Source organism: Gossypium arboreum, chromosome 13, assembly GCF_025698485.1.
Source record: "Gossypium arboreum isolate Shixiya-1 chromosome 13, ASM2569848v2, whole genome shotgun sequence".
Classification (NCBI taxonomy): Eukaryota; Viridiplantae; Streptophyta; class Magnoliopsida; order Malvales; family Malvaceae; genus Gossypium; species Gossypium arboreum.
The window spans coordinates 111,816,582-111,888,670 of record NC_069082.1 but is presented as its reverse complement, the minus strand read 5'-3'; the positions used below and the strand labels follow the sequence as shown (position 1 = coordinate 111,888,670).

The following is a 72,089-nucleotide window of genomic DNA, read 5'->3' as shown; positions in this document are numbered from 1 at the left end:
GAATCCCATCCCTCTCATTAATTTCTTTTTTGTGAATTTTTTTAAACCTTAGCAAAGGTTATATCATGTTTTTAAATATTTTATGTTAAAATAAAAGTAAGGAAGTGAAGTGATCAATTGGTTTAGTGCTCCTAAGCTATCTTAGAGGTCTTGGACAGTTCAAGTCCCCTTATTATCATCTTTTTACTTAATTTTTAACACAAAAACCCATGTGATTATTAAGCTCCATAGCTTCCATAAATAGGAGGATTCCTTTCCTCCTTTTTACTCCATTCTCATCCTAGAGATTTATTGAACCTAGACCAAGTTGACCAACCTCTCCTCTCACTCACCCACCTCTAATTGTCATCCCTTCCTATCTCTCCTCCATATTCTTTTTTCTCTCTCTCTAATGTCACTTATTTTTCTCTCTTTTTGCAAAACCACTACCCTTTTCTCATTTCATTTTTGCTTCCTGCCTCCACTGTGACCGAACTCTTCACCATTGACCACCGCGCCTTATGGCCACTATACCTCCTCTTCTTCCTCTTCCTATTGCCACCTATTGCATCGTGACCACCATCGCAAACCACCAGGATTTTCTTTTCTCCTACATTCCTCTTTCTTTCATTGCAATATTTCACCTCTGTTTTGTCGAAACTTCATCATTTCTTTAACTACACCTTTCGCCGGACCGCTGCCGTCGTTGTCGGTGGTTGAGTTTTCCTCTTTTTTTCTCCACATTTCTTTTCCATTCTTTTATTTTGATTAACCTTATACCCTCTTTGTCTTAATAATTCTTTTAGATCACCCAACTTTTCAATGTCTTGTCTATATCGATCCACCGTTCATCTCGAATTGACCAAGTTTGTCCAATCGATAATAATAGGAGAGATCCTTAACTAGATCGAAGATCATAGATTTGAGTGTGCAAACCGTGGGATACATCTTTTGAGTTTAGATCCAAGTGGAATCAATACTAAGGGATTATGACATTTTGGATCTACGAAAAAGGTGTGGGTTCAATACAAATAGTTGTGTGTGATGTGTTTGTTTTTGTTATATTAATAATTTAATTACAATTAACTGAGTACATTAAGTATTCAAAGAGGAGTTGAAAAACTCATCAAAAGGTACCCAAGTAACTCTAACCAAGTAAATTTTATGAAACGCATGATATATGATGTGATTATTGCTATGATAATAATGTATGTGTAGATCTTATCCTCATGATATGTGATGCATGGCTTGTGTGATGCATTTGATGATTTAAACATGTGATATCTACAAATGAGTATATTAATATTGAGATCTATGATCTAATGTGAAAAGTATGTTAAGCATGTTAAAAGTGATTACTAAGTGATATGTGATTATATGAGCATGTCTACATGCCTAAGTGCAAAAGTGATTCATATGTGTTAAAAAGTGAAAATGACATATCACATGCACGGGGTGGGATTTTATGAAAGGTGGAAGTAGGTGGCAATTTATTTTCAAATCAGTGGTGGCTTGTCCATAAAGTGTTTCATTGGAAGTATATTTGCATATCAACGGTGGCTTGTGCACCAAGTGTTTTCAATGGCAGTTTATCTACAAACCAGTGGTGGCTTGTCCACAAATGGTGTTTCTGACGGATGAGTTCTGAGGAACTCAAAACTGGTGTGTAGCGGAGATGGGTAGAAAATTTTATAAAATGTGCATCGACATGTTCATGCATAAGTATCAGTGTTATAATTTATGAATATTATGATTATTGATATGTTGAGATTTATATTTTGTTATGTATGCAGTTATATTTGTGTTGATCTCACACTTGGCTCTTTAAAGCTCACTTTATTTATGTGTTTCAGATAATCCTCGTGGTTAGACTCAGATGAAGTCATCGGAGATGCTCTCACAAATGGTTTTTAAATAAATATGAACTTTTATTTATGATTTGGATTTTTTTGCTATTTGGAACTTTTTATGTTAAATTATGGTACTGTGGTGTGAGACTTTAATTTGGGGGTTTTATTCTGATTTGTATGACTTGATTTCATGACATTAAGTTTCAAAAAATGCATAAGTTAGTATTTGATAAGATTTCGTATGAAACTCAATTTTTAAAATAAAATTTGTCTATAATATATTTTTCCATTGCATTTTGAAAATGAATTTTAATAAAATTAGACTTAATTTTCAAAATTATAAATGTTTACAAATGAGAATTCTAAAGGCATTTGATTTCAAGTTAATAAACAAATGATTTAGAAATATGATTGAAAATTCAAATAGTTTTCAATAAAAGATGAATTTCTCGATTAAGATAGTAATTATTTTGATTCCTAAAATTTACACGGTTTATACAAAATGAAGATAAACACTTTACTTCATTTGTTTTGAATTGATAAACTAGTAGATTTAAAATTTTTCTTTCAAAATTCCGAAAGATTATTTCGGCCATTTTCATGGACAAATAGATTTGAAAATAAAGTTTAACATTCAATTTTATTAGTTTTGAACAAGCTATGCAAATTGTTTAAAAAAAGTACGTTTGAAATCAAGAAAGATTTTCTGGGCTATTTAGTGGCCAATATAGCTTTCCAAATTCAACCATAACGATTGGGCTGGGTTTGAGGTGTTGCAACTTATATATATAAATTGAAACCATTAAATAAACATATATAACAGCTACTTTAATGATGACTAAGAACCGATGCAAGGTCACAAATTATGATGAACCTTAGGTGTTAATTAATAAAAATGACCGAAAATATTATGAATCATGATTAAAAATCTATCAATTTATAACATTAAAATTAATCTATCACCAGTCACATATAATTACCAAGTAATTATCAAATAGCATATATTAAGAACAAATTTTTATGAACAAAATGACAGGTACTTATAAGCATGTAATGTGATAAAGTGAAATTTACCTCAATTTCTTTTCTTTTGCAAAAGTTTTAATAGCAACTTTCTTATTCAATGTTGAACCTTGATGATTTTTATCAAGAAGTAAGAAAATTCAAAATTCATCAATAGAAAACTTTTATCTCAAAATAACTTATATGATACTAAGACACCCTAATGTCAAGAACAACGAATCAAAATCCATACAAATATTAAATCTTTTCCTCTATTGTATATAGTTCAAGGGGAGCTTTATGGGCAAGTTATATATAGTCGCAATAACATGAATTCCACTATGAACTTGTAGAGGCTCGTGCTGCTAGCATGTTATAAAATAATCAAATAAAAGAACACTAAAAATTAAGCAATAGATTAAATCAACAGAGAATTTTCTTGTATCTTATTTTCACTCACACAAGGCTTCTATTTATAAGTCATTGTCATTCAATGCAACAGAAATAAATAAAGCTTACTTAAGTGATTCATTAACACATACATTAAGCAACTTGCATATTTACTTTCATAATGAATGAGGGGATTTTATCTCATAAATGAAGGGATTAGAATATGAACATCCATATTTATTTATTTGTAACACTATTAATTTGAAGATAAAGCCAAAAAAATTGACACACAAGATAATTATAACACAAATGCATAAACACATTATTATCTATTTTATTGAGTTAGTGTCCACCGCTATTTAAATTCCAATTCATTTATAAATGTACAAAAACCCATTTATTTTGCAAAGGAATTTATATTATTTTAAAAGTATTTATACATTTTTATATTTTGATAAATCTAGAAATATGTACATAAAAATAATAACATTTGAACTTAAAACATATTAATTCTCATTACCTCAAATTTACCATTTCAAGTTGAACCAAAGATGCATTATTGTTCATTTTACTTTTATAAATTTATTACATAATTTTTCCACCCTCCTAATCTAATTTATATGTAGCATGAATTGCTAACATTTGAAGCATAAAGTTATAAAATCTAAACTATCATTATGATTTATGGCAAATAAATAAAGCGACTATACTTTAAGTGGAAATTTAATTTTGTTACTATACTCCTATTTTAAACTAAAGGTAAAACTGCAGTTACACTTTAACTCTATATTAAACTAAAGGTAATTAATAACAATTTGCTTATCAAATATTAAAAATTAAGAAATTAACTTATATTTTATTTAATAAAATAAATACTTTAATAATAAAATTATATATAAAAAGAACAAAAAAAAGTTTGTTTTTGTTATGAATATCTTATAAGTGAATGTCCATCAAGATCAAGATAAGTTTTGATGTATTTTAAATTCTAATAGTCATTAGAAGTAGATCTCTACTTTATTTATATTTTTTTATGCCTATAAATAGAGACTTTGAAAAAGCTTTGTAAATATTCCGATTGATCAATAAAATACGCTTTCTCTTTACTTTCTCATTCTCTTTGTTCTTTACTTTTTGTCCTTTTATTTTATAATATGTTATCAACACGATTATTCTCTATTTTTTTCTCTTTCAAAATCTTTTGAAATCGTCCTACAAATCTAATTTCTCTTTCACCTTAAATTTTCACCCTTACAACTTTATCTTCAGGATGTTGAAATATTCAATCTTAGAATGGATCATGGTTCTTATTCCCGATCTTTGATTTATAATTGTACAAGAATGGGTAAAACATAAATTTGGTAAGAAACTTTTATATTTTGACCATATTTTTTCAATTAAGGTATGACTACTATTAATTTTTATTTGACATAAATTTTAAATTCGATGGTATTTTATTTTTCCTTTCTAAGTTAAATTTTTTTTATGTAAAAGGCATAATTGTTGATTAGATATATTTACTATTAATATGATATGTTTTCTATTACTTTTTAGTAAATCATTATTTTTGAAGTTTTTTAATTAAGTTATATTATGCATAATTTTTAAAAATTTGATTATTAAATTCTTGCTATTAAATATTATTGAAATTTTATTAAAATTATGGTGAAAAGTGTTATTAACCTACAATAGTTGATTAAAAGGAAATTTGATAGGATCTATTGAGTCTTATTAACTTGCTAATGTTGAAAAATTGTAAGGTATCTTTTAAATTGAATTTATAAATATCGATTAGAGCAACATAAGATTTTATAGTATATATGTGGTATTGCAATTTGGTACAATGTGTTTGGATAATTTTTCAAGCATTGTACACAAAAATTTTGATTGTTTAAATGATTTTTACTATTGTATTATAAGTGTTATTATGAAAACAAAGTTGTTTTACTACTTGTAATAGTGCTCATGATAATAGTCAAGGTGATGCCAATGATGTTAAAGATCTTCAGGTATATTTTACTATATTTTATTTATTATATCATGTTTATTATAATTAGAGAATAATCATAACAACATGAATGGATAGATTCTGATTTAAAATTCACGCATGTTTACGATGGTGATTATGAAATAAAGAATCAATAGAGGCGTTTAGAAGTCTGTCCTACCAGATTTGTTACATTCCTTGACGTGAATGCAAACATAAAGAAAATAAAAAATATATAATCATGGACCACTAAAAGTGGGAATATTGTAATAAATAAGAGAACAATGAGAGTTCTTAAGATAACTCTTCAAAGAGTAAAGATAATTTATGTTATCAATGTGATATGAAAGATTATTGGCCACATATGTGACATATGCTCAAATATTTTGTTTCTGTTAATATTCTTTGAGGAAGGAAATGAGAATGTAGTAATGAATTCTATCATTACAAATAGAAAATATTTATCTTATTTGGTATTGAAATAAACAAATATTATTCAAATATTTGATAGTACAAAATTAGTTGAAAGCTCCACAAGAACTAATATATCAATATCTAAAAATCACAAAATCTGTGATGACTAATATATATTTTAGATATTTGAAGATTTTGACATATTCTCTCAAGTGAATATTGCATATAATTGTTTGGAATTTATATATATTTTGTTGACTTAGTAACATCATAGACTTCACATTGATTTAGATATTTCCTACAATAAATGCCACAATAGTAATGAATGATAGTAAAATTATCAATTTGTTACAATTTAGTACAATTGAAACACATGCTAAAGTAAACCAGAAGTTTACTGATATAAATGTATTTACTACTTGGCGTGACCAGTTAGACCATCCTGGATTATAAATGATGTGAAAATTAATTTAGAATTCATATGAACATTCATTAAATAACCAAAAGATTCTTTAATTTAAAGAATTTTCATTTGTTCTCAATGAAAATTGATTGTTAGAAGCTCACTAGATAAAGTTAAGATTTAATGTCTTATATTTCTGAAATGAATATGGGCACATTCATCCACCATGTGGATGGTTTTGATATTATACGATTTTGGTAGATACATCTACAAAATAATCACATATGTGTTATCAACTTGCAGCATGTCATCTGCAATATTATTTGTTTAAATAATTAATTTCAGATCATGCAATTATGACAATTCATCTTGCTACTACTGATGAGTTTATATCCCTATCTTTTATTGATTAAGTTTGAAAAGTTTTTGTAAAAGTTTGTTATTTATGTGCGTAATGGTTTAGAGAAATTATTGATTGAACATCTCTGATTAATGTATAAACCATTACTTATGAGAACTAAACTTCCTATTTCAATATAAGATTATGTTGATTTACGTGTTATGCATCAAGCCAATAAGTTATAAATACTCCCCATTACAATTGATTTTTGATCAAGAGTTCAATATTTCTCATCTTTGAATTTTTGTATCTACGTATATGTTCCAATTGCTCTACCACAACACATAAAGATGAGTGAATCCTCAAAGAAAGTTGAAAATATATATTAATTACAAGTCTCTTTGTATTATTAGATGTTTTGAATGTATTGGAGATTCAATTATGACATGATTTGTAATTATCATTTTGATTTGATAGTTTTCCCTACATTAGGGAGAGAGAAATAATAACTTGTAATGAGTTAGGGGAGAGTAATTTGAACCAGAAGTTCAATAAGGATAACTTATTACAAGTTAACTGTCAGATGTATTTACAAACTTAATGAGAATAACCAAGTTTTATATACCATCTAACATTTTAATTTGAATCAAAGTCCTAGTAGGACAATCAGTTTGAATAAATAATAGATTGATCAGTTCTAAAGATAAAAATTCTTCTAGATGGTTATATAGTGGAGACGGGTGCTCCAGAAGAGACCCAAGGCATAATAAATAAGTAAAACTCTAGAAGAGATATAGGTACCTGAAACTAAAGATTAAAATAGTGAAAATAAAGAAATCTTGATACGTTATGTCAATTCGAGAAAATGTGGAACCGATAATAAAAGTGGTCGATAATGGTTTTGCATGCAATATTATTGTTGAAATAATGAAATAAAAGGAGAATCTTGAATAAATCTATGAAATATATTATTCAAAATAGAAAAATGCAACTCAAGTACAATTAAATTTGGGGAGTTTTTGGACTAGTAGTCCAAATATCTAAAGGTATAAAGCCAATAACGGTATAAATGAAGTAGTTTTGTAGAAGTGGAATAAAAATATGAAGTTTTTCGCTAAGCTCTGGCATTGATTATGAAATGATATAATATTCTTTTGTGGTGGATACAATAACCTTTAGATATATTATTAAATTGACAATTCATAAAATATTTAATTTACGCTCACCGATTATTGTTACAACCTTTTATGAGTCACTATATAGTAAAGTTTATATTAAAATCCTTGAAGGATTTAGGATGCTAGAAGCATATTGAAATTCTCGAAAAATTGTTCATTTATATGAATTAAAATAATTTGAATATATATGGTAAATTTGACTTAGTGAATAGTAGTTGAAGGTGGATTATAAAATGATTCAAAATACCTATTTGTGTTTTTATAGAAGAATCATGATTAAAGTTTGCTATCATTATTGTTGAAACTTCTCAAGAGATCAAAAGAATGGTGATATAAATGCTTAGTAGATACATTCAAATAGCCATTCAAAAGACTAGTATTCAAGATTAAATACGTAGAATATAAGAAAATATGTGATGTTTTCATGAGTGAGAGTAAATACACGCTGTACTTTTTTTCACTTAACCAACGTTTTGTCCCATTGGGTTTTCCTGATAAGGTTTTTAATGAGACAGTATATTATGCATATTAAAATTATGTGTACTCTTTTTCCTTCACAAGGAATTTTTTTCCTACAGAGTTTTTATCTTAGTAAGGTTTTAAAAGGACACATTATCTACCAATGGACATCCAAGGGGAGTGTTATAAATATCTTATTAAGTGGATGTCCATTAAGATCAAGATAAGTTTTGATGTATTTTAAATACTAATAGTTATTAGAAGTAGATCTCTACTTCATTTATACTTTTTATACCTATAAATAGAGACTTTGAAGAAGCTTTGTAAATATTCAGATTGATCAATAAAATACGCTTTCTTTACTTTCTCACTCTCTTTGTTCTTTACTTTCATCCTTTAATTTTATAATAGTTTTTAATAAAATAACCATTTTTTATTAATTTTAATATTATATTAACAATCTTATTACTATTAAATAGTGAAATCAAGTATATATTTTTTATTGATTTGTCTTCAAATTTTTTAAATTAAAATTGAATAGTAAAATTAAATTAAAATCAAATTTCAAAGAAAATTTTAATCAAATAAAGGTAAAGTGATGATTTTTTTTTTAAATTTTCCATTGAGTATTAGAGAAAAATAGACCTACATGGGCAAGGTCCAAGTCCAAAACAAAAGCAACAAACTGCATTATGCCTTAATACAAACAAAAAATAAAATAGTAAAGAAAAAATAGAAGACAAATGAAAAAGAAACACGAAAGGCTGCACCATAAGCAGTTGATGGAAGCCGAAAATCCCAAAGCCAAATCCGATGAGCTTGCAAGCACAACAATGGAGAGAAAAGAAGACACAACAAGGACAAGTAGATAGATGCGATAGTTCCAGCCCAAGGTATGCGGCGAAATTAAGGCAGATGAGCGTTTGACCCCCGTCCGCAGCCATCGCACTTTCCACCTGAAACGGAACCTCCTCAACCCAGAAACTATCCAATGTCCAGCGAAATCTCAACGTCATGAGTTGGTGAGCAACCCAATTCTGCTCTCTGAAACAATGGTAAACTGTAGCCGCTGCAAAAAAGGTAATTAATCGCAACCTCTCTTCTGTAACTAGTGCTCGAATCTCTGACCGGTCAGCTTGTGTGATATTGAGTTTGTGAATCACATGCAGATAGTCCCCTTCAAACAAGACCCAAGATAGACCAAGGTCCTTAGTGAATTCCAATGCCCGCAAGAGAGCCAACGCTTCTGCAGCAAAAGCCGATGAGACCTGACCATGGATCCTAGTGCAAGCGCCAAGCACCAAGGCACACAGACCGTATGAGGCCATTTTGAGAGTTACACGGCCTAGCACAATAGCATGTGGCTTGGCTGTGTGGCCTAAGTCAGTGAATTACACGGGCACGGACACGGATATAGGTTGGGACACGGCCATGTGTCCTTATTTCGAAAGTTACATGGGTTCGTGTGACCCATATAGTTGAATTTTTCTAACTTTTTTCTCAAACTTTCAAATGTTCCTAATTTAGTCCAGAATCGTTTATAAAGTAATTCTAAGGCATTGAGAGCTTGAATAAGGGATGATATGCATGCTTAATGATGGATTATGTTTTGATTATTGAAATGTTTTAAATGAATGATTTAGGTAATGTTTATTCGGTAATGCACTGAAATCCTATTCCAGCAAGGGGTACGGGTTAGGGGTGTTATATATCCACTTCTGCATAAAAACAAAATAGAAATTGTTTTTTGTCCAAATCAAAAATTATAATACCCCTAAGTGGGTGCCATAGGTTTGCCATTGTCGTTCGCATTGCTTCGAAACAGATTACACTAGTTGTGAGGAAACAACCAACAAGAGAAAACTCAAACCCAGACCCGCTATGAGAACCCTTAAGGACCACTGGCCGTGCTTCATCTTCATCATCACGAAGGGACAATAATGCAATATCATCTTCCATTGGCGAACTCAGCAAAAACAAACCACTGTTACTGTGCTAAAATGTAAAAAACTGATGAAAACAAACAAACCAAACAAAGGATAAAGAAAACAAAAACCACGTGCCAAAACGCAGACAACGACTATCTTTTTAATTACTAAAATAAAATATTGAAATATTTATTTTTTATTAAAAAATTATTTTCAAATCATCAAAATTAACATTGTTTGATAAAATTTAGTTAAAAGATCAAAGTTGGTGGCAAAATTCTATAAAATTCAAAATTTAATGGTAAAACTTTAAAAGTTGAGTGTGAATTTTACTAATATTTGGTGTAAAATTTACATTTTAGCCCATAAACAAATACATGAAGTAGCAAAGATGTTTCCACTTGTAAAAGTATAATAACAGCCAGATAGCACCGGTCTGATAGTCTGCCGTCGATGTGAGTCACGGGCATTACATCTTTTTCGACTTTTCAAGGATTTTTTTTTTATTTTTTGATTTCACTTTCTTTTTCTCCTTTTTCAATTTTTTCAACAGTTAAAATTTTTTTAAAAAATTTATTTTCAGTAGTACTTGACATGTTGGCGATACCATTAAAAAATAATTTTTATTTCAAAATACTCAAAGAAATATGAGTAATTTTTAGAAAATACACACCAATATTGTCTGATAGAGTACGGACACAAAATTTTTTTTAAAAACTAATCATGCCACAATGATTTGGGGGAAGTGGGTGGATTACTGTAGTGAAAGCCTGTTTTCGTAAATAAATTTTTTCTATCCTATTTCAATAATTAATTAATTAATTAATATTATTTAGGTAAAAAAACTCATTTTTTTCATGTTTTAAGTTTATCAACCTAGCCCGAATCCCTTGAAACCCAAAAGGATTGGGCCAACGTGACACTGATTTGATCTGAAGAATTTAGACCCCAAACAACCCAACACTCTAACGCCGCAGACATAAGGGTTGACAGTAATTGGGAGGGAAAATTACAGAATTATGTGAGAATCGCAAAGAAGCAGGGCAGAAAATTTTAGGGATAAAACGGAGTAAAAGAACGAAGCAAGAAAAGTGGTATCGGGTGGGAGCAGGATGGGGAGGCGACAGCAACCAGAAACTGTGGGTGTCTTAGATAGGATCAATAATTTGCCTGACTCTATTCTTTCTCACATTTTGTCCTTCCTTCCCAATAAAGAAGCAGTTCGAACTTCTGTTCTTTCAACCAGGTGGAAGTATCTCTTTGCTTCCTCTATATCTATCCTTGATTTTGAACATTGCTTAAAAAATTTGTATGAGGAAGATGTTAACAACTTCATGAATTTTGTTGATACATTACTTTTTAATCCCAGAGAGCGGGTCCATTTAGAATCCTTTTGGGTGAATGACTATTTTGTGGATGATGAGGATGATTATTTACCCCTTTATGGTTGGATATCTACTGCACTGTCTCGTGGTCTTAAGAACATTGGCATTAATTTCATAAACGAGAAGGTTCCAGTTTTGCCCACTCTTCTATTTACTTCTCACTCACTGGTGACTCTCACACTGTTCTTGCACATCAAAGATGACATGAAGGTTCCAACTAATGCTTGTTTACCAAATCTCAAGAACCTATGCCTTACAAACTTAGCATTCGAAGATGGTTATTCAATTCTCAAGTTAATTTCCAGTTGCCATGTCTTAGAAGATTTGACTATCTATGATTGTTGTTTTCATAGCATAAGTGAGCTCAATATTCATAATCATTTGCTTAGGAGACTGATTTTATGTTTTGAACACGTTTGTGTAAGAGATTATGATTATGTGATGGCGATTGATGCACCAAGTCTTGTCTATTTCGAATATACTGGCATAGTAGGCAAAGGCTATACTTTAAGTAACATGAAGTCTCTAGTAAAAGCTGAGATTAGTATCTCTCATTTCCATGAAGTGCATAGCGAACGAAGTGCTACTCAGCTTCTTCAGGGAATCTGCAATGTACAGTCTCTACATTTAGCCATTGAAGCTTTTAATGAAACGGTTAGTAAACTGTTATTGAATATCGAACTTTGTCTTTTAACATTATATAATAGTTCCAAGTTTTGGTGTGCAGTTTTTTCGAACGCGTCTTGATCCAAAGCTTGTATTTCACAATCTTGTTGAATTGGAATTTCATTCTTACTATTGTTATCGGAAAGGAGTGCGGCTTGTGGAGTTTCTACATAATGTGCCTAATCTAAAGACTCTTATTCTGGATCTGGTATGAAGAGTTCTCTAAGTGCTCTTATTTGTTTAGCGATAATTACATCCAAAATTGCAGCATACAGACCAACTAACATTTCTTTTTTTATTTGGTGTGGGAGTTTAGGCTGATGGTGAAGAAGGATTGAGGTCACTACCTATACCTTCTTGTTTGTTATTTCATGTCAAGGAGATCAAAATTTCAGGAGTTGATGGAAGCAAATATGCGTTTGAAATGATTAGTTATTTCTTGAACCATGCAATGGTTCTGGAGAAGCTTATATTAAAAATGATTAACCTGCTTGGAAAAGATGAATTGTGCATCTTGAAAAAACTATTGAGGTTACCAAGGAATTCAAAGAAATGTGAAGTCGTCGTACACTAGTATTTCTTGTGTTATGATTGGAAATGTTTGGTTTTGTGTGGCACTTTGGAGAAATTAAATGCCATATGGTGTTATGGTTAGAATTGTTCATGGTCAGAATTGTTCATTGTCTGCTATTTCTGTATTTCTCTCTTCCATTTTTGGTTTATGTAACAGTGTTAGAACTGTTTGTTGAATGTAGTGGGTTTGATTTTGAGTAGCCCTTATTGTTGGGTTCGGATAGCAGCAGCTGCTTTGCATGATAATAGGATCATTATTATTTTGTGGTTTTAATTTTTCTTCAGTCATTGATATTCAATGTTTCACTCAATCATAAAAACATCATATTATGTTTGGTTTTTTTGGTCATTTTGTAATCATGGAACACCGTTGATGTATAGTAAGTCACATTGGAATGGTATCCAAATCATAGAGCAGCAGCACTTACTGTTGGATTCTTTGGTACATTGTTCATCAGCAGATTGAACATTCACATATTGCCCTACAATGGTGTTATCAAATCCATTCAAATGAATATCAATGATGCTAAAATCATTGTAATTCAGAGGGAGTTCATCACAAAGATTAAATTCTTGTGGGTTATGTGTTGTTCTTAGGTTTTTTTGACGTATAATAATTATTGATCCCGGGGGTGTTTGTATAATTTATAGTATAATTGGTTTTTTTGATGATAAGAAAACATAACATACAAATCAAATAATCCTAAACTGTAGCCCCTCTTGGAGGTTATTGAAACAATTGTAAAGCGTTCTCATTGTTACGAACCATTTTTGTAGGATAATTAGCAACTTTATTGTCCTTTTTAGAAACATGTTGGATATGCCATTGCACCATCCTTGTCAACAACCGGTGGATTTGTTTGCCAACAACCGGTGGATTCGTTTGACAAAGTTGAGTTCGAGTCCTTAGAGGGATTACCTTGAATAGCCTGAACAACCTTTAGACTATCCATATTAATCAACACTTTGTCATGGCTCCGATCCAATAGAAGAGCCAAGTCATAAAAAATATCTCATAATTCAGCCTCCAAGATTGAGCAAACCCCCCAAAACCAATTGTATCCTAAAACCCATTTCTCACTCCGGTCACACAACTCCCTTTGCAATAGTAGAACTTCAATCCGCCTGAATAGCTCCATCAATGCTCAATTGGATCCAATTACCTGTCAATTTAAGCCTTTTCTTATGCAATTGGTGTGGGTTTAAATCTCTCTATTTATTTTTTTTTTATCTTTTTATAAATAAGTAGATTAAAGTATCCTCAAATAATATAACTTAGTTTAATTATGGAAGGATATTTTTGTAATTTCCCCAACAAAGTTGGTACTCGATTGACTCATGACACTAACTCGGTCAGGGACCTAAATAAAAACTAGAAATCCTATAACATACGTACGTGTGTGGAAACTATAGATTTAGAGCAAAAATAACATACAATAAATACAAAAACATATGGTTTGAAACTAATTAATCATAATAACTCATGAACTATGTATGATATTAAAATTTTTAAAAATAGATTGAATCGTAAGTAAAACGAAATTTAAACACATAAATACATCAGATAAACAATACTAAATACATTACAATTATTTATCATGGTTTTGTCTGCATTTGTGAGTTAGTGTCAAGTTGACTTCTGCAACCAATTCAATCAACAACATTATTAATATATACAATTAATGAAAATAATAACTTGTGCATATTAAAATAACTATCGGTAAATTTAAGGTTTTACTAATTCAATTGGCATGAGTTCAAATCTTACCATATGCCATATTGATTTTTCTTAAAATGGAAAGACTAAAATACCTTCAAACAAATAATTTAACTTATTTTAATTACAAAAGGACATTTCTTAACCGAGTTGGTGCTAATTAAAACACTTAATAAATAGTATAGATATATATATATATAGATATAGATATAGATATACAAAATTAAAATTTAAAAAAAAAATCAAAATAGAGCTTCAATAGAGTGATAATTTAAGCATTTATTAATATAATTGTGATTCAATGAATGACTAAAATGATAGAATAAATGCGACATTGATGACGTCACGAACTAACTAAAAAATGACAAAGGTAAGCGCACTTATCGAATAGTAGTATAGCTATGGTGAGTCCGGAATATCATATTCACAAGGACTAAAAGTACTAGTAATAACTATCTTTCTATTATTTAGCCTAATAATTAAAGGAGGTGTTTTAATCTAAAATTAAACTAATTAACTAAGAACGCAACAGAGATCGAATTGAGAAAATACTTAAGAAAACCAATGAGAGAGACAATACCCAGGAAATAATCCACCTAGACTTCACTTATTATTCTGCTTCTGAATCAAACGATTTATTCACTTGTCTTGATCCGTAGAAATCCCTAAATTATGTTAATATCTCTTTCGAGACTAAAAACAACTGACTCCAGGTTGATTAATTGAAATCTCTTTCTAATTAAAACCCTTATCGTCGCATTAACTCGATCTACGGATTCCCCTATTAGATTTGACTTTAATCCGGCATAATTATGTCATCTTATTTCTAAGATTGCAATCAACTCCGCTCAATTATGCTAGATATACTCTTAAACATGGACTTTTGCTCTACCGAATAAGTATATCAAACTTGGATTAATATCTTGAAAATATTAATACAAGGATTAAGAACACATAATCAATAACAAGAACAAGTATTTATCGTGTAACTCAGATAATTAAATAATAAGATCTATCGTAGATTTCATCCTCCCTAGGTATTTAGAGAGTTTAGTTCATAATGTAAAAGGAAAACATCTTAAATTTAGAAAAACAACAAGACATAAAAAACCCAAATAAACTTCGAGAGAAATTTGAATAGAGATCATCAATCTTGAAGTAGATCTACTTCTGAGATGATTCCAACGGCTTCCTTCGAGTAATTTCTGCTTTCTACTCCGTGAGTCCCCCTTAGGTTCTCTTCTAGTGTGTATTTATAGTGTAACACCCCAAAATTTTGATAAATTATTTCTGTAAATAATGCACAACTGTGTATCTGCTTCAGTGGTTAAGTGTTCTGGGTGTGTGTGTGAGGTCTCAAGTTCAAGCCTTAGCTTTGGGTAAATTTTTGGTATTTTTATGAATAAAGCTTTAACTAGGTTCAGTAGGCTCTTAAGTAAAAGTTGGTTAAAATGTATCAGAAAGGGCCTACTGGTCTGGTGGTTAAGTGGAGTGCTTGTTTGCATGAGGTCCTGATTTGATTTTTGGCTTTGACTTTATTTTTGCACGATTATGGGGAGGAGTTTGAGTGGCGATAGAATTCTGAGTAGTGGGGATTTGGTGGAGAGAATTAATGGGGAAAATATTAAGGGGGATATAAGAATATCCCATTTGGTTTCTTTTTGCAAAATTCGGGTTCCCCATCTCCCTTTCTGACGAAATTACCATCACCCTTTCCCCTATTCTTGTTTGTTATTTTTGTTGGTTTCCAAATTGCCTTCGGTTGTCCTGCATCGTTATCGCGCATTTTGTAAGTGTGTTAGAAGCGTTTTTGTTTTGGGACTGTAGAATCATTATTTAATGAGTTTAGTTCGTGTTTAGGAAGAGAATGAGAGGCTAGAAGTCACACTTCTTTTACCTGAATTGGGATTGAGTTTGGTTGTTATCGGTAAGCCATTTATGCGTTTATAGGATTCTCCATTTCAATTCGGTTTTATTGCGTATCAAGTGGTAACCTAGTATTTATCAGTCAATAATAGGTTCTGGAGTGCTTGGGCTTATTTTAGCTTCAAATCGATACTAGGTGTGTACTCGAAAACACAGAAAACGAGAATCGACGAAAACCAAAAAATGATACTGTCGATGTCACATGGGCGTATGGTCACTAGTGTGGTAGTACACGGGCATGTGATTGACAAGCCAGGCCGTGGTCACAAGACACAGACACTTAACATGGCCGTGTGACGGCCGATAAGGCCTTGTACGAGACATGAGCTCAACCAATTAGGCCGTGTGGGCTACACAGGCGTGTGGGCCTACACGGGCAGACCACATAGGCATGTGAGCCCATTTTTTTGGGAAACTCTGTAAGGTTGCGTGGGTCACCCAAGTCGACTGTGACCTATCATAGGGTCAGTAAGCATTACTTAGGCCCTTGATTTTGTGATCTGATTATATAATATATGATTTAAGCATGTGGCACTTAGCATGTAAATCTGAACTGTTTGAGTAATCTGATAGACTGCATTTTAGCATGTCATTTATGTATGTTACATTGCATCGGGGTTGGGTTGATGTTATATTGGAGGAAGTATTCTGAAAGGCCTTTAAGCCAGATATCTAGCAACTCAGCTGCAATTATCTAATTATGTGTCGCACTTGGGTACAGCCTGGTGTGTAGGGATGGTTGGGTTGATTTTATCCCTACATGGTGTGTAGGGTTGGACGAAGATTGTGTGTAGAGACTGGTGGGTAGGACTTTGATGATCTGTTCTGCATCTGTATCTGAGTGGGTTAAGGCCCAGACTGGTTCTGTAATGAGCTCTGGTCCCTGACTGTATTCTGATGTATGTTTGAATGCATGTTTTATCTGTGGGGATTACATACTGAGTTTGTGAAAACTCACCCTTTTCTGTTTTATCTATTCAGGTAATCCCCAGTAATAGACAGATCGGAGCAGCGGAGGACTCAGCTGTGGCCACATGGTTTTCCACTTAGATTATTTTCTGTTTACTTATGATTAATTTATATTTGGGGAAATTTGATGTAATTAAGGCCTTTACAGATTTTTACTTAATTTGGGATTTTATAATGTTTTTACGGTTTTTACTGCTAGTAGTAGGAAAACTTAGGTTTTGAAAAGAATTAAATGTTTTACGAAACCACCACGCATACGAAATGGTTTTAAAACCTTTCGCAAAGTTTAACGTTTTGAAAATGGTTAATGATTGAAAAAAAATGACACGTTTTAGAAGATAGCATAAGATAATGAAAAGAGGTACCTACGGAGATATGGTCTTAACGTTAATGCGATTTCTAAAGCACTATCATGTGACATCGCTAGATTCAACCATAACGTCTAAGTCGGGTTTGGAGTGTTACATTTAATCGTATCAAAGCTAGGTTTAAAACTCGGCTGTAAATTTTGGGTTCCAAAATTGGTTTTTAAAGAAATTAATTCCAAATGTTTTCGAATATTCTGGGTAAGTATGTGGTTCGTAGAGTCTCCGGCGTCGATCCTGTAAGTATTCTAAAAACTCTAAAAAGTTTATCAGGAAATACTACTAGTTTGTTTGAAACAACTATAGGTAGTAAACTGTACTGAAAACACTCTAGTTAATGTATACTGAAAACTATAGTCAGACTGCGACTTACGGAAACAAACTCTGGATTTTTGATACTGTTTTGCATAAAACATCTGTTATTAAATACTGAAATTGTAACTGATCCATAATATTTGTAATATAGATAAATTTGATAGAACAATGAGCGCACGAGGTATCCGGGGAAGTGGTATTAGAGACCGGGGTAGAGGCCGTAGGGGGCTCGAGCTGAGTCATCATCTTTAGGTAACATGCCAAATCTTGATATTAGTGAGACGCTGGTTTCACCTGCCACAGAGACTGGGTCTCATAATAGTATGGTCGGGGATGACGCATTGTCCTAGGCTATGCTCAGGATTTTAGAGAGGGTCGCTAGACCCAACACTAGATTTAGGGGCCGAGGGTCGGTTACGGAACGACTCTGGTCTAATAAGGCTGAGTTATTTTGAGGTGTTCTTGGAGTCACCCTTAGCGTGGCCGAGTATTGGATAGAGGCCACAGAAAGAATTATAGATGACTTGGACTTTACTACTGAGCAAAAGCTTAAGGAGGCTGTTTCTCTACTTCGTGACGAGGCATACCAGTGGTGGCTAACAGTTAAGAAGGGTGCCCAGCCCGAACTGTTGACTTGGGAGTATTTTAAGACAATATTTCTGAGTAAGTATGTGAGAGCCAGTTATATTGATGCTAGGAGACGTGAGTTCCTAAATCTCACCCAAGGTGACCGATCAGTGGCTGAATATGAGGCTGAATTTCTGAGACTGAGCCGTTATGCGCAAGGCATGGTGTTGTCTGAATATGAAAGATGTGTCTGTTTTGAGGACAGCCTTAAGAATAATCTGAGGGTGTTGATAACTCCACAGAGGGAGCGTGAGTTTGCTATTTTGGTCGATAAAGTCAAGATTGCTGAGGATGTTAAGCGCGTGGAGCGTTAGAACATGGATTGCGAAAGGGGTAAGAACAAGAGGGATTCGGAACCCTTAAGTTCTGGGATGAGACCGAAGAAAAAGGCCAAACTGATCGGCAAGTGAGAGTTGGTCTTTCTGTTGCACCTACTGGGGTGGCGCTGTGTGGGCACTGTGGTAGACGCCATTCGGGCGAGTGTTGGAGGGCTATTGGGGCGTGCTTGAGTAATGGGTCGACTGAACACCGTGTTCAGGATTACCCGTTGAGAGCTGATCAGGTGCAAGTTCTGGGTTCTGGTACTGTACAGCCGCCGAGAGTAGTTCAGTAGCCATCTAGGGGCCCAGGTCAGGCCAGGGTGGTAACGACATGGGCCAAGGACAGAGAGCACCGGACAGAGGTGCTGAACTGTCTGAGATGGGGCAACCTGATTTGGTTTATGTTGTTTGTCGCTGTGAGCACCGAGATACTTTAGACGTCATTACGGGTACGTTTTTAATATTTAATATGACTTATTTGGCATTGATAGACATAGGCTCTACACACTCTTACATAACTAATACTGTGTCTGAGACTTTGAGGATTTCAGTCGAGAGTACTGATAGTGAGGTAACTGTTAAGTCATTTGGGGCAATCTGTCCAAGTGAGTAAGTTGTATAGGAACGTTCCGCTAGATGTCCAAGGGACAGTATTTCTGGCTGATCTAATAAAGCTTTCGTTTGAGGAGTTTGATCTGATTTTGAGAATAGACTGGTTGGTTAAACATCAGGTAAGTCTGAATTGTGCAACGAAAAGGTTGTCTTGAGGACCGAGGAGGACAGTGAGGTAGTGGTAATTAGGGAAAGACGAGACTACTTGACTAATGTGATCTCAGCTTTGGTAGCAGAAAAGTTGGTTAAAAAAGGATGTGAGGTATTCTTGGCTTACATTAGTGTTTCTGATTTTGGAGACTTTTCGATTAAGGACATCAGAATTGTAAAGAATTTTCCAAATATGTTTTCAAGGAGCTACCGGGGTTGCCTCCGAGCTGAGAGGTGGAGTTTGGGATTAAGTTGATCCCTGGTATAACTCTGGTGTCTATCACGCCTTACCGAATGACACTGAAAGAGCTAACGAAACTTAAGGCTCAAATTTATGAGCTGTTAGATCATGGTTTCATTCGTCCTAATGTGTCTTCATGGGGAGCACCTATCTTATTTGTGAAAAAAAATATAGGACAATGCGGATGTGTATTGATTATAGGCAGTTGAACAAGCTAACAATTAAAAATAAGTACCCATTTTCGAGGATTGATGATTTATTCGATCAGTTTAGAGGGGCTTTTGTGTTCTTCAAGATTAATTTGCATTCTGGGTATCTTCAGTTAAGAGTAAAAGAGGCCAACGTGTATAAGATGGCATTTAAGACTCGATATGAACATTACGAGTTCCTAGTTAAGCTCTTCGGTTTGACTAATGCACCTGCGACATTCATAAATTTGACGAACCGAGTATTTCAGCCCTACTTGGATCAGTTTGTGGTGGTGTTCATCGATGACATCTTGGTATATTCTAAGATAGAGGATAGGCACAATAAGCATCTCAGAGTGGTTCTATAGATTCTTCGTGAGAAGCAGTTGTATGCGAAGTTTAACAAGTGTGAGTTCTAGCTTCAGGAAGTGGCATTTCTAGGACATGTAGTTTCTGCTGAAGGGATATGAGTCGATCCTCGTAAGATTAGGGCTGTGTTGGGTTAGAAACAACCGAGGAATGTATCTAAAATCTGCAGCTTTCTGGGGCTGGCAGGAAATTATCGATGATTCTTAGAGGGGTTCTCTTTAATCACTGCTCCATTGACTAAGCTTCTACGTAAGGGAGTTCCTTTCGTTTGAACTGATGCATAGCAGGAGAGTTTTGATAAACTCAAGACTGTTTTAACTTAGGCTCCTGTTTTGATACAGCCTGAGCCCGGTAAAGACTTCGTGGTATACAGTGATGCGTTGCATGTGGGTTTAGGTTGTGTTCTGATACAAGACTGAAAGGTAGTTGCTTATGCGTCTCGACAGCTTAAGACTCATGAGGCTAACTATCCGATGCATGGTTTGGAGTTGGTAGCGATTTTCTTCGCTCTAAAAATCTGGAGACATTATCTGTACAGTGAGAAGTGTACTATGTACACTGATCATAAGAGTTTCAAGTATCTCTTCACTCAGAAAGAGTTAAACCTTAGGCAACGTAGATGGGTGGAACTACTTAAAGATTACGACTGAACTATCGAGTACCATCCTAGTAAGGCCAATATGGTGGCTAATGCATTAAACCGTAGGGCTATGTCGGATCTGAGAGCAATGTTCGCTTGACTAAGTCTTTTCGATGTTAGGAGTCTGCTAGCTGAACTTCAAGTAAAACCGGAATGGGTTGATCAGATCAGAAACAAACAGATGAGAGATAAGTTTCTTGAGTTGCGTTTCCATCAGGTTGAGAGTGATGTGACTATGGATTTTGGGATTAGTAAAGATGGGGTATTGTGTTTCCGCAGCCAGATTTGTGTATCGAATGATGAGGACTTGAGACAGTCGATTCTAAGGTAAGCGCATAGTAGTCCTTATGCTATGCATCCTGGCAGAAATAAAATGTATTGAGATCTATGAGATTTAGATTGGTGGCCAGGGTTGAAGCGAGAGGTTACCGACTTCGTGGCTCACTGTTTGACTTGTCAGCAGGTTAAGGCCGAGCATCAGTTACCTTCAGGTTTGCTGCAGCCAGTTAAGATACCGTTATGGAAATGTGGGCGAGTAACGATGGACTTCGTTAGTGGATTACCTTTAACACCTACTAGGAAGGATTCTTTCTAGGTCATCATAGATCGATTGACCAAATCTGCTCACTTCATTCCAGTTAGGATAGACTTCTCTTTACAGAAATTGGCTAAACTTTACATCTCTGTAATAGTGAGGCTGCATGGAGTACTTGTCTCGGTCATATCTAACAAAGATCCTCGCTTCACGTCTCAATTCTGGAAGAAGTTGCATGAAACTTTGGGTTCAAGGTTAGACTTCAGCACTGCTCTCTATCCTCAGACAGACGGTCAACTGAGAGGGTGATTCAGATACTAGAGGACATGTTGATGAGCTGTGTTGTAGATTTCTGAGGCAGTTGGAAGAAGTACTTACCTTCGGTGGAGTTTGCCTATAATAACAGCTACTAGCCTAGCATTCAGATGGTGCCTTATGAGGTCTTGTACGATCGTAAGTGTCGCGCTCCCTTATGTTGAATTGAGTTGGGTGAGTGACGTGTTCTGGGTCTGGAATTGGTCTCCGAAACTGAAGATAAGGTTCGACTGATTAAAGATCGACTAAGAGTAGCTTTTGACAGGCATAAGTCTTATGCTGATTTGAAGAGATGTGAGATAGAGTATTCTGTGAGGGACTTCGTTTTTCTCAAGGTTTCACTATGAAAGAAAATTCTGAGGTTCAGTCGCAAGGGCAAGCTGAGCCCTCTATTTATTGGCTGAAACAAGTGGGGCCAGTCCTATACCAGTTGGAGCTAACTCCAGAGTTAGATCGCATTCATGATGTTTTCCCACATATATTGTTGAGGCGCTACTGCTCTAATCCCACATATATTGTCCCTGTTGGGGAGATTAAGGTTTGGCCAGATCTAACATTTGAGGAAGAGCCAGTTTAGATTTTAGATTGCAACATTAAGGTTCTATGAAGAAAATTAATTCCCTTAATGAAGGTGCTGTGGCGGAATCATAGCACTGAGAAAGCTACTTGGGAGCCAGAAGATTTGATGCGTCAGCGGTATCCTCACCTTTTTATGATCAGGTAAAATTTCGAGGCCGAAATTTTCTTTTAGGGGGTAGAGTTGTAACGCCCTAAAAATTTGATAAATTATTTCTGTAAATAGTACACAACTGTATATCTTCTTCAGTGGTTAAGTGTTTTGGGTGTGTGTGTGAGGTCTCAAGTTCAAGCCTTAGCTTTGGGTAAATTTTTGGTATTTTTATGAATAAAGCTTTAACTATGTTCAGTAGGCTTTTAAGTAAAAGTTGGTTAAAATGTATCAGAATTGGCCTGCTGGTCTGGTGGTTAGGCAGAGTGCTTGTTTGCATAAGGTCCTGAGTTCGATTCCTTGCTTTGACTTTATTTTTGCATGATTATGGGGAGGAGTTTGAGTGGCGATAGAATTCTGAGTAGTGGGGATTTGGTGGAGAGAATTAAGGGGGAAAATATTAGGGGGGATATCGGAGTATCCCATTTGGTTTCTTTTTTCAAAATTCGGGTTCCCTATCTCTCTCTGTGCTGAAATTCCCATCTCCCTTTCTTCTATTCTTGTTCGTTCTTTTCATTGGTTTCCAAATTGCCTTCAGTTGTCCTACGTCATTATCACGCGTTTGGTAAGTGTGTTAGTAGCGTTTTGGTTTTAGGACTGTAAAATTGTTATTTAATGAGTTTACTTCGTGTTTAGGAGGAGGCTGAGAGGCTGGAAGTCACGCTTCTTCGACCTGAATCAGGATTGAGTTTGGTTGTTATCGGTAAGCCATTTATACGTTTATGGGATTCTCCGTTTCAATTCAGTTTTTTTGCGTATCAAGTGTTAACCTGGTATTTATCGGTCAATAATAGGTTCTAGAATACTCGGGGTTGTCTTAGCTTCAAATCGATACCAGGTGTGTACCCAAAATCATAGAAAATGAGAATCGAAGAAAGCCAAAAAATGATTTTATCAACGTCACACTAGCATGTGGTCACTCGTGTGGCAGGTAGTGTGGCAGTACACGGGCGTGTGATTGACAAGCCAGGTCATGCGTACAGGACACTGGCGCTTGACACAGTCGTGTGGTGGCCAGTGAAGTCATGTGCGAGACACAGGATCAACCAGTTGGGCCGTATGGGCCATATGGGCATGTGAGATTTTTGGGGCCAGGTTGTATGATCCACACAGCCAAGGCCAATTTGGGCTGTATGGGCCACACGGACAGACCACATGGGCGCATGAGCCCATTTTTCTAAGAAACTCTGTAAGGTTGTATGAGTCACCCAAGTCGACTGTGACCTGTCATAGGGTCGGTAAGCTTTACTCAGACCTCTGATTCTTAATCTGGTTATATGATGTATGATTTAAGCATGTGATACTTAGCATGTAAACCTGAATTGTTTGAGTAATCTGATAGATTGCATTTTAGCATGCCATTTATGCATGTTGCATTGCATCGGGGTTGGGTTGATGTTATATTGGAGGAAGTATTCTAAAAGGCTTTTAAGCCTGATATCTGGCAGCTCAGCTACGATTATCTGATAATGTGTTACACTTCGGTACAGCCTGGTGTGTAGGGATGGGTGGGTTGATTTTATCTCCACATAGTGTGTAGGGTTGGACGAAGATGGTGTGTAGAGGCTGGTAGGTAGGACTTTGATGATCTGTTCTGCATCTGTATCTGAGTGGGCTAATGCCCAGACTGGTTCTGTAATGGGCTCTGGCCCTCGACAGTATTCTGATGTATGTTTGAATGCATGTTTTATTTGTGGGGATTATATACTGAGTTTGCGAAAATTCACCATTTTATGTTTTATCTATTCAAGTAATCCTTAGTAATAGACAGATCGGTGCAGCGAAGGACTCAACGGTGGCCACACGATTTTCCACTTGGACTATTTTCTGTTTACTTATGATTAATTTATATTTGGGGAAATTTGATGTAATTAAGGCCTTTACGGTTTTTTGCTTAATTTGGGATTTTGCAATGTTTTTACGGTTTGTACTGCTAGTAGTAGGAAAACTCGGGTTTTTAAAAGAATCAAATGTTTTACGAAACTACCACACCTACAAAATGGTTCTAAAAGCTTCCGCAAAGTTTAACGTTTTGAAAATGGTTAATGATTGAAAACAAATGACGCGTTTTAGAAGATAGCATAAGATAATGAAAAGAGGTACCTACGGAGATATGGTCTTAACGTCAATGCGATTTCTAAAGCATTATCATGTGACATCGCTAGATTCGGCCATAACGTCTAGGCCAGGTTTGAGGTGTTACATATAGACTTTAGAATACTCAGAAACCCTAAAAATTGACTTTTTCTGCGTGTTTTAGAAACAGGGAGCGATATCGACTTAAGCTGCCACATGGGTGTGTGGCCAACCTGTGTGGCTCACATGGGCATGTGCTTAGCCCGTGTGGAAATAGTCTTGGCCGTGTAGATATTTAAATCAGCCTATTTTGTCTGTTTTTGGCTTGTCTTCCGCTCCTTTTGTTCCCATATGCTCTCCTAAGTATAAAACATGAAATTAAAAGATTAAGAGCATCAAATTCACTAAATTAAATAATAAATCATCCAAAAACATGCTAAGCATGGGATTAAAATGTGATACTTTTATGGTTTATCAAATATCCCCACATTTAAGAGTTTCCTTGTCCTCAAGCAAAATCCTCAACTTACAATTAAAATTAAACTTTCTCAATTCATAATTCTCATTAATAATGTTTTATCATAATTCACAAATAATGACACATTGATAATTCAACTAAAAGAGCACTAAATGCACAAACAATCCAAGTCTAACATTTTTTTTGAAAGCATGAAAACATAGGTATTTCCCCTTATCTAAATAATTACCTTTAATTTAAAAATAAACAATAATTGACATCCTCACAAAAGATTCACTTAAATCACTCAAAGTGCTTAAGGTTCAAAAATTAAGCACTCAAAAGTCAAACATGAAAATTTATTACCATAAGCTTGCATAAAAATCAAATCTCCACCACTATAAATGAGATGATACACAAATCAAAAGGTTGTAATAGGGCTTGGGTTAAAGGTGTAGATAAAGGCTAAAAAAGAAGGTTCGAATCGAGATCAAATTGATAAATTACCTAACTAGAAAAATAGACTAATACTGAATAATTACGTCAATAGAAATTATTTAAGAAAATACGAGCTTTTTTTCAAAATATGAAATTAACTACTTATGCTCAACACAAAGAACTAATAAATTAAACAACTAAAATAAAAGAGCATAGTTAGGCAATTAACCAAATCAAATCTCGACAAAAAAGGAGTCAATAGAATAGGAAAAATTCTCAGTGAATTAAAAAGAATGATTTATGGGTTAATATTAAGGGTAAATTAAAAAACAGTTCGTTAGGCTCAAAGGGGTTCACTAAGGGTTAATTATGAAGGTAGGCTTTTTATGGGATAAGTGGATTAAAATTTAAATGCCTTTATCATCTCAGTATATGAAGTCAAAGGTGTGGTCTCGACATGTACAATCAAAGCAAATTTTAGAATAACAAATCAATATTGACACACTCATAACCAGTAATAAAGTGAGCAAGAAAAATGTATGCTCTAAAGGCTCAAAATCTTTCAAAAATTATGGCTTTTGATGTCAATCTTGTAAATTTCAAACTTCAAGGTAATACCTCAATTTAGGGAAACAACATAAAAATATTTAATTCTGAAAATAGGCTTATCATGCTTGATTCTCTAATGTCTTAAAGTTTAAACAATCAATGCACCATTACCTATGAATTTAATCTAAAACACATCAATGATAATAACAAATCAATAAGAATTCATTCTAATAGTAGTATGAGAGAATTACTTAAACACAAGACATAATTTAGGGATTTTCATCATACAAATAACCTCCCCACATTTAAGATGTACATTGTCCTCAATGTACAAAAATTGATAAACATAATAGAACAGAAGTATCATAAGAGACGGATAGAATTGAAACTGCCCTGATTATTGGATGAAATGCCCAAAATAGTGAAAAGTGGAATTGTAGATGAGTGTAGGTGTAATGCAAAATTCTAAGCAACTGAGACGAAAATAAACACAAGGTTGAAGAGGAATAAAGGGTTGCTAACTGGATTGGAACAACCATAAGAAATAATAAAGAGTTCAAAATAAAAAACAGTAAAAAAAGTCTTAAGAAAGTACAAATAAACAGAAAAATAAAATAAAAACTAAAAATGAAAATAAAAGAAAAGAAAAGGAATGGACTAAAAAGTCCACATCATCAGATACATCAGCGTCGTCAGTCATCGACGCTGAAGTGGAGATGTGAATATGCTGACATATCTGCTGTAGAGTTCCATCGATGCTGTCAAGCCTCTAAAAACATTGTTGCTAAAAGCGAGTAAATCACTCGGAGAGGTCCGCGAAGGTCGCAGGTGGTGGTAGAGGTGGATCCTCGTGGTAGGGAGGAACATCATTAGTGAAGTCCTTTGGGTCATGCTGAACATCAGAGTAGAATAGTCTATATTGAGTGGGGTCCACTCCACGTCGCTGCTCGATCATCCTCATGTGGATCATGCTCGAGATGCCTTGAGGGGACATCTGACAGACTAGGGTAAGTGTCAAAGACTGTTCCGGTGTGTCGAGAAGACCGAAGTATCGAGCGAGGCGAGTCACGTAAAGGCCTAGACAGATGGGGCCCTTCTTATGGCGCTTAGTTTGATGGTGAAAGGCGAGCGCGATGAAGTACACAAATCAAAAACATGTCCGGTAGCATGCTCTACAGAAAATAGGCATCATAAGTACTAACCACTCCTGTGCTCTCTCTCCATTCTATCAAAGTATGAGCTAGGAGGGTGTGAAGGTATCGTAGGGCCGGAGACAGAGATGTTTCCTTCGAGTGACTCGCGTCATAGTTTGTCAGGCTGCCCATGAGATCAATCCAACAGTACGAAGGTGAGTGATGAATATGCCGATGAAGCTGAAGAAAGTCTTCGGCGCTCATGAACTCCTCTGTGTAGAGTCCTAGAATAGCACCGAACTCCAAAATACTCATGTGTCGCACCAACCTGCCAAGGTGAAAGGTGATGGTGCCTGGCTCGTCATGGATTGACATGACCTAATGGACCAAAAATGAGGTGACGAACTCTAAGGTGAGATCCGCTTAGGTGGGCTTGATGATGGTGAAAAATCTATTCCACAGGGCTATAGTAATAATCACGCACACATCATCAGCCAAACGCACCTATTCCAACGTGGCCTAATCAATGCAATGGCCCAGACCGAATGGTCGCACTCGATGAAGCTGGTACAGATCCTCCTGGGGGCCCACAAAAATCGGAGATAAGGGTGGCAAGCCTCTGCAGACGCGTTCGAGGAGGAGGTCCCACCAGGCCTTTTCGTTTTTTCGAAGCGGGGATGGCTACCTTAGATTTTCGTCGTGTGCTCGTCATGATAAATTTGTAAGAAAGTGATCAACATATTAAATGGGCGAACCAACATATTATAGGCATGCAAATAAGAGTTGAAAATCACAATAACTCTTTAACAATTTGCCTAATATGGAATGGAGTATAGTAAATCTAAGGTATAGAGGCTACCACGGAACAAAAATAATATTATGCATAAAAAAAAGATTATTAAAACATTAATAAAATCAATTAAATAAGAGATATAAATAATATAGCGGAATAAAAAGAAAATAAAATTTAACAAAAAGAGAATACATCAATTCACGTAAAAATATTTAATACTCAAGAATAATCATAGTCTCAATAATCAATAAAATGAATAATAAACATGAATAAGGTAAAACTAAAACATTAAACCTAAGTAAGAATAAAATGGAATAAAATAATAATAGTAATAAAAGAAATAAATAGAGAAATGTTAATTCTAATAAACTAAAATAGAAGAAGGGCAAAACGGGAAAAACTGACTGGATGGTGGAAGTGGTGGTCGGAGTTAAGGCGCGGCGGTGGGTCGGGGTTGGGGTGAGGTTGAGAAAGATGAGAAAAGAAGAGGGGAAAGAGAAGGGAAAATGGAAATAGAAGGAAAGGGGTTTTGTGATTAGGGGAAATGAGGCGTCAGAGCTTGGTGGTACGGTTGGGGGTTGTGTGAATGAGAAGAGGAAGAAAGGGCAAGGGAGGAAGTCGTGAGGGATTCGACTAGATGGGAGGCAAGTGATGGTGGCTAAAATAGAGGAGTTAAAAGGGCTGCGGCGGCTAGGTCCTTTGAGAGGGAGAAGAAGACAAAGTAGAAAAGTAAAAAAAAAAAATGAGAGGCCGGATCGGGTTAGGTGCGACAATAGGGGGTATGGGAGGCCGGGGTGAGGGGTAGTCGGCGGTTAGGGAGAGTTGGAGAAAAAAGACTAAAGATGAAAAGAATTTAGGGTTTGGGGGTTAAAAGGGGACACAGTCGTGTGAGCCCCGTGTTGGGACGCACGGCTATGTTACACACCCGTGTGGTCTCGTTCTAGCCCGTGTGCATTTAAAATTTGTATCGCAGTCATCACACGACCTTGGACACGTCCGTGTGTCCAGGTCGTGTGGTTCACACGGCCGTGTCGCACGACTGTGTGTAATGTTGTTTGCTTCTTCCATACCCGTGTGGCCTCCCACACCCTCGTGTGCAGGAACACATTGTCGTGTCCTACGACCGTGTGCAATGTTGTTTGTTTCTCCCATGCCCGTATGTAGGAACACACAGCCGTGTGCCTCGCCCGTGTAGCTCTCTGACTTGTTTAAAAATTGAAAATTTAGCTCCAGTTTTCACGCAGCTTAGGACAAGCCCGTGTGTCCAGGCCGTGTGGTCCACACGGCCGTGTTGCACGCCCGTGTGGCATTTTTTAGCCTGTGTCTCAATCGTTTTTTTGGGATTTTAAGCTTTATGGCTCACATGGTTGTGGACACACCCGTGTGTCATGGCCGTGTAACTCTCTGTCAATTTCTTTAAAAAAATAAAAACTAAGTCCCAAGATCCATACGGCTAAGGACATACCCGTGTGTCCAGGTCGTGTGGGTCACACGGCCATATCGCGTGGCCGTGTAACTCATTATCACCCCCATGCTAAGTCACACGGCCTAGGACACGCCTGTGTGTCCAGGCTGTGTGGGTTAAAAACTGGTATTTTACTATTTAATTAATTTTAAAAAAATAATATGAAATAAAAAATGAGGAAATTAACGATGTTAGTACTTGGGTTGCCTTCCGAGAAACACTTATTTAAAGTCCAAGCTCGACTTACCTCGTATACATACAATCATGGTGGTTCTCAGAGTCGAGACTCCTCTTTCTTGCTATCAATTCTTTCATTCAAATAAGGTTTAAGTCGAGTAATATTTATCTTAAAAGTACCGAAATGAGAATGAATTACCTAGACTATACCATATGGAAAGATATTGAGTACTGTGAAAGGAGTCGCTCCATTTGTATTAAGCTCTAAAGTGGTTAATCGAGGGTCGGGTTCATCTAACAATACATGGTCCCCAACTTTGAAGTGGTTCATTCCATCCTTAAGCTCGTCAAGGAGTTGCTTCGATTTTACATCGCATATTTTCGGTTTCTCCTTGACATGTGACTGTCATTCGTCTAGTTCATCGATTTGAAGCTTTTGTCCTTCATGAATTGTTCCGTCTTTGATGCTTGAGCTGGACTGTGGCTCTATAATTGTTTGCTGAGGTGTTTCTTGCAAAGAATGTTGAGCCATAAGGTTATTAACATCAACAGAACTTGTAATATCATCTCGATAGTTAAATATTTTAGCAGAATCACGAGCCTAATGTGTGATCGTGTCATCTTCTACACGAAGTATGAGTTCACCTGTACCAACATTAATAATCGTTCTAGTAGTTGCTAAAAAGAGTCGACCTAGAATTAAGGGTACATCACTATCCTCATCCATGTCTAAAACAACAAAGTCAACTGGGAATATAAATTTATCAATCTTTACAAGCACATCCTCAACAATACCCTTGGGAAATCTAATAGTTTTATTTGCCAATTGGATAGTAATCCTAGTTTGTTTGGGTTTCTCAAGACCTAATTGCTTGAACATTTTATAGGGCATGACATTAATACTTGCCCCTAAATCAGCCAAAGTATTGTTCAAATTTAAACTACCAATTAAACAAAGAATAGTAAAACTCCCTGGATTTTTCAATTTGTTAGGTAGTTTATTCTGTAGAATGGCTGAGCAGACAACATTTAGCTCTACGTATGACGCATCATCTAACTTCCGTTTGTTTGCTAAAAGCTCCTTTAAAAATTTAACTGAGTTGGGCATCTGCAAAAGAGCTTTAATAAATGGTAAGTTAATGTGTAGATTTTTCAAGAGTTTAAGAAATTTACCAAATTGCTCATTGGTATGGTCTTTCTTCGTTGCGTTGGGGTATGGCACATGAGGTTTATATGCTTTACTTACCGGTTTTTGTTCACTGTTGCTCGCCTCAACCTTACCTTTACTTAACACAAGTTCTTGCCTCAGTTCTGGTTCTAGTTCAATTAACCTTTCCTCATCTGTTACAGTAATTGCATGAAGTTGTTCTTTTGGGTTAGTTTTGGTATTACTTGGCAAGCTACCTTGTGGTCTTTCTAAAGTCATTTTAGCCAACTGCCCTATTTGATTTTCAAGCCCTTGAATTGATGCTTGCTGATTTTTAAGTGTTGTTTCGGTGTTTTGGAAGCGAGTTTCTAGCACCGAAATAAACTTCGTCAACATCTCTTCAAGGTTCAGCTTCTTTTCTTACTGGTAAGGTGGTTGAAAGCCTGAAGGGGTTTGTGGTCTCTGATTTCCTTGACCACCCTAAGAGAAGTTGGGCTGATTTCTCCAACCTGCATTGTAAGTGGTACTATAGGGATTATCCTGAGGTCTAGAATTATTACCCACATAGTTAACATGTTCGTCTTCTACGTTAGGGTTGTAGGATCGACTTTCTAGATGGTTCCCTCCACCATTTGCGTCACATTGCATCACTGGATGTACCTGCATAGAAATACATAAACCATCAATCTTTTTATTTAAGAGCTCTACCTGGTTTGATAACATGGTGACCGCCTCGAGGTTGAAAACACCAGCGAATTTTGTCGGCTTTGTCCTAATGACTTGTCATTGATAATTATTCAGTAACATCTCTTCAATGAACTCATAAGCCTCCTCAGGTGTTTTGTTATTTAGGGTACCGCCGGCGGCTGCATCGATTAGTTTTCTAGTTGAGGGGTTCAAACTATTGTAGAAAGTCTGAACCTGTAACCATAAGGGTAACCCATGGTGAGGGAACCTTTTCAATAAATCCTTATACCTCTCCCATGCATCGTATAGGGTCTTTAAGTCCATTTGCACAAAGGAAGAGATATCATTCCTCAACTTTGCCGTCTTGGCCGGCGGAAAGTATTTCAACAAAAAACTTTTCGATCATTTGTTCCTATGTAGTGATGGACCATTGTGGTAGAGAGTTCAACCACTGTTTAGCTTTATTCCTCAATGAGAAGGGAAATAACTGAAGGTGGATGACATCATCAAAAACTTCATTAATTTTGAAAGTATCATAGTACTCCAGAAAGTTAGCCAAATGAGTATTTGGATCCTCATCTTGTAAATCATCGAACTGAATAAACTGTTGGATCATCTGAATGGTGTTCAGCTTCAATTCGAAGTTATTTGCAGCAATAGCAAGTCTCACAATACTCGATTCAGCCCCCGCTAAATTAGGCTTGGCATAGTCGTACATAATACGAGGAGAAGGATTCTGATTTACAGGATTCGTGGCAACCACAGAAGGTAGCGAATTAGTCTGATTTTTAGTCATCTCCTCAGTAATATTGGTATCATCCTCTTGCTCTTCCTTCATATACTGTAGACTCTACCTTATTTCTCTACGATTTTTGCGAGCTGTGCTTTCAATTTCACTATCAAATAATAGAGGTCCTGACGAGTTTCTTTTAGTCATAAACTAAAAGAACCTGCTAGAAGCAAATAAGAGAAAAAGTTAGTAAATTAAAGTAAAAACAAAAATAAAAATAAAAAATAAAAAAATGGCTAAAGTAATAAAAATTATGTGTTCCTAATATTTTAGTTCCCCGGCAACGACGCCAAAAACTTGATGATCATCACGAACTAACTAAAATACAACAAAGGCAAGCACACCTATCGAATAGCAGTACAGCTATGGTGAGTCTGAAATATCGTATCCATAAGGACTAAAAGTACTAGTAATAACTATCTTTATGTTATTTAGCCTAATAATTAAATAAAGTGTTTTAATTTAAAATTAAACTAATTAACTATGAACGCAACAGAGATCGAATTGGAAAAATACTTAAGAAAACCAATGAGAGAAACAATACCCAGGAAAGAATCCACCAAAACTTCACTTATTATTCTGATTTTGTATCAAACCATTTATTCACTTGTCTTAATCCGTAGAAATCCCTAAATTGTGTTAATATCTCTTTCAAGACTAAGAACAACTGACTCTAGGTTGATTAAAACTCCTATTGTCCCATTAACTCGATCTATGGATTCCCTTATTAGATTTGACTCTAATCCGACAGAATTATGTTGTCCTATTTCTAGGATTGCAATCAACTCCGCTCAATTATGCTAGATCTACTCTTAAATAGAGACTTTTGCTCCACTGAATAAGCATATCAAACTTGGATTAATATCCTGAAAATATTAAGGCAAGGATTAAAAACACATAATTAAGAACAAGAACAAGTATTTATCGTGTAATTCAGATAATTAAATAATATAATCCATCATAGGTTTTATCCTCCTTAGGTATTTAGGGAGTTTAGTTCATAATGTAAAAGGAAAACATCTCAAATATAGAAAAACAACAAGACATAAAAAACCCAAATAAACTTCAAGAGAAATTTGAATGGAGATCTTCAATCTTGAAGTGGATCTGCTTCCGAGATGATTCCAACGGCTTCCTTCGAGTAATTTCTACTTTCTGCTCCGTGTGTCCCCCTTAGGTCCTCTTCTAGTGTGTATTTATAGACTTTAGAATGCTCAGAAACCCTAAAAATTGACTATTTCAGCGTGTTTTGGAAACATGGAGCGATATCGACAAGGGCTGCCACACGGACGTGTGCTCAGCCCATGTGGAAATAGTCTTAGCCATATAGATCTTTAAATCAGCCCGTTTTGTCCGTTTTGGCTCGTTTCCCGCTCCTTTTGTTCCACTATGCTCTCCTAAGTATAAAATATGAAATTAAAGGATTAAGAGCATCAAATTCACTAAATTAAATAATAAATCATCCAAAAACATGCTAAGCATGAGATTAAAATGTGTTACTTTTATAGTTTATCGACACAATGACATTTTTAAACATAAATCCATTTAATTATTTGATAGTATTAAAAAATTGAAATAAAATAAACATTTAGAAAAATAAAATATTAAGTAATTAAATCATAATAAAGGTACTTGAATTAAAAAAATTCATAATATGAAGGACTTTACAAATTTAACTTTTACTCACTTGTGTTCCAATTTATATGTATTATTATATTATTGTTGCAATATTCAACGAAATGTAGTTTGAGGGCATTTATTTTAGGAATGGTATGAAATATGAATATATATATTTATCAATATTAAATAAAATATTATTTTTCATTACACTTAAAAGAAAATTTGCACATGACCTGTGCATATAATATTGTTGGTGTTGAGAGCAAAGAGCAAACAAGTTTTGAACTAAAACTTGAGCAGCAAGGCTCGATGCTTGCTGAAGAAACAAGCAGAATTCAAGAACAAAGTTTTGAAAGCAAAGAACAATGAAAATATGGAAGAAAAATTTGATGTTTTTCATTCAAAATGAACATTGGCATAATGCCATTACATATACCAAACATAAGTTGGTCATTACAAGTCAAATTTACCTAAACATCTACCTAACTCCACTAAAACACATTGAAACTTGTTAAACTAACTTGTAAACTTAGTAAAGCTAATTTATCAGCTCAACATCACCTAATTACATCATATACTTCACCTACTAAGTTCAAAAGTAACTAAATTACATGTCATCAACTAAACAAGAACAAAATGAACTGAATTTCATCAGCAGCACTTGGTTCAACAACCTTTGCATGGCTCGAACTGAATTTCATGAGCTGCATGTCATCAACTAAACAAGAACAGGATGAACTGAATTTCATCAGCAGCACTTGGTTCAACAACCTTTGCATGGCTCGAGCTGCATGGTCTACTTCTTTACTACTCCTGGTGCTACATGTTGACCAAACTTCAACACTCCTCCTTGGTTAGCATGTTGCAAACTCTTATTTTAGCTCTCAACTGAAGGAATCATGTTACACTAAGGGCTTTTGTGAAAATATCAGCAGGTTGCTCCTCTGAACTGCAATGAACCAGTTTCACTTCCTTTGCATGCTCCATTTCTCTTACAACATGAAGCTTAATGCTGAAATGTTTTGTTCTACCATGGAAAATAGGATTCTCTGCAATTGCAACAGCAGATTGGTTATCACAATAAATCTTTATTGCTTCCCTTTGATATAGGTTCAAATCAGTTAGGATTTTCCTTAGCCATATGGCTTGATTCACAACGCTAGCAGCTGCTACATATTCAGCTTCAGCAGTTAACTAGGCAACCATATTTTATTTCTTTAAACTCCAGTAGAAGATAGCTGAACCAAAGGTGAAAGCATACCTTAAAGTACTCTTCATATCATCCATCGAGCCAGCCCAATCACTATCAGTGTAACCAAATAACCTTAGATCTTCAGCCTTTCTAAACAGCATTTCATAGCTCAGTGTACCCTTAATGTACCTGAGCACCCTTTTTGCTGCTCAAAAATGCATCTCATTGCTACAATGCATGAACCTTGAGAGCAGACTCACAACAAACATGACATCTGGTCTAGTGGCAGTCAAGTATAAAAAACAACCAAATAGGCTTCTGTAGACAGACTCACTAACCTGCTCAAAGTCACTTTGCCTCGATAGTTTCTCTCCAACAGCAACAGGTATGCTTGCTGCCTTATAGTTTTGCATGGTGAATTTGGTCAGGACTTTGGAAGCAAATGCCTTCTGACTTAGGTAGATTCCTTCTTGTATTTGTGACACCTATATGCCTAAAAAATAAGACATTTTTTTCCAAATTATACATTTCAAACTTCTACTCTATTTTGATTTTGAAATCTACCAGTATTGTTTGGTCTCCTCCTGTCACCAGCAAGTCATCAACATATAGAGACACAATGAGCTGAGTCTCAGCTCCTTTCTTTTTAACATACAATGTTGGCTCACTAATGCTCCTCTTAAATCCCAAGTTGACCAAGTACTCATCAATTCTACTATACTTGTTTCAAGCCATACAAGGCTTTGTTCAGTTTGTAGACCATGCATTCTTTATCAGGCACTTTGAAACCTTGAGGTTGCTCAACATTAATCTCTTCTTCAAGGAACCCATTAAGGAATGCTGACTTTACATTAAGTTGGTGAATCTTCCACTGCATCTGTGCTGCTAAAGCAAGCAGCAGCCTGATGGTGTCTAGCCTGGCCACTGGTACAAAGGTCTCCAGGTAATCTATTCCATACTTCTGGCTGAACCCCTTTACAACTAACCTTGCTTTCAGCTTATTTAGACTCCCAGCAGCATTCTGTTTTGCTTGATAGACCCATTTCACCCCAATGACCTTCTTATTGGCTGGTTTTTCAACCAATTCCCATGTCTGGTTCTTCTTAATCATGGCAATCTCATCAGCCATTGCCTATCTCCAGCCTTCATAAGCTTCAGCATCTTCAAAACAGCTTGGTTCTACCTGAGCTACCTGAGCCATTTCATAAATCTCAGTCAATGTCCTTGTGCCCCTGACTGGTTCATCATCAATGTAACAACCTAATTTTCAGTCGTGTCGTGAATGGAGATTTGAGATCACTAAATCTGACGAGTGAGTCAAAATTTAATAAATTAATACCTACGAGTCAAATGTGAATACAGAAGTATTTTTGAATTAGTGAATTTAGTGATTTAAAAGAATTAATTAGGTAAATTGGGTTGAGAATGAGGTATCGAGACCTCGACTTCATAAACCGAGCCATAAATATTTATAAAAATATTTATGGAGTGTTAGTGAGGTAGTATTAAAATTTCGTTAGAAAATTTTAACGTTTGGGTGGTTAATTAAATAAAAATGACTAAATTGAAAAAGGTGTAAAAGTTGCTAAAAGGATTAAATAGCTCAATTGTCAACTGAGGATGGACTTAAAGTGAAAATAAGCCCAAAGGAGATATTTTGGGCAGCAATATCTGAGAAAAAATCAGGAAAAGGGTGAAAGAAGGGAAAAATTGGAAAATTATCAAAATTAGCTAAATAAAAATGAGACCAAATTGGAATATCTAGAATTCTCTTCATTTTTTCTTCATTATCATCAGCCAAAACGCCATAGGAGGGGTTATATAAGCTGATATTCCATAATTTTTGCACCAAGTGAGTTAATCCTTGCCTTTTTCTTATAATTTTTGTGTTTTTAAGACTTTTACAACTAGGTCCTACTATTAAATTCATTAGTTTTTGATTTCATGGATGAAATTGAAAGTCATCATGGTTGAGTGATGTAGTTTTATGATGAAATAACATGAAATTGAAGCCTTAATTTGTTTATGAGATGATTTTATTCAGTAATTTCAATAGAAATTGATTTTTAGGACCTAATTGTGAAAATGTTTGGAATTAAAGTCTAGTGTTGAAATTATTATTCCCAAAGGTTATAAAGTAATTTAAAGTGATAGAATAAGGTGTTAATTGAGAAAAATCAGCTCAATTGAGAGGCTAATTGAGTAGGGATGAAATTGTTATTTGTTAAAAGCTTAGAGGAAAAATGGTAATAAATATTTTGCACTAAAACAGTTTTAGACAGCAGCAGTAAGCTAACTTTGAAAAATCACCATAAATTTTAGAAATCGAATTAGAAGATGAACAAATATGAAATTAAAGGTTATTGCATCTAGTTTGTCATAGAAGAAACGGTGTAAGCAATGGAATTGTAAATCATGAGATATAATAAATTTTGTAAGACAAGGTCAGAATGAATTCGGGTTCCCCTGTTCTGAATTTGAAAAATCATAACAAATATAATAAAAATAATTAGGGGATTAAATATTTTTATAATCCTGAATGAGTCTATTTTCAAGAGAAACAAACGAGAACATCATTCAAATCCTGTACAAGGAGATAATTAATTTTTAGTGAAGAAGGGTCAAAACTGTCAGATAGCAGAATAGGGGTGAATTTAAAGAATAAACTGTACTTATTGGTTAAACCAAAAATTATGAAAATTTTATGGTAAGAAGATACATGAGTCTAGTTTCAGGGAAAATTAGTGGAGATTAATTTGGAGTTCTGTAGCTCAAGATAAAAATAATTTAGTGACTATGACACGGATGGATAGCTTGAATATTCACATAAGTAAATAGTGAAAATTATGGATACTGTTACTTACAAGTGTGTTATTTATACTAAGGATGTGGATGGAGAGGAGGAGGAGGAAAATATACATATATATATGATTGACTTGTGTATAAATTGATCACATGCCCGATTATAATCGATAAATGTTGAATTAGAAATGATATAATGTTTTATTTGGAATATTTATTATGAAATTATGATTTTCGCTATAATACAAAAATCGAACTTGTGAGTTTATATAACTAATTTTAGTGATCATTTGTTAATATTATTAAATTTCAATATTATTTTATGAATGGTGATTAATATTTATGTATGTTAATTGTTGAAAATAAGTAAATTATGTACAAAAGTTATGAAATTGAACTGAGTATTTCAGAGGAACGGAACGCAGGAAATGAGTACGACCTTTCAGTAAAAAAAATGAATTGATGGTAAATTACCCAAGTAAACCAAGATTCAGCATTTGTTGTGAATTCTCGTGTTTGCTTTCCGTTTAGCTCTTATGAGCTTTCGTTAACTCATATGAGTTTCAGTTAACCCTTTTGGGGTTTCAGTTCAGCTCTGATGAGCTTCAGTTAGCCTTCAGGCTTCTGTTTAGCACTTGTGTGCTTTAGTTAGCCTTCGGGCTTCCGTTTAGCACCTGTGTGCTTCAGTTAGCCTTCGGGCTTCCGTTTAGCACTTATGTGCTTCAGCTAGACTTCGGGCTTCAGATCACGATGAACTCAAATCCGTAAGCCGCTCCTTGAATGGACAAGTTGGAAAGTCGTAAATGTAACGTGTAGAAAAAGAAATGTAAGTAATGTTATCATTATTATTATTGAGCTCAATTATGTGATTTCGTCATTCAGAGATTGTGTTTGACAAGATATGTTAGTAAATTACGAGTATGTGAATCAAAATGACATAATTTAAACACCTAATGAGGTTGAGCTCATTCACATGAATTTGTCATTTGAAATTGTGATTGACAGGAAGAAACAGTGAATTGCATGCTTATGAATGGTTACACATAATTATCTGAAAAACAAGAAAAATAACCGTTATTGATATATGGAGACATGAGACATTGATATATGAATGTGGAATATGTTTGATAAATGTGTTCATTCATAATTATGGAATTATGCACCTCATGTGTGTTATTTGCATAAAGATGATATTTCAAATACTTTGGTGAATAAAGCTTAAATATGAAATAATATGAAATCGAGACAAGTTTTTATGAAAATATATTTAAATTATCTGTAAGTGTTTCGTACTCCTCGGTAATGCCTCGTACTCTATTCCGGCGATGGATACGGGTAGGGGGTGTTACAATCAATGTCCATTTCAGGACCATTTTGTCCAGCCTCAGTCTGATCAGCCATAAGATCCTCAGAAACTACCTCTGGCTCATTCTTATCCCAATTCCAGCTTGCTTTCTCATTGAACACTACATCTCTACTTACAAGCACCTTATTTGTTGAAGGATCTAAGGTTCTATAGCTCTTTTTTACTGAGCTATAGCCTACCAGAATGCCTGCTTGAGCTTTCTTTTCCAGCTTGCCTCTCTTTATAGCTGGTACTTATGCATAACACATGCAACCAAAGACTCTCAGATGAGCCAATGAAGGTTTGAACCCGAACCAGGCTTAAAATGGTGTTTTGTGAGCCAAAACCTTAGTTGGGAGTCTATTTTGGATGTACACAACAGTGTTAACTGCCTCTGCCCACAAGCTTTTAGGCAAATTCTTCTCAAACAGGAGGCACCTGTCCATATCCATTAGGCTTCTATTCTTCATTTCACTAACACCATTCTGTTGAGGTGTATAGGTGTTGGTGAGTTGATGTTTGATGCCTGCATCTTCACAAAATGCTTGAAACTGAGCTGAGGTGTACTCAGTTCCATTGTCAAACCTTAGGGTCTTTAGTTTACAGCCTATTTTAATCTCTACAGTAGCCTTGAACTTCCAAAACATTGAGGCTACCTCTGATTTCTGTTTCAAGAAGAAAATCCAGCAAAATCTGGTGTGATCATCAATAAACAAGATGAAGTACCTGTTTCCATTCAGTGATTCAGTCTTCATAGGACCACGCACATCAGTATGCACTAGCTGCAGCCTTTCTGAGGCTTTCCAGGCTTTGTTTGAAGGAAATGGAAGCCTTGCCTGCTTTTCAAGTTGACAAGTCTCACAAACATCTTCTTTCTCAACTGAGTTGATGAAGTTTTCAACCAGATTCTCCTTGCTTAGCTGGTCTATGGATTTGTAGTTGGCATGACCAAGCCTTTGGTGCCAAAGCTTGGATTCATCTGAAGAGACAGCATAGGCACTACCTAGGCCTTTGTTCCAGTCCACAACAAAACTCCTGTCTGTCATGGCTACTGTCATAAGCATGGATCCACTTGGATCACTAATTTTTCACTCACTGCCTTTGAACACCATAGCATAGCCTTTCTCAAGCAACTGAGCAATGCTGAGCAAGTTTTTGTCAAATTCTGGTACAAACAACACATTTGAAATGAGTTTGTTACCTATGTGAGTGCATATCAACACATCCCCTTTTGCCCTTTGCCTTGATAAAGTGCCTATTGCCAACCTTTATTTTGGTCATGCAGCTTTTGTCTAATGACTTGAAAATGGCAGCATCTGGTGACATGTGATTAGTGCAGCCATTGTCTAGGAGCCATCCATTTGACACTTTCTTTTGAGCAGCTGAGCAGGTAACTACAAAGACCTGCTCCTCATGGTCACTACCCTCTTCAGCTACTCGAGCCTTAGCCTTTTGCTGCTGTGATTGGTTTTGTCTTGGTCTACTTTTGCAGACTCTTTCAACATGCCCTATTGTGATTGGTTCTGTCTTGGTCTACTTTTGCAAACTCTTTCAACATGCCCTATCTTCTTGCAATATTGGCATTGAGCATCTGGTCTAAACCAGCATTTGACCTCTGGATGACCAAGCCTTTTGCAATGCCTGCAAGGTCTATCCCATCTTCTTGGAGCATCTGACTTAGGTTTGTCTTTCCAGGTCTTCTTGCCTTTGTAGGTAGTGGTACTCGAGTTAGGCTTAGTTTTGGCTTGAAAGGCACCCTTTTGGTGCTCCTCTAGTCTGTTGGCTCTTCTTTGCTCTTGTGCATAAAGAGCATTAATCAGCTCAGTTAATGTGATGCTGGTTAGATCCCTTGAGCCTTCAAAAGAGGATATTTTTGCCTCATACCTCTCAGGTAAGGTTGAGAGCATTTTCTCCACTATCCTTGCTTCATTGAACTGCTCTCTAAGGAGCCTTATGCTGTTAACCACAACTATAATTCTGTCTGAATACTGCTTGACTGTTTCTTTCTCTTTCATCTTCAAATTCTCGAAATCCCTTCTTAAGTTCAATAGCTGTTTCTGCCTTATTCTCTCAGTCCCTTGAAACTCCTCCTTCAGTCTTTCCCAGGCCTGTTTTGGTGTCTCACAGGCCATGATCCTTGTGAAGATTACATCTGACACACAGTTCTGAATGCAGGACATGGCTTTGTGCCTTTTGGTCCTTTCATTAGCATGTTGCCTGATCTGAGCCATTGTTGGATTGGCTCTCAATGGTGCTGGTTCAGCATCTGAGTTGACCACCTCCCATAGGTCGAATGCTTGCAGGTAGGTCCTCATTTTAACCACCCAAATGTGATAGCCCTCTCCATTGAAGACTGGTGGTACTACTGGTGAGAAGCCTGATGAAGCCATCGATTTGAGGTTAATTACTACAGGTCCACTAAGATTATAGTTCTAGATACCAATTGTTGGTGTTGAGAGCAAAGAGCAAACAAGTTTTGAACTAAAACTTGAGCAGCAAGGCTCGATGCTTGCTAAAGAAACAAGCAGAATTCAAGAACAAAGTTTTGAAAGCAAAGAACAATGAAAATATGGAAGAAAAATCTGATGTTTTTCATTCAAAATGAACATTGGCATAATGCCATTACATATACCAGACATAAGCTGGTCATTACAAGTCAAATTCACCTAAACATCTACCTAACTCCACTAAAACACATTGAAACTTGTTAAACTAACTTGTAAACTTAGTAAAGCTGATTTATCAGCTCAACATCACCTAATTACATCATATACTTCACCTACTAAGTTCAAAAGTAACTAAATTACATGTCATCAACTAAACAAGAACAAAATGAACTGAATTTCATTAGTAGCACTTGGTTCAGCAACCTTTGCATGGCTCGAGCTGCATGGTCTGCTTCTTTGCTGCTCCTGGTGCTACATGCTGACCAAACTTCAACAAATATTATGACGGATTGAAGCTAAAATAGTTTATTTTCTCTTGTTTCTTCTACTACGAATAAGCATAAATCTATATTATCACAGAAAATTAATCATTAATAATACATAACAAGATTGAAACTCTTCCTTAAGCACAAGCTTCCCAAAGTTACTAACTCTGCAGAAGAGGGATAAAATTGAAGAACTTTCTGAAACACAACCTTTCCAGTTTGGGTCTGTTCCACTTCGTAAAAAGGGTTCAGTAGGTTTCAAGCCCGATCTACAGACGGTGGTTCTAGAAGATGATTCGCAGTAGAAGAAGAGGCCGAAGACACCGGCAAACTATACCTTGAATCCGCAGTGTTCAACAATACTGAAAGAATTGATGAAACATCCAACTCTAGGTAGGGTTTCCGATAACTTTTGGATCCTTTTGATTATTTTACAGAAAAAAAAAAAACCTTGGATTTAGATATAATAGAAGATGATGAAACGGGGATTAAATATTATTTTTACGTATTCCTAAAAGCGAGTAGCGGTCATGGCTGAAAGCTAATAAGATTAAAAGAATGATATTCAAACGTCAACTTACGTAATAATAATGTAGCGAAAAAATCGGGGATCGTAATTTAATATTATATATGATAGAGAATGAGAATGTTTGTGTGAATTTGTAACTAAAGCTTTGAAATCCTGAAACAGATGCGGCTGGATTTTCAACTAATTCAAACAAGGCTGGGCGTGCTACAATGCTGAAAAGCCGTTTTGCAGACACCATTAGCAGGGCACAGCAGAAGATGAAGGTACTGAAAGATGATCCAATGAAGATGAAACAAGAAAAGCAAATATTGAAAACAAGGTCACTGCTCCAAGACAAGGAAAAGAAGGAAGCTGCAAATGCTGAGTTGAAAGAGCAACGGGAAAGAGCAACTAATTCTGACCTTACAACTTCCTCAACAGTAGTTGCTGATTCTGCAATGCTGGCTCAAGACACGATCAAGACAGTAGTAGTTAACAGTGCTAAAAACGTTAGTCCAATGAAGATTCACAACGAAAAGAAAAGATATTTAGAAAGAAGGCAACTTGAGGAAAACGCAAAGACTTCTGGAAGTAGTAGTCCAGCAACGAAAATGAAGGCAAAAATTGAGTTGAAAAAGAAACGGTAAGCTTCTCGGATTGCATTAGAAAACATGGAAAATGCTGCTGGTATTCAACTCAATTTAGAGGCTCAAAACTCAAAAGGAATTTGAGATTCTCATTGGATCTTCTTCATGGAAACCCATCGCATCATCCAGATTTCCTTCGTCAAACACATAATATTTGATGATTCATATTGAAATGGTCCACGAATTACAGTATTTGTATATCAATGTTAAAGAAATGTATACCCTTCTAAGTTGTCCCCGAATGTTTTGATTCTAAAATTTGGGCTACCACTTAGTAATGTATGTCTTTACCAAATGTTTTTTTTTTCTTTTCTTTTTTGGCAATTTTAGATAGTGAATTAAAATAGGAATCCGTACTTAATTGTTTTATATAGGTAAAAATATGGAGGTTTTTTTTTTTTTTGCTAAGAGTTAGATTGTATTTTGCCTTTTTAATTCAAAAAATTGGTAAATTAGTTTTGGTACTCCTGTTAACAATTTTATCCATTTCTATTGTTTAAAGTTGGTCATTGTACGTTAGCAATTGTCTAATTATTCTGTTAGCCACGTTAGTTTGTAACAATATAAATTGATGATTCTTTTTTTAACAAAAAGAATTAACTTGCTCTTTGATCTAATGTATAAGGGCAAATTCGTCTATTTTTTTGAGTAGGGACAAAATTCAATCTAACTTCTAATACAATATTGAAATGTTTATATATCATGCCTTGTGTTGATGTTATTTTGTATATTTTTGTATCATATTTTGTATAATTTAAAAATAAAATGTGTTTGTATCGTGTTATGTCTTAGTTCATTTCACCTGTTTTTTTTTTCTCCATAATTTATTATACTAGTTCAATTTAAAGAAAAAAATTCTTTGTTTGTGTGGTGTATTTTTTTAGATTTTAATATTTTATATATATTTATATTACGTTTTTTTTTTCATTTATTTAAAATGTGTATGACTTAAATATTACACATAAAATTTTAAATTCGATTTTATGAAGAGCAACGAGTGCAATGTGAAACTTTCAGGTCAAGCACATTTTCTTTCAAAAACCAACAACTTTTTAATTAAGTAGTTTCTTTCATCCAAAAAGAAAGCAAAATCTTCCTAGTAAACATCAATGAAACTCCACACCCTACACAAGTGTTGATTGCTACTAACAGAATAAACCAACCCTTTTAATCTATCACTTCAAGATTGTTTATCAGATCTCAAAGGATGGGAACTGATTCCCCATGTACGCTTCAATTGCTCTCCTGCCAAATAACATAAAAGAAGGTATTCGAAACAATATTGTAGGCTTTTCCTTTCCCCTCCTGCCAATTTGGGAATGTTTCTCAAACTCCAAAAATTTGTAAAATTTGACATCACAACTCTTTGGAGTAACACAAACATATGACTTCTATATTCAAGTTTCTCATTGCATAGTCAAGATTGCCTTGATGACACTTGGCCAATAAATAATAAAACTAATGAAGGTATTTGCTTTACAAATAGAAACTGTGGCTAAAATAGTGCTTGGAGTTGTGCCCACAGTTTCAACCATGAAATCAAACGTGCGAAAACGTAAAGATAAACATCGAGATTGTTTACACAGTTTTACTTCAGTCTACGCTTACGGGGTCTTATGCAGAACAATGATTCACTATCTTTCTCATAATATAATCAATGATTTAAGTTCTAACATTGAGCTAACTCTCATCTATTTAGTCACCTCACTGTTGTACAAAGACTAGATTACTCTCCCACTAAGCTTTCCCCTTGAAAGCTTAGTTTTGCAATACAAAAGATTCTCTTGATTTATTACCAAATCAATGTACACATAAAACGTTCTTGACTTGACAAATTTGTACTTTCTCAATCTTTTGGTATATTTTAACCTACAAAAAACTTAACTTTATATACTACTTAAGTTTTGCTTACATAAGAGTTATAGTCTAATCACTTTTCTATAAAGAAAAGCTAAAAATTAGCGTAGGATAATAATTTCATAAGAGTCTCGATGTAATCCAATGTCTTCAACTATAGAAAGTGACTTTACTTGATCAGCATGTAATCAAATTTGATCTGGAAGAACCAATAATGAAGTCATCAATTTTAACTTAATTGGCCACTAACTTGTCGAAATATCTTCAAAACAAATAGTTCAATACTTTTATTCTGAACTTTGCTTATTTTGAAAATTGACAAATACAACAATGAAACAGTGCCTAAAGTTATGGTCACTACTATCACATAAACATCCACATAAAATTTTCTTGCCTTCTATTAGATGTGCTCATGGGTTAGGCCAGAACTAGTTTGGGTCAGGTTTAAAGATGATATTAACATATTTTATATTTGTCCAAGCCTAGCCTAGCCCAAAATTTGGGTCTAAAATTTTGCCCAAATTCACCCGTATTTGTAAAAAACTAACCCAAGCCAATTTTAGACTCGCATATATTATTTTTTAATTTTAAAAAAAATATTATATTATATTATTTTAAAATTTAAAAATATTATACATTTTTATTTATTGAAATTTTATATAGTTATCTTTAATATTATTTTAATATTTGCATTAGAGTAGTATTATATATTTAGTATAGATTTATTTTTTCAATGTGTTTTAAATTACATAATATAAAGTATTATAAACTTAAAACAGGTTAGACTAGGCTAAACTTGAGCTTTGAATGTTCAAGCCCGAGCTCAACTTATATTTTGAACGGGCCTATAATTTTTGTCCTAACTCTCTCAAATTTCAAGCAATCCTTCAGACTTAAACGAATAGTCCAATCCATGATCAGTTGTTACTTCTAATGTATCAACAAAAACCAAGTCTAGAATTGCCCAAAAAACTCTATGCCCTGCCAACCACCGACACGAGGATGTTTATGCCTTATTACTTTATGCCTGATTACTTTCCCAAGCCTTACAAGTCCTCCCATTATTCAAATAACCTTCCATTTCACCCTTAAAGTAAATAAGCATTTACCCTTGCTGTCCAATGATTTTGCAGTATACAAGCATTGTTCCATGTAATCCAAACTACCCTGACTTCGGATCACACACCCCAACCCCAATTAACTTTAGCAGTACTAAAAAAAGAAAATAATCGCCAAAAATATACCCACAATTTGGTCTGAAAGTAGTAAATCCAATATTTTATTAAAATTTATTGTTTAAATAATTATCTGCGGTAAACTTTAGTATATTAGCATCAGTATCCCAACAAACAGTGTTTGCAGTGGCATGATGCACAAGGTAAAAGATTAAGTGAAAAAAAGGAAGGTCTTGGATACAAACTCATTACCACATACACCATTTGCCAGTAAATTTGGAGAAATAGAGAGTAACCGCAAACAAATTTGTAAGCTTGTAAAACCTAATATCATAACTCTTGCCCAGAAACTTTCTATTATCCTTAAACTACCTAAACATTAATTAAGTGAAAAGTAATAAAAAGAAAAAAAAATGTAGAAGGAAAGTGGTTGGACAGAGTAAGATAGACTTCATGAGAGGACTGGACAACAACTAAGCCAATTCTTCCGTAGCAAACCAGATCTTGCTGCATTATAGCCTATTGCACCAAAACTTTCACCCAACACATGATATTCATCACTTATAAATGGAACCTACTTTCATGCATTTTTCACCTCATCAACCACATTTCTTTATTTATAAGACAGCTAACAACTTTCATGGTCAAAATTTTTTCCAGGTTATTCGGTGGCAATCTTTGAGGAGACAACTTAGTGTGTAGCATCTGGATGAAATTCAGAGCCATTTATAACAGCTTCCCTCAAACTTCACAATATTCGAAGGCGTCATTCTGTGCATGACATCAACAACTAAATATAAAAAATCAGAAGCTAATGATTTTCAAGGGCCTTCAAACAAGATTCTATTTCTTCAAAAATCAAAACTGGTACAGAGAAATTTCGTATACAGTTGCCAATGAGCAGGCAACATCAGTGAACTCTAATAGCAGCCTTTTCTACAATATAGTTGAAATTTAAATATATTAATCAACTAGTATAGTTACTATGTCAACTTAGATAATAAGTATATGGCATTTCTTTGAAGCTTTTGGCAGTGCACATATATTTTTACTCATCATTCTCTGCTCTCTCTTTGTCACGCTTTCGATCTCCACCGTCAAACACTCTAAGACCCCTGCCTTCTTCAAAAGATACCCGATCAATTGAAACTCTACATGCTTTCTTTTCAATGCAAAAATCTTGATTGCCTTGATATGATGCTGTAAACAAGAGGGATCTTTCTTCGGTGTATGCCAATCTACGGGATCAAAGTCCTGCAAAACAAGACCAAAACATATATAGCTACAATGAAACTAGTTCAAGACTGCAATAGTATGTAAATATGCAATTTCATTCCTTAATTCGTACCTCCAACTCAAAAGCAAGGGTTTCAAGACATGGACATCTAGCAAGCATGTTTTCCCATCCAGCATAGCAGGCACCCATCTTCAAAGAAGTCAAGTTTGGAAATTCGGGAATCAGACTGGGGCTCTGTAGCATAGCTTGAATCTGAAAAAGGAAAGTTGGTTATAGTTAAGTCACTTAGTCACTGTTTTTTCTTTTTTTACTAGAAAATGAAATCCAGAAGGATTTTTTTTTTGTACCTGTAAGCAAATACCGGTTAAATGAAATGATTGTACACAACTGAGTGCTCTCATCAAATCAAATGCCGAAGCAGTGTCATTGCAGTAGTTTGAAAACATCTTAGCTATAAATCCAATACAAATGCGTGCTTCTGAAAGAGAGTTTAGGTTTATGAGTGAGAGCCTTGTTTCTTCACAGTAGAAGTAGCCGAAATCAAAGCAGACCAGATTCGGGGTGTTAATCTCCAGTTCATAACTATGGTCAATATGACCATCATTTATGGTTAGCCTCTTCAGTGTAGGATGGCAAACACTGAGTTTGTTTAGGTTGCTGAGTTCACATGATTCAACAAGCAATTCCTCCAGCGAATAGCAGCTCGAAAGTAGCCTTCTAATGGATTCATCATCAGAGAACTTCAGAAAAGTAAGATGGAGAACTTTGAGTTTCGGCAGACAACAATGGGTGGGAATAGTCAGGACGAGACTTGGAAGGTTGAATAATCTCAATGTGAGCAGTGTTTTACAAGTGAAAACCGCGAATTCCAGCTCAGTGAAGTGTCTTGTTTCGAAGGACCTGCTTCGAAAGATCAAGTCAAGTTCTCTAACGCCATGCCTTACTGCGTACAGTATCCATTCATTGATCTTGCGATGATCAATTCCGGGTCCACAGCAGAGGCGAAATCTATCCACGCTGATATCCTTACGCAAGGACAGAAATCCATCCGAAAATTTCATGAATCTATTACGTAAAGCCTTATTCCTTAGAACTCCATCAAGCTCAATATTGGATATGGAAGTAAAAAGATCCTTCCATCTGGTTGACAGAAGGCATGTTCGAACTGCTTCTTTAATCGGAAGCGATGACATGATGTGCAAAATAACATGGTCCGGCAACTCACTGAGTCTGTCGGCTAGGTCTTCCTCATCTATTCTTCTGGCTTTTACGTCCCTAGCATAAAACAAAAAAACAGACGAAGATGAGGTCAATTGAGGTTACTTGTCGGCAAAGTAAAAAAGAAAAGCAGACAAAACATACCTGGTTTTTAGGTTTTCAGCATTAGCGAAACCTTGTTTTCTTTTGATGGCCATGGGATTGTTTCTGATAAAACAGAAAGAAGAATTGAACCCAAAAAAGAAGATTTGAGAAACCCTGAACTAGTTGTTTAGACGGCAAGTTAGCTCAAGCTGGTGGGGGAATTTATTTACGTTCAGAGTTCCAGTTCTTGTGGGATTAGGAAAACAATCTAGATGAACTAATTAAGGTCTCTTCGCCGCCTTCTTTTTATTTCTTTTTGTTAATTATTAACAATAAGTTAATTATAAAATAATAAGAAATAATGGTTTCAAAATTAAAATTTATATAATTTTGTGATTTATTTATTTTATCATTTTTTTACTTTCTCTACTATGCTTTATAGTCCATTTTTTTATTTCTGCTTTTGTTTTCATTTATAATTTAAATATCAATTTAAAAGTTTAAAAGCTTTTTCTTGTTTTTTAATATCAATTTTAATTTGAATATTTTTAATTTTATTTCCAACTTTTTATCATAAAATTAATAAATGAACTTTTTATTTACCATTCAAAAATATTCCAATTTAAAATTTAAAATTTAATCAATGTACTTTAATATTGATACATTGAATCCTGTATTTTTTATTTAACAACATTGGCCTGAGCTAACTTCCTTCCAACTTTATTGTTACTAGTTAACAATAGAGGTGTGCATGGGTCGGGCCACCCGGCCTGGCTCGAAGGCCCGCCCTAAATGTGGGAGGGTTTAGGCAAAAATATAGGCCCTAAAAATGGGCTTGGGCAAAAAAATAAGGCCCATTTAAAAAACGGGCCGAGCCTCGGGTAAGGCATTTTTGGCTAGGGCCCGGCTCGGCCCGAATTCACTACATTACAAAATTTTTTTTTTAATACTATTTTCTTATTATTTTCTCCCTATTTTGCTACTGTTTTACTATTATGTTGCTACTATTTTGTTGTTATTGTTTGGATATTGTATAAAACTTATTTTATTGTTAATTTTGTTATAATTTTAGAAACATTTGCTTGTTAAGTTGCATCTATTTTAGTGTTATTTAAGTATACATATTTTTTAAAATTTATTTTCAATTTGTTGAGAAATATTTATTTGATGTTTTTAGTATTTTTGATGGTTTATATATATTTTAAAATTATATAAAATAATATAAAAATTAATATGGTAAATTTGGGTTAAACTTTAGTTTTAACATTTTTATTCGGTCGGCTTGAGAAAAATTTTAAGCCCATTTTTTGGGCCAGGCCGGGACTAGCAAACGGGCCTAAATTTTTAGTTGGGCCCTGGCCGAACCCGGCCCGACCCGACCCATGCACACATCTAGTTGACAAGGACATTTATAGGAAAAGGCAAAATAAGTTTTATAGCCTTTGATATTTACAGTTTTTATAAATTTAACTTTTACTCTTTATAAATACATAAAAGTCTAAAAATTAAAAAATATATAATTTTAAAATATTGAAAATTTATGAAAAAAATAAAAACTCTTTAAAATTTAAAGAAAATATAGAATTTAATTACTAGAATCTTCTCGTCGTGGTGTTGGATTTAAATATTCACTACAAGAAAATAGACTTTTAGCGGCACTTTTTTCAGCCTTTAGCGGCGCTTTTAAGCACCACTAAAACTTTTAGCGGTGCTTTTTAAAACACCACAAAAAACGCCGCTATAGGTAACGCCACAAAAATTTGTGGCGTGAAAAAACGTGACTTTTAGCGGCGTTTGTGGGAAAAGCGCCGCTAAAAGTCACGGCTTTTAGCGGCGCTTTTCCCACAAACGCTGCTAATTTTGGCAGATTTGTAATATTTTTTTTTCACCAATATCCAGCCCTTCCTGCATTAAAATCCAACCAAATACAACAAATATAGTATAAAATGCAACCAAAAACAGCAAATTTAGCGTAAAAAATACAACCAAAAATATTAATTCTAAATGATACTTCAAATTTAACTAAAGATATATGATATAATTAATAAATAAATAAAGTATAATTTAAAATATTCTTACAATAAGAAAACTAATGTTTAAGATGGCGGCTTTTGCGATTGCTGAAACATATGTATCATCTGCTGAAGCTGTAGCTAGAGGTCATCGTACTTTTTGCTCTGCTCCGCTACCATCGCTCGTGCCTCTGCCTCTCTCGCTGCAGCCGCTGCCTCCCTCTCTGTTGCCTCCGCTCTAAGTTGTTGCTGGAGTTCTTCATATTTTCATTGAACCTCGGTAATTTGCTCAACCGTGTTCGCTTGCATCTGAGCTATCTAGTCTCTTAACCTCTGAACTTCAGCTTGAGCTTGACTTCCGGAAGGCATGTATTGCTGGGAGTTGGATCCAAAATATTGGGTCGGGGTAACACCAAATCCTTGAAATCGAACCCGACCGTACCTTTCAGGACCCAAAACTTCAGTAATAATTCTGTTATCAATGTTCTCAAGATTAACAGAACTATCACTCGAAGCAATTGCTTCATATTCCGCCTTCTTCTCCTTTAGTTTCTCCTAAAAAATCAATTAAAGAGTTAGAAACGAAATATATAATAAAAAGGAATGCAACATAACTTAACATTATTTAAAACTACTAATGATGAATTGAATTAAACAATTATAATTAAAGATTATAAATATTTAGAATAAATCAAATATTATTAAGTAAATATACCATAATTTCTCCAGCTTCGGATGTCATAGGAGATCCATCTTTTTTCCTATGCATAATCTTAAAAAGCTAAAGGCGTCCAACTTTTTATCCGGATTTGACTTCCTACAATATAGTAGTAAAAATATTATTTAATAATAGAAAGTTATTAATATTTGAAAGAATTAATAAATTCATAATACCTCGGCCTCAGCTACAGAAGCAAAACTTCTCGACCCTACCGTGTGCGTGAATTTTTGTTTTTGCCTGCTGCTTGTTCCAACTCGCTCACGGTCCTACATAATAAAATTATTATTACGTATATAGTAAACACTATATATAAGAGTTTGGAAATACGCAATACCTCTCCTTTCTTTGAATTCCAAAATCTAACCGCATCTTCCCATTGATACCTCAGCATTCCCGGCGGGACATTTCTCAATTTTTCCTTGAGGCTTATGTCTTTCTTAAAATATTGTTTCTTTAAAGTGCTTTTATTGTCTCTCCATCTTTTACCTAATGCCTTCTTGATATAATCATCGGAGACTTCTAAAACAAATCTCTCCTAAAAACACATAAGTTTAGAATGTAAATATAAATGAAACTTAAACCAAAGTATTATAAATTACATTCACATTTTGTTACCTTAATATTAGCGAGAGCACGATTTTGTTGCTATCGGGCATGTGATGCCATGATTCGTAGTTGATGGGCAACATATTTGCATTTCGTGCTAAAATGCCCAAATAGCCTGCTAAAAGTCGAGCTTCAGATCCAACACGCTCGACAAGATCTAAGTCGTATAAATCTCTAAGCAGCGTACGTCCTTAAACTCTACGCATCCCACCACTTTCAGCTGAAAACTGATATACTATTATTATATTAAAATTGACAAATAATTCAATAATAAAAGTCAACACATGTAAAATGAACATAACATTACTTTGAAATTCTTCAGGCTCATCAATGTCTCCGGCAAATTCGAAAATCCAACAACTGTCTGTTGTTCACTATTTCCTTCTTCCAAATTTGGAGTATTCTGGACAATACTTAAATCTCGTAATCTTCTTCTACGCATTTTTCCTGCAATACACATAAAATAGTTAAAGTTTTAGTAACAAATTACAACAATAGTAGTACATATAAAATAGTTAAATTATATAACATGACAAAGATTAAAATTATAATATTACATATAATTAAAAAATTGTAAAATCTTACTACATCATTATTCGTAAATATCTTCATCCACATCATGTCGAACCCATTGATGTTGTGTACTAGTACTAGGGATATTTTCATCTAAGTTTTGTTCTGGAAAAGGTAATGTTTCTTATCTTTCGACGATGTCATCTCTACTTCCATTACCCATGTCAAACAAATCTCTAGGGGTGTTCCGGAGTACAACATACCAACCCTCATCAGTTGGATCTTTCGAATAAAAAACTTGTTTCACTTGAGAGGAAAATACATATGGCTCGTCCATCAATTGTTGTCCAGTGTGAATCAAGCGAGAGAAATTCAACATTGTAAAACCAAATTGATCTTCTTTAATTCCTCGAGCAATATTAACATCAGCCCAATCACACCGAAATAAGACAACTTTCCATCTGCCATAGTAATCCAATTCAATAATGTCGGTAAGAAGTCCGTAATACTCTACATTACCCTCAACCGGATTACTGTCCCTAGCACTAGCATAACTTGTAATTGAAGAATTAACAACAACTCCACAATTTTGAGTTCTCCTCATTCTCTCACGATACTTTGTATGAAATCAGTATCCATTGATGAGGAAGGCACTATATCTTTTATTATTCATTGGGACCTTGGGAAAGCCATTTAACCGTCATTGACATCCTTTCCACTCCAAACCTATTGAATCGAAAGTAAATTGAATAATTAACTAAATTTTGGGATTATATGTAACTTATTAACTTTAGTTACATACCGCTTGACTTAACCATTCATGAAAAGATTCGTGAATAACTTATTAATCTCTCGATGTTGCAATCTTGAGGCGTGCACTAGATCTCAAAATTTGTTTGTACTCACTATGTTAAAAACAAGTGTAATTGGTTAGAAGATAAACAAATCAAAACGACGAATATGTGAGGAAATTTTAGAACTTACTTGCGTAACGGTTCAACTAAATCGTGGTGAAAAAGTAATATCGATGTGCTTGTATCCATGATATATCATCTAATTCTGCAATTTCAACTTTGCCGATTGGTTCCCCATAACTTTGGAATAAATAAGTTTCGGCCAAGTTATGATCATTGAGCCCAACATTTCTATTTGGTCTATTCAATCGTGTTTCAACATCTTCTAAATATCTAGAACAGAATGTCATGCACTCCTCTGCCAAGTAGCCTTCAGCAATTGATCCTTCTGGATAACGCTTATTGCGACAATAAGATTTCAATTTGCTTAGGAACCTAAACACGATATACAATATTTATCAAAAGTTGTAACTAAATGTATAGACGCGAATAAATAAATACTTGACAAATAAATTAGCACCTTTCTATTGGATACATCCATTGATAAAAAACCGGTCCATCAAGTATTGCTTCGTGAGAGAGATGGATTACCAAGTGCACCATAATAGTGAAGAAGGAAGGTGGAAAGATCTTCTCCAAATTGCATAAAGTCAAAGCAGCTCGATCCTGTACTTTCTTAAGTTCTTCAACATCCAAAACTTTACCACAAATAGCTTTTATTATATTGGATAGTTCAATTATACAGGACGTCACATTTTTTGACATGCAGCACCGTAAAGCAACTGGGAGTAAATCTTGCATCAAGATGTGGTAATCATGTGATTTTAATGAATATAATCTTCGATCTTTAAGACTCACACATCGAGATATATTTGACACATACGCATCTGGGACCTTTATATCCTTCAACATCATACAAAACACCTCTTTCTCTTCCTTTGACATTGAAAAAATAGAAGCGGCAACCGATATTTCCCATTCAGAAGTACTTGAGGATGAAGATCACGCTGAATTCTCATGTCAACTAAATCAAGTCGACTCTGAAGATTGTCTTTTGATTTTCCATCGACATTCAAAATTGTCCCAATTATGTTCTCGCAGACATTCTTCTCAATATGCATGACATCAAGATTGTGGCGTAAAATATTATGCTCCCAATAAGGCAACTAAAAAAAATAATTCTTTTTTTCCACAAGTCTGCCTCATTAGGATCATCCTCTTCGTCAGATTCATCATCGGATTCATCCCTCGATCTTCTCTTTGATTGCATGTTAGGTCCCATAACTGAAGTTTATATCTTTTAACATAAACAAGTTTTCAGATCCAACGGTCTACTGAGGAGCTCCTCTGTACTCTTCAGTACCGTCAAATAGAGTCCTCTGAAATCTAAATTTATGATTTCCATCTAACCACCGACGATGGCCTATGTAAGAGAACTTCTTCCCATTATACAACCACTTCGAACAAGTTTGTGCAGCACAACAAGGACAAGCATAACGTCCTTTAGTACTCCAACCCGATAAATTAGCATAAGCCAGGAAATCATTAATTGTCTACAATAAAGCTGCACGTAAATAAAAGTTCTCTTTTCTTAGTACATCATATGTCTCAACACCCGACCATAATTGTTTTAACTCTTCAATAAGTGGCTTCAAAGAGATGTCAATATCATTTCCGGGACCTTTCTCTCCAGGAATAATCATTGATAAAATAAATGAAGATTGCTTCATGCAAATCCATGGAGGCAAATTGTAAGGAACAAGCACCACAGGCTAAGTACTGTACGAAGTACTCATGATTTTAAATGGATTAAAGCCGTCAGCTGCTAGCCCAAGCCTCACATTTCGAGGATCGCTTGCAAAGCTTGAAAATTTCATGTCAAATGATTTCCAAGCTAAAGAATCCGCAGGATGTCTTAATAATCCATCATCGGTCCGTTGATCATTATGCCACCTCATAGATTCGGCCGTCTTTGATGACATGAAAAGCCTTTGAAGTCTTGGTATTAGGGGAAAATATCGCAAAACCTTGACTGGCTTCTTTCTTAACTGTGCCCCACCTTCATCCGCATTCATATCTTCTACATTCCCATTCATCCAACGAGACTTGCCGCAATCATTACAACACTGTTGGTTCTTCTGATCACCCCAGTACAACATGCAGTCATTTGGGCAACTATGAATTTTATCGTACCCAAGGCCCAAATCTTTTATTAGTCTCTTCATATCTTGACAAGATTAGGGGATTTTTGTAAAAGGAAACATCTCTCTCAGAAACTCTAGCAGCATTGTAAAAGAATTTCCAGTCCACCCTCCCAAACATTTTAAGTGAAATAAACGAATGCAGAAGGACAATTTTGAATATTTTGATCCCTCGTAAAGTTCTTCATTTATTTTATTAAGTAAATTGTAGTACTTTGCCGCTTCTTCATTTGGCTCCTCATAAGGTGCACTTGTTCTCGTTTCGCCAAAAACATTTCCACTAATATTACAATCATCAGATGCAATAAAGTCAGGTGGAAACGATTGCTCACCATGACTGTGCATATTAAATGCATCCCGCAACATACCTTCCATGTCATCTTATCTAACATACTGATGGTAATCAGTATCATGATAAGTCTGATTAATCGTTGAAGAAGTTCCACTAGATGTACACTCTCCATGGAAAATCCATTTTTTATACCCCCGAATAAAGGCATCAACAATTAGATGTTCGTAGACAACTTCACGAGTATGCCAATTGATGTTGCCACACTTCTTACACGGGCAAAGAATCATATTCTCTTGGCTTGCATTTTGAAATGCAAAATTCACAAAAGTTTGTACTCCATTTCGATAGGCGTTGCTTACCCTTGACAATTTCATCCAACTCCTATCCATTTCGTAGTTCTTGAATTCTAAAGTTGACAATAAATTACATAGGTAAGTTGTTTATTATGTAAGTCTTGATATGATATATTTTTATGTTTTATGTAAGTTATGTAGATTATGTTGGTTATGAAATTTGAACTTTAAACTATATGCTTTTAAGGAAATTATTAGATTACACTACATGTATTAGTTAAGTTCCGTAAGTTGTTATGTACGTTATGTAAATTATGTAAGTTATGTGAGTTATGTAAGTTGTTTTTTAAGATTCATCATACGTGGCGTTGTTACACCTAGAGAGGATCCATTATATCTTACAGCTCGATATAAGGTAACCCGTCAGGTTTCCAGCCTATATACTTTGAATCTTTAAAATATTTAAAAAAAGGTTGGAGAGAAGGTCAGCTATTGTTGTAATTTTAATGGACAAGCAAGCTACATGGTAATAAATATTCAATAGTAAATGAGCTCGATAGAACTTTTTCAAGTCTTTTGAATTTTTAAGATTCATCATACGTGGCGTTGTTACACCTAGGGAGGATCCATTATATCTTACAGCTCGATATAAGGCAACCCGTCAGGTTTCCAGCCTATATACTTTGAATCTTTAAAATATTTAAAAAAAGGTTGGAGAGAAGGTAAGCTATTGTTGTAATTTTAATGGACAAGCAAGCTACATGGTAATAAATATTCAATAGTAAATGAGCTCGATAGAACTTAAAAAGGTATGATTTATTTTGAATAAAAAGTTTAACTTAAATGATAAAACGGACGCTAATATTTGTGATAAAACGGACAATAATATTTGTGATAAAACGGAAGAGAATATTTCAATAATAATTTAAATTGAAGTTAAAAACTATATAAAATATTTTATTAAATATTTGTATATTAGATGGGACATATTATATTAATAAATAAATTTATCAAAAATCGTGATAGAAATATTTGTATATTAGATGAGACATATTATATCAATAAATAAATTTATTAAAAATCGTGATAGAAATATAGAAATATTAAATCACAAATTACGAAAATAAATTTATCAAAAATTAACGTGGCAAGCATACATGTCGAAAGGTATAATATTATTAAAAGGTTGGAAATTGAGCAAAATGATCCATTTTACAAGATACTATTATAAGTAAGAACATACGCATTGCAACCAAGAGCAAAGAGATCCCAAAGATAAGCGAATAAGCAAATTAAAAAATTAAAGACAAGATAACAAGTCTCTAAGGATAAACAAAGATAAGCAAATTAAAAAATAATCAAAGGACAGACTTGAAATAAGTTAAAAACATGATCCATTAATTATCCATTAAAAAATAATCTTACGATAAACAAGAATGGTAATTTAAAAAAACGAAAAAAAAGAAAATAAAAGAGTAGCTAACCTTCTGGTTATTTAGGCTTTGTATTTGAGTAGTATTTGTACTTTGTATTTGATTTCTTAGATCTCGAGTGGTAATCGATAGAAGCGGTTGAAAGCTTGACTCTTTTGCTATTCTCGATCCGATCTTTCCCAATCCAACAATTCCAACTGATTACAATTATTACAAACATGATTAATTATTTAGCATATAGCTATCCAAATGAAGAAGAAGAAGCCGACCTGAAGATAATCTTTTAGTACAGCGACCAAATTGATTCAGACTTCCTCTACTGAAGTGTTGTCATCTACATCGATATCATTCTCCACACCTTTCTCACCTAGTTTGAAGCAGTTGGCAAATTTGTTATTAAAAAAAACAAATTAAAAAAGTAAAAAGCAAAAAGCAACTGTTACTTATAAACGCAAAAAGCAAATAGCAAATCTATAAACCTTTTTTTATTATTAATTTTAAAACTTGCATGTTTTGATGGTTAATTATTTGAGTTACTCTAACATTTGGCATTTAAATTTATTGTTTGGATAAGATGTGGAGTGTCACAAAATGATTCCTTCCCACACCCAGACTTAACTTGTACTTAAAAACATGGATAATGAAAAATAACAAGGTATTGCTATCAACCTTGAATAGGAAATAAATAAGGTAAATTGCTCAAAATTTAAAAAGAAGTAACATAGTAAAATTTATTAAACTAATAAAATATCTATTCTTTATAATGGTGAAGTAAGTCAAATATTTATAAACTCTTAAAAATAATTAAAAATCTCCAAAATAAAGGTAAAATTCTAAATTAAACTAAGATAAACATCTAAAGCTACTTATTGTAAAACTATCGCTTTAGATCGGGTTCAACCCTTATCTTTACTTGGAGGCTAAAAAGTGATGGCCCATGGGTTCCTAATTCCTAGTTGGGGTATTTTTGTGAACATCAAGCATATTATGCAAAGCATAAAAATCCATGTTTTAGATCAAAAATAAAAGGAGCACTTTGAAGGCAAAAACTATGGAGATGCAAATGTCTTAAAATTGGATTGGCGACTTAAGCTCGAATATATGTGAATCACTTATGACATTTCAAGTGAAAAACCTTAGATAGCAGGGCTACCAATGGAGCAAACAACGTAAAATTCTAATCCTCAAATACAAATACAGGCATCAAACCAAAAGTTATATATTCTAATATTCATTTTAAACGATACCAAATTCAGATAGATATTTGATTGAAAGTTCTCAGATAAAGCAGAGCTCAAACAACTATCAGAAAGATAAACAAGTCTAATGAAAATAACCTAGAACCTGCCCACCTACATTCCTTCGAATGGCTTCTTTATGATCCAAAACACCATCCAGAGTTGAAATCACAACATAACCCCACCTACATTATTTCTTTTTTTTTTATTCTTTCCTACAATTCAAATATTTTTGCACCTTACGTCTGAGAGCAATGAAATCAGAAAGTACGTTGACAGAAGCAAATCTCAAATAATCATGCAGAATAACAAATTTAAGAACAGATCTCAAATAATCATGCAAAATAACAAATTTAAGTTCTCTACCTGAGTCACTACAGTCCATTGCAAATCTGGGGGAAGACCAACAAAATCATCAAATTTGGTCCTTATCAATATTGGAATTGCTGTCTGCAAAATGAAGATAAAGAAATAGTAAGTAAAAAAAATTTAAATGCAAATCTAAGGTTTACTGTAATTTAGTTCATGTAACCGTCCTTATCTGGATTTGGTCATTACTCCCTACATACAGGTTCAAATCAAAGGAGATATGCTTTCAAATGAAAATGCCTTAAAAGGGTCGATGGGCGTCCAAAGAGGACAACGAAATTGACAATGACCTGCTACTTAACGTGCATTACTTAAGTCAATATTTATACATAAATATAACTAAAATGTTTAAAATGTTTTAATGGAAATATATTAAATGATAATTAAATCCTTAATCTCTTATTATCGTTAAAGATACAAATTAAAGATAGTCATATATGGACAGGAAGAGTACTACATATTCCAAGGATAGATCTATCTCATTCAAGGATTTACAAGCACGGACCTCGAATCGATCGCTTAAACTAATTATTGTAGAGTTTCCGAGGAATTATTTAATTAAAGTCATTTATGTGTGCCTATTTCACGATGGTTGACTTAGCAATTGGGATCTTGGTTTCACAAGACTTAAAATCCACCAATCGAGATTTTTCTTATGCGGGACATCGACTAGAAAGCGCTTTTTATACATGAGACCATGAGGCTATGTGGACAGTCATATTAAAATGAAAGCCACCGAAAAAGTTTAAAGCATTATCTTAAGTGAGATAAAAGGGAGAGGAAAGAAGAGATCGACTTTACTTTGGTCGGACCAAAGACGCAAACTGAACCAATAACACCCCAAACCCACACACTAAACACACCACACTCCAAACCAGAGATGAAAAAAGCAAAAGCAAAAGACAAATGTTGAAGTAAAGATTCATACCAAATCAGTCTCGGATAAAGAAGGGGTTACAAAAATCGCAACAAAGAAACGGCAGAGAAATGAACCCACTGAAATAGAAGTAAAAAAACATTGATCTGAAACCAAAATAGAAATCAAAAGGCAAAGACAGACAAAGACAAATGTCAAGATTCATACCTTAAAATTAGTCCCCGATGAAGCAGTGGATTTCAAAAACCACAAAAACCAATTTCTTGCTTGATGACTATACCATCCAACAACACTGAAAAATCAAAGAAAAAGTATTGTAAACATAACGAGTAAAGAATAATGAGGAAAAAAAATTTGTACCTAACTTACATGATGAGTGTAGCAGAATCAGATGAACCGCTTCCAAAGTCAATATCGGATAGACGCAATGGTTTCGGGGAATAACAGCAAGCGAGACCAGAGGAAAGGGAAAATAGTTAGGGATTTCGGGGATGGGAAAATAGATTTAGGGAAAAAATGGGATTTGGGAAAAATGTTAGGGATTTCGTGTTTGGGGAATTAGGGGATGATTTGGGGAAAAAAAAAGTGGTGTTTTTTGTTTTAGGGATTTAAGGAAGGAAGAACAAAAATGGGGAAAAAAACTTAGCAAAAAACTGAACTGATTTCGGGTAAAGGGCATAAACCTCAAGGGAGAAAAAACGATACCGTTTCAAATTTTCCTTTGTGGCGTTTTCATCAAAGCACCGCTAATGAGACATTTTGGGGTGTTTTAGGCAAAGCGCCACTAACGCCTCTTTTATCCACTACAAAACGACGCCGTTCTAATACAATTTGTGGCGTTTATTATAGAAACGCCGCTAAAGCCCCTAATATTCAGAGGAAACGCTGCAGTTTTACTCTAATGTATAATTAAATTTTGTGGCATTTTTTGGAAAACGTCACTATTGCCTATCATTTGCGGCGTTTTATGTATAAATGCTGCTAATACCTGAATATTTTTTAAAAATTGGTCAAAATTTAAAACTATATTTTTAGAATTTCTTTTATATTATATCCAAGTAATGTTAGAGTAGTACAAAATATATTTTTCATATATTTATATTACGTGTAGTACAAAATGGCAAGAATCTCATAAAATTCCAAATACTGGTTAAGTCTTCAACAATATACCTTTAAATTTAAACGTCAAACCATAAACTTACAGTACTCTAAACCCTAACTATAGTTAAAACTTCAATTTTGATTTAATACACATTTTAAAATACATCAATATAATTTTATATTGAATAAATATAAATATTACGTATGCATATAAATTAATTAAATAAAAACATGACGCTCTTTATATCAATAATTGTGTTAATAGGTGGAAAGATCTAGATCAAATTACAGTTCATGTACACAATTGCACACTAAACCACTTTTCATCTTAGCTATTTAGGATTTAACCTATTTTGATATATATTATTTTAAAATAATAATTTATATATATTTATCTTATTTATATTAAAATAATAATTTATATATATTTATCTTACTTATATTTATCTTCTAAATTAAATCCAAAATTATACTCTAAACCTGAAACCCTAAACTTGAGACCCTAAACTCTAAACCCTAAACCCTAAGCCCTAAACCTTAAACCGTAAACCACAAACACAAAACCTATAACCCCAAACTTTAAACCCAAAAACCATTCACAGTAACCCCTAAACCAACCATAAATCCTAGACTATAAAGCCCCCAAACTATAAACTCTAAAAAACATTAACCCTAAACCATAATCGTAGACATATTTTTGGGAATTCGTGTGGCCAATGTTAGTATAGTACAAATTAAAACACATATATACGTTTATATTCTTATATTAAATAATATGGGTATATACAAATTAAATGGCATGAATCTCAGTAAAATCCAAATGTTCTTCAGTTTCTAGCTAATAGTATCTTTTCCTTAAACCCTAAATTAATCTGAACTTACACCCTAAATATATAGAATCTTAATATATATAACAAGGGACAAAAGTAATTAAAATAGAATCTTAATTAATGCTTACCAAAACCCTAAAATAAATTAATTTTTTTATCATTAATCATAACCTCTAATCCCTAATAACATAACCCCTAAAACCATGAACATTAAAATTAATTCGACCCTAATACCTAAAACACAATAAACCCTAAACTTACACTCTAAAACATAAATCCATAACCCAAAATAATAAACATTATATCATAAACCCTAAAACTCTAAATTAACCAAAAATTCATAACCTTAAACCATAAAATAACATAATTTATTTGCGGCATTTTCTAAAAAAACGCCACTAATGATTCACATTTTGCGGCGTTCTTAAAAAACGCCGCTAATTCCTCTATAGCTAACTAAGGGACGGCACCGTTTTGCTTAAAAATTTTGCGGCGTTTTCAGACAATCGCCGCTAATACGTCACCTATTGCGGCGTTTTCAAAAAATGCCGCTATTGCTTGAATTTTTTGTGTCGTTTTTGGTAAAACGTCGCTAATGCCTCAACAGCTCACCATCAAAATTGCGCTGTTTTGGTCAACACATTTGGGGCGTTTTTCGACAACCGCCACTAATGCGTCACCTATTGCGGCGTTTTTAAGAAAATGCCGCTAATTCTCACTTTTTTGCGGCATTTTCTATATAAGCGCCGCTAATATTGATATTTTGCGGCGTTTTTTTGACAAGCACCACTATAACCCTGACCTATAGCGGCGTTTTTATACAAACACCACTAATGTGTAAATTTTGCGGCGTTTTTCATCCAAACACCGCTGAAAGCGTCGCTAAAAGTCTATTTTGCTGTAGTGATTACGAGGGTCCTTGTATTTTTTGAAATTTAAAATTTAATTTTTATACTTTAATTTTGAGACATTAAATCTCTGTATTTTTTTATTTAACAACCTTCGCCCCTGAGCTAACTTCCATCTAATTTTGCGGTTACTTGTTGACGAGGCCATTTAAAGGAAAAGCAAAATAACTTTTATAGCACTTGATATTTATAGTTTTTGTAAATTTAACCCTTACTCTTTATAAATACATAAAAAATCTAAAATTTTAAAATTAATTTTTATATTTCCAAAAAAATTAAAAATATATAATTTTAAAATATTCAAAAATCATGAAAATAAAATAAAAACTCTTTAAAATTTAAAAATAATATAGACTTTAATTACACTACAGCAAATTAATCTTTTAGTGGCATTTTTAGTGGCGTTTGGATCGAAAATGTCGCAAGTATACATCATTAGTGGCGTTTTTCTTATAAACGCCGCAAAAGATAAAGCAATGGTGGCATTATTTGCATAAACGCCGCAAAAGTTTTTCGCATAAATGCTGCAAAAGTAAAGCAATAGCAGCATTTTTCCTATAAACACTGCTAATTTATGTAATTTTTATGAAATGGCACCGTTTTCACAAAGAAATCAAGGATTCTTTTTTTCTTTGATATCATCTCCCACGATTTACTTGCTTTCTTACTCAGTCTATTGATCCTTTTTCTTTCTCATCTTTTTTCTTTGCTTGACTAAAATTTACAAAAAAAAAAACCCGACTTCCTGGACTACTAACACCTCTTAGTTCTACTCTACAGATATATTACCCTCCCGATCCACATTATTTGATTTCCAGAAACCCTAAACATCCAATTTTCCCCCTTTCCTCAGAGGCTGTAACCGAGCAATCGAACTCACTCGCCAGCTTCCGTGAGTCTTAGGAAAATTTATCTTCTATTACAGTTTAATTTGGGTAGTTCATATGTGCTTTATTCATTAACTGACTTGGAATTTAGATTTTGGATTTAGTAATTTATTAATCCTTTGCTAAATAGATTTTTTCTTTAATGCAGTTGCGAAAATGGTTGTACACAAATTCACCGTTGCTTTGAATAAACACCTTGTCTTCCAAGTACCAAGATTTCTGTAGCAATATGTTATTTTTTCTGTTTGGATTGTTCAAAACCTCTTCTAGTATTATTTTTTGGAGGTTGATAGAAATCTAACAAAAAGTTTCCAGTTTTATGATGGGGGTAGGGGATAGCCAAAGGACAATGTAGTGCCTATGCATGTCTTTTACTATGACCAGTAGTGGCTCAATCTATAGCCTTTAAAATATCACTTAATTTCCTCTGACGCATGTATAATATATTTAACAACATTGAATATCATTAGGCGTGCTCTCATGATTCAAAAGTCTTTTGGTGTAAAATGAAAATGCAAAACTGATAATTTCTTTGAAGGTTATTTCTTATTTGATAAGTGTTAAGTGGTGTCATCGGATATCTATTAAGTCTTTTGATTTTATTGTACTCTTATATTCAAGTTAAATTCCTTTACTTATTACCAAATGGTTTTAAATTGGATGCTCATCACTAAGAGACTAAGAGGATGCAAAATTTTCATAAGTGCATGACTGGTTCAATGTTCTCATGTGTTTGAATGGACTTATCTGGTTAAAGTACTATGTTTCTTGAGCATCTTGCTTTTGCTTTTTTTTTTTAAAAAAATAATTTTTGTTTGGAAAATTGTGGTAGACTAGTTAAAGTTTGTTTGGTGAATTTTATGGCCATTATGGGGGCTATGAAATAGTCAATGGCCAAAATAGGTAAATTTGCCTCATCTTGAACTAATATCTTGTGTCATTTTGGAAGAGCTGCAAATTATTGATTTGAGGAGGCGAAAGAGAGACATACACCTTTGAATGTAATCATTTATGGAAATATTGCTTATGCTCATTAGTAAGTAGTAAAAGCTTGGCTTCTATCATACAATATTTTTATTCTTCTGTATTTTGTGTTTTTATCTTTTGCAATTTTTGGGCCATTTTCTTTTTGTGCATAGGTCAATGAAGATAAATTTGAGACTTATAGTGGATTCACATAGTTTGTGTTTATGTTAATACATCTTCAGCTATATTCTCTTTTTTTTTACCACGTTCTAATTAGCGGGTTTTGCTAAAATGTCCAAGTGATCTCATGTGGACTGATGTAATATCTCATAGATATTGTTGATATAATGTATATTTGGATATTGATGTACCGTAGAGTTGTTTTAAAGCTGCAATTCCAGAACTCAATGTTAGTTAACATTTAACATTTTCAAACTCTCTTCTATCTTCTTGTGAGTTAAGTCTTACTGAAACATGTTCATATGCAAGGTGTTAGTTGTTTATAGGTTGGATAGGAATTAGTTTCCAATGTGTATAGACAGACAAATGAATTTATGTTTATAGGTGTTAGTTCTTCTAGGATAACCTTGTTAATAGCTTTTTATGATATGAATTTATCTGTATAGATGATCCTTTTTTTTTGTCCATGAATTTAATTTTTTTCCCTTACTGATGATCTGACCCTGTATAACTGCATCAAAAAGTAACCTTTTCGATCATTTGATAAACATTTGGGAATTCATTCCTGTACCAGTCCCAGGAACTTGCAGCCTTTACTTCCTTGTGGACTTTAAGTTCCAGTCACCACTCTATCGCCAGGTAATGTCCCGATAGGCCATAAGGCGTTTATAGGTCATTAACAATACTTGATTTTCCCTCTTGTGGTATGCATGTAACAATCACTCTGCTGTTTGTTTTTTGACTTATTATTTTTTTTATCCTTTGATGAAATGTTGCCAACCTCTTGAGTAGTTGTGTAAGATTCTTATTTGGGGAAGACCAAAATGTTGTAACCAAGGCTAATTATTTTACAGTTGTATTCATTTAAGAATTGTTCATAATTTAGAGCTGTGAATTGAGCATGAAATCATTATTTGTAGGTTAAAATTTTGTCATTAGTTCTGTATAAGTTGTGAATTTAGTTCTTATATTTTAATTTTATCAATTTTATTTATTACTCTTTTCGAATTGGTTAATTTTAGTTCTGTGTAGCAAATAAATTTTTAAACTTTCGAATTGGTTAAATTCTATTGATTGTTTCCTAAGTTTGCTAAAGGTGAAATTCTTATATGACTCTTATTCTGACTGTTGAATGCCATGTGCTTTGATCTTTAGGTGCACTATCTATTGAAAGAACTTGTAAGGAAGTCGATTACTGAAACATAGGTAGACAGTTCTTGCTGCAGTATATTTTTTTTGTGCTGTTAGTTTCTTTACGACTACTTACCTTCTTTCCATTTTATACTAACAACTATGTTGCCTTTGTACATTGAGTGTCTTGAATAAGTTTAATATAACACTTTTACTCAAATATAAATACCTATTCGGTGAAATAGGTTTCTCTACATATATATGTGTCGTAAGTAGCACCGTAAAACAACACTAACTATTTAAGATTCTTAATATCTTCTTGCTAGATAAGAGCATTAAGGTTTGTGACTTGATGCAGATTTTCCATATGAATTGAATTTTTGTGAAATCGTAAAAATTGAAGCCATTCATTTATTCTTCATACATTAATTTTGAAACGTCCCAAAATTTTAATTTTTGTTTTTGGGTATACGTGACACAACTGTGTATCTGCCTCAGTGGTTAAGTGTTTTGGGTGTGTGTGTGAGGTCCCAAGTTCAAGCCATGACTTGTGTAGATTTTGATATTTTTATGAATTAAGCCCTATCTCTGGTTAGTAGGCTTTTAGTTAAAAGTTTACAAATAATTAACAGAATGGGCCTGTTGGTTTAATGGTTAAGTGGAGTGTTAATTAGTTAAGAGTCTTGTGTTCAATTCTCAACATTGGCGAGGGGGTAGAATTTTTGCTCTTAATTTTGGCTAGAGTTGTGCTGATGTTGGACTCCGAGTGGTGGGATGTTAGTAGGATTTGAGGGAGAAAAATAAGGGATATGGTAAAACTCACCTATTTTCCAAAATTCTCTCTTTAGGAAACTGACGTTTCTTCTGCTCTCTGCCACTTCTTATTTTTCCATTTTTTATTGTTTACCACCGCCTTTTCTGTCCCTTCTTGCTGCCCAAATTTTGCTGTAATTCCTCGTCTCTCTGCCTTGTTATCTCCCTAATCCAACTTCTTCTTCTTTTGCTCTTTTTTGTTGTTTCTCTTTCGTTGTTGGCTTTTGTCTGCGATAGTTCGGTATGTAATAGCCTGAAATAGGGCCTAGTCAGAATAGTGGTTATGAGACTACAAATCAAAAGTAGAAATATTTATTTTATGACTATTTTAGAGTCCGTGATATGTTTGAGTGATTGTGTGCAAATTTTGTTAAGTAAATTTTATTGATAAAGTGCCTAATTTTATTATTAGGATTAAATAGCATTAATTGCAAAATATGAGTTCTAGAATATAAGTACTCGTTTGAAATGGGGGTTTAAACTAGAGGTCTTTAAATGGAAAATAGACCATCATATTTTGGTATGGACAAAACTAGACATGAAAGGGTAAATTGAAGGGTTAGCAAAAAGGGCATTTTAGTCATTTGGGTGTTTTAAGGCATAAAAGACAAAATAAAAGCCCAAAAATCTGCTCATCTTCTTTATATGGCTGCCGAAATTTACATGACTCCATGGCTAGGGTTTTAAGCTTTTCAAAGCTCAATTGTAAGTGTATTTGAGTCCCGTTTTAAATGTTCTTCGTATGTTTGAGATCTTAAAAGCTTAACCTTTCTATTTCTACCAATTATTTGCATGAAAAATGAAGGTTAAAAAAATTGACCCATGCTAGATAATTATGCATTTTGATGTTTAATGGTAGAATAAGGATGCCTGAGGTTAGGAGAACGATTTTTGTTAAGTGATTTTCGTTGAAAATGGTTAAAACGGGTTAATTAGTAAAAGTTGTTAATGTTTATAAAAGCATGAAATAGTGAGAATTTGAGGTTGCCATAGAAGAGAAAAATGTTCATCATGTCTTAAATCTTTTAGAAATGTAATAAATTTCAATTTCCAAGCCTTGGGGTAAATTAGTAATTATGAAAAAGTTTAGGGGTAAAAATGTGAATTTTTCTAAAATATGTTTTAGGTCCGAAATGATTAGTACATTAATTAAATAGTGAATTTCATCATTTTAGATCAAGAAAATCGAGATTTGGGCTTAAATCGAGAAAGTGCGTGGTTAAAGACAAAAAGAGAATAATTAGCCGAAATTTCATTTGATGTAAGTCCGTGTGATTAAATGAGCATGATATTTATGCTATTGTTATTATACTTGAAAATATATCTTTTCATGATTGTATTAAAGTTTATGTTGATGATATTGTATATGAGAAAGTGATGTTAAATGTAAATGACATTTATGTGTTGATTGAATGCTTAGAGATTTGATGGAATATGATATTCCATTGAAACGAGTAAGTTGTATGTAAATAATACAACTACATTGTTATTATTATGTGTTAAATTGATATAGCATGAAATGTTTGATTGTGGAAATGAGAATGCATAATGATAATTGAGATAGTAGAATTCCCTTTTGAACCATAGGGAATAAATCGGATATTCATGCCATGACGTATGGGTTATTGTGAGCTAGTGTAAGACCATGTCTTAGACATGGCATCCGCATTGAGATGAGTGCTAGTGTAAGACATGTCTGGGACATGCATTGGCCTCGAGATGTAAGCCAGTGTAAGACATGTCTGGGACATGCATCGGCTACGAGATTTTTCAGTGTAAGACCATGTCTGGGACATGGCATCGGCACGGATATGTGAGAGCTAGTGTAAGACCATGTCTGGGACATGGCGTCAGCCTCGATTTCAATAGTCAGTGTAAGACCATGTCTGGAACTTGGCATCGACTTGATGGATGAGCCAGTGTAAGACCATGTCTGGGACATGGTATAGCATTATACCCTATGTTTGAGGCTTAGTGAATATCTGATAGCTTTCCGAATGGTTCAACGGTGAGAGTTATGGTTTAAGCTAAACGAGAAAGGTTATGACCATATTGTGAGTGGTACAGGTACTTACATGAAATTGATGAGATGTGAATTCAATTCATGTTACATGATTAGTAAGAAATGAAAATGAGCATGTTGAGTAACACAGGTATGTATGTCAAGCTCATGAGAAATGATTTCAATTTATGATGCACCTTTAGTGAATATGTAAATAGGTAATTTATGCTTATGAGAATGATTTTGTGATGACCTTGTGATTATAGGTCTATACTTATGATGTATGAATATGTAACCTTACCAATATGGTGAAAGTGAATTAATATGGTGTGATAAACTTAGTATCATTAATTTATACAAACAGTTTTGGACAGCAGCCATAGTTTGACTTTGAAAATCCACAAAAAATTGTGGAAATTGCGCTAGAGGTTGAAAAAAATATGAAATTAAATCCTAATGAGTCTAATTTTACATGGAAGAAACGGTGTAAGCAAAAGAGGTTCATATTATGAAATATTTAAATTGTTGTGAGACAGAGTCAGAATGACCTCGAAATCTTCTATTCTGATTTGAGAAAATCATTGAAAATTGTAAAAAAATAGTTATGAGTTTTAATTTATATAATTAGAATTTTTAATGAGTCTATTTTCAAAAGAAATAGATGGGAACATCATCCAAGTCCCGTATTATGAGATAATTAATTTTTAGTGAAGAGGAGTTAGAGCTATCAGACAACTAAAAAGGGTAAATTTAAGGAATAAACTGTACTAATTGGCTGAACCAAAAATTCTAAAATTTTATGGTAATAATATATGTGAGTTTAGTTTTTGAAAAAATTAGCGGAAATTAATTTGGAGTTCCGTAGCTCCATATATAAATAATTTAGTGACTATGACTCGTGAAAATAGTTTGACTGGAACATGAGAAAATGCAAATAGGATTGTGTTACCATGAGAAGCAAGTTGATAAGTTGTTTATTATTTTCATACGGTCTTACTAAGCGATAAAGCTTACTCATTTCCTTTCTTTTCCTTTAGTGTTTTCAGGTTTGCTTAGAGTTGGAGATCGTCGGAGGCAGCATCACACTATCAAGTCGCTGCCTTTGGAAAAATGAAGTATATATTAGAAATTTTCAAGTGAATGGCATGTATAGGGATCTAGTTGATTGACATGCATTATTTTGCTTTGGTCAAATGTGTTGGCTTATATTGAGTTATATGCATATGGCCATGAGAGGTGGCTCATATTGATTATGGCTTGTAAGCATAGCTATTCATGTCATGTCTAATGTTTATAATGTGATTATGTCTGTTTGCCATGCATGGTTAGTAATATGACATGTGTGTTGGATGTATGCTTTATGACTAATTGAGGTGGTCATAGCCATGAAGAAATTGCAGGTTATATACGCAACGTGATAATGATTGAACATGAGTGCTTGATGGATAAGTTGGTAACCACAGTATAAAGGTAAAAATGGTCATCAAAATGACCAGTCTTATGAATGTGAAGTAAAGAATCTAGACTTGATATTGCATGAGTAGATGCATTACTTGTAAAAGGACTTGTTAATGTTAAGGATATATCTTAATAAAGAGTGTTTAATCACTAAAATGATGCCATGATTTGCAATTTTGATGTGCATAAGGTTGTAAGAGATTATAGGTAACATGAAGGCTTAGAAAATAGCCTAAGTGTTGGCCACACGAGCTGAGACACTGCTGTGTGTCTCAACCATGTAAGGGACACGGCCTGGAGACACGGGTGTGTGGCCTGACCGTGGGGTTCAATGTACATGCTGACATCATAAACAGAGAGTTACACGGTCTAAAGACACGGGAGTGGCAAAGGCACACGGGCGTGTCCTTATGTCCACATGGGCTTGTGACCCTGTTTCATGGGAAAATTTCTTAAATTTTCCCTGAAACTTTTCAAAGTTCTCGGTTTAGTCCCGAATCAATTCTGATGAAAGTTTTGGGCTTCGTAGGCCCAAATAAGGGACGACATTCATGTGTTTGAAAGGTTTTGAAGAGATTTTATGGCCCAGTTTTTGTATAAATGTGTATGTTTAAGTCCGCTAATGTCTCATACCCTGTTCTGACATTGGACATGGGTAAGGGATGTTACACAGTAAGTTTTGGTATTTGTTGAATTCTAACATTACTCTGAATATTGGTTAAGGATGGGTTTTAGTTGTTGTTTAGGAGTTAATTGAAGGGTTGGAGATTAGCCATTAACGTTTTAAGGGTGCGAATTTCTTGTTATTCGAGTTGAGGTAAGGATTTTAATGGTTGGAATCATTTGTCTGGTTATAAATTCGTTTAATTTCCGTGAGTATTACTAAAATTGGGTGTTGAAATGTCAGTTTTTAGGTTCTAGAGTGTTCAGGGATCGTTTTGGCATCAATTGATACTAGGTGTGCCCTCGATTGCATAGAAAGTAAGGTTTCGACGAAAGCCAAAAACCTTTCTGTTGATGCCACACGGACGTGTGGTCGCCTGTATGGTAGGCCGTGTGCCCTAACATGGGCGTGTGTTCGACGAGGCCAGGTCGTGCGCGCATGACACGGCCGTGTGATGTCTAGGCACACTACCGTGTGCGACACAAAGGCTAGACTGATTTGGGCCATATGGGCCACACGGGTGTGTGGGATTTTGGGCTAGACCGTGTGATCCACACGGCCAAGGAAAATTTAGGCCATGTGGGCCACACGGGTGTGTGGACCCACACGGGCAGGTTACATGGGCGTGTGAGCCCATTTTCACTGAATTGATTGCTAAGGTTGCACGGGTCGCCCAAGTCGACTGTGAACCTACTGTAGGGTCGGTATGCATTACTTAGACCCCTAATTGTGTGAATTGATTGATTGATGGATATATATTTTGAGCATGATGATATTATGCATGTATACATTTACTGATTATATGTACTGATATAATGAGATAACATGTCATGTATTGTAT

At 34.4% G+C, this 72,089-nt stretch overlaps 4 protein-coding genes, 1 long non-coding RNA gene and 1 other non-coding gene across 8 annotated transcripts; 4 read left to right on the top strand and 2 right to left on the bottom strand.

Annotated features, from left to right (window-relative positions):
• The first annotated feature begins 10,870 nt into the window (after positions 1-10,870).
• On the top strand, positions 10,871-12,828 carry LOC108461707 (F-box/FBD/LRR-repeat protein At1g78750-like). The gene is made up of 3 exons (XM_017761624.2): positions 10,871-11,969; positions 12,043-12,189; positions 12,298-12,828. Exons 1-3 carry the CDS (start codon positions 11,043-11,045, stop codon positions 12,553-12,555), a joined length of 1,332 nt encoding a protein of 443 aa, XP_017617113.1. The 5' UTR covers positions 10,871-11,042; the 3' UTR covers positions 12,556-12,828.
• A 5,275-nt stretch (positions 12,829-18,103) lies between these two features.
• LOC108462682 (uncharacterized) lies at positions 18,104-19,086 on the top strand. The gene is made up of 3 exons (XM_017762602.1): positions 18,104-18,167; positions 18,315-18,782; positions 18,857-19,086. Exons 1-3 carry the CDS (start codon positions 18,104-18,106, stop codon positions 19,084-19,086), a joined length of 762 nt encoding a protein of 253 aa, XP_017618091.1.
• A 12,656-nt stretch (positions 19,087-31,742) lies between these two features.
• LOC128287577 (small nucleolar RNA R71) lies at positions 31,743-31,849 on the top strand. Its single transcript, XR_008278277.1, has one exon. It is a non-coding gene; the product is annotated as a small nucleolar RNA R71 (small nucleolar RNA).
• An 8,480-nt stretch (positions 31,850-40,329) lies between these two features.
• LOC108462683 (uncharacterized) lies at positions 40,330-41,631 on the bottom strand. The gene is made up of 3 exons (XM_017762603.1): positions 40,789-41,631; positions 40,443-40,699; positions 40,330-40,384 (listed from the first exon to the last, which is right to left on the bottom strand). Exons 1-3 carry the CDS (start codon positions 41,629-41,631, stop codon positions 40,330-40,332), a joined length of 1,155 nt encoding a protein of 384 aa, XP_017618092.1.
• A 5,544-nt stretch (positions 41,632-47,175) lies between these two features.
• Positions 47,176-49,193, bottom strand: LOC108463382 (F-box/LRR-repeat protein At3g59190-like). Its single transcript, XM_017763328.2, has 4 exons — positions 48,960-49,193; positions 47,945-48,872; positions 47,709-47,849; positions 47,176-47,614 (listed from the first exon to the last, which is right to left on the bottom strand). Exons 1-4 carry the CDS (start codon positions 49,010-49,012, stop codon positions 47,354-47,356), a joined length of 1,383 nt encoding a protein of 460 aa, XP_017618817.1. The 5' UTR covers positions 49,013-49,193; the 3' UTR covers positions 47,176-47,353.
• Positions 49,194-63,631: 14,438 nt separating this feature from the next.
• Positions 63,632-70,458, top strand: LOC108461640 (uncharacterized). 3 transcript variants are annotated; one of them, XR_001867803.2, is made up of 5 exons: positions 63,632-64,039; positions 64,183-65,070; positions 65,755-65,819; positions 66,336-66,386; positions 70,164-70,458. It is a non-coding gene; the product is annotated as an uncharacterized LOC108461640 (long non-coding RNA). The 3 variants fall into 3 exon arrangements; XR_008277265.1 differs by lacking the exon at positions 66,336-66,386 and having other exon boundaries at positions 70,173-70,458; XR_008277264.1 differs by lacking the exon at positions 66,336-66,386.
• The last annotated feature ends 1,631 nt before the right edge of the window (positions 70,459-72,089 follow it).

What these genes read in the sequence shown, in the direction of transcription:
- LOC108461707 (XM_017761624.2), top strand. Translation starts at nt 11,043, where the DNA reads ATGGGGAGGCGACAGCAACCAGAAACTGTGGGTGTCTTAGATAGGATC. An exon ending in TTGAAGCTTTTAATGAAACG is followed by an intron (nt 11,970 to 12,042) that starts GTTAGTAAACTG and finishes TTTGGTGTGCAG; the next exon opens with TTTTTTCGAACGCGTCTTGA. An exon ending in AGACTCTTATTCTGGATCTG is followed by an intron (nt 12,190 to 12,297) that starts GTATGAAGAGTT and finishes GTGGGAGTTTAG; the next exon opens with GCTGATGGTGAAGAAGGATT.
- LOC108462682 (XM_017762602.1), top strand. Translation starts at nt 18,104, where the DNA reads ATGCCAAATCTTGATATTAGTGAGACGCTGGTTTCACCTGCCACAGAG. An exon ending in AGAGACTGGGTCTCATAATA is followed by an intron (nt 18,168 to 18,314) that starts GTATGGTCGGGG and finishes GTGTTCTTGGAG; the next exon opens with TCACCCTTAGCGTGGCCGAG. An exon ending in GGATGTTAAGCGCGTGGAGC is followed by an intron (nt 18,783 to 18,856) that starts GTTAGAACATGG and finishes ATGAGACCGAAG; the next exon opens with AAAAAGGCCAAACTGATCGG.
- LOC108462683 (XM_017762603.1), bottom strand. Translation starts at nt 41,631, where the DNA reads ATGGCTTCATCAGGCTTCTCACCAGTAGTACCACCAGTCTTCAATGGA. An exon ending in AGATAGGGCATGTTGAAAGA is followed by an intron (nt 40,700 to 40,788) that starts GTTTGCAAAAGT and finishes AACCAATCACAG; the next exon opens with CAGCAAAAGGCTAAGGCTCG. An exon ending in GTTGATATGCACTCACATAG is followed by an intron (nt 40,385 to 40,442) that starts GTAACAAACTCA and finishes AAACTTGCTCAG; the next exon opens with CATTGCTCAGTTGCTTGAGA.
- LOC108463382 (XM_017763328.2), bottom strand. Translation starts at nt 49,012, where the DNA reads ATGGCCATCAAAAGAAAACAAGGTTTCGCTAATGCTGAAAACCTAAAA. An exon ending in GCTGAAAACCTAAAAACCAG is followed by an intron (nt 48,873 to 48,959) that starts GTATGTTTTGTC and finishes GTTTTATGCTAG; the next exon opens with GGACGTAAAAGCCAGAAGAA. An exon ending in TAACCGGTATTTGCTTACAG is followed by an intron (nt 47,850 to 47,944) that starts GTACAAAAAAAA and finishes TTCCTTTTTCAG; the next exon opens with ATTCAAGCTATGCTACAGAG.